We start from the raw sequence: 61,734 nt of genomic DNA, 5'->3' as shown, positions 1-61,734 counted from the left end.
GAAGCCGAGGCGGCACTTCTGCTCAGGGAGGCAGGGTGGCTGGGACGGGGGAGAGAGGCACAGCCATCGGTATTCCAGCGAGCGTAAGCACGGAGCTCTGAGCCTGCACATGTGTGCCTGCCGGATCGTTGATTAAGTAAAGGGCGGGGAGGGAGAAGGCATCCTAAGCGGCCCACCTCCAATTAGTCGACGGACCACATGTGGTCCGCAGCCCACAGGTTGGGGATCACTACTCTAAGGCAAACAGAGAGTGAATGCTAATAAATCATGAAGAAAACACACTGATCTATGCTTTGCTGGTTTTGGTACTTATTCCTTATTGGTTTTAAATGAAACTGAAGGCTGAGGGATGCAGCCTGAGTTGGGTCATTTTTATTGAATCAGAGGCCTGTTATGGAACATGCAAGCTGGAGTCAGGAGAGATGTCCTTAAAGGTTGGAAATGAATTAGCAATGTCCGATGTAGTTCACATTTGGGTGCATGTTGCTCCAGGAGTCTTTCCTCTCTTCTTTCTCTTGACAACATTTAATTAAGATCCCAGTCAGAACCGTCTAGCACAGAAAATCAGCAGTGTCACTTTTTTTGTTAGTTGTCGTTTCCCTGAGGTACATCCAAGCACCATTTCCTGGGTGTTTACGCCAAAGCATTGCATTGTCTTGCTGCCAGCAGAAGTGAAGCTGTCCATCAGGTGTCCTAGCACATCAGCGTGAAGTGTTTCAGCCCATTCCATATTTACTGTGCTGTTGTATCCGGTTTTCAGTAAAGACAAAACTTAATACTCCTCTCCCCTCACCCTCTTTAAAAGATGTCTGCACCATATGATTACTGTGAGTCATGCTGCTGTGTAGAGTGAAGTGAAGAGCTTTCTCTCTCCCTAGGCTAGGCTGCTAATGGGCAATTGGCTGTTTCAAGTGTCTGCAATGTGAGTCATCCCCACCTGCAGGAAGTTGAAATTAGTTCAAACAACAGCCTTAATCTGGAGTCTTTCTGTGTTCAGAGAACTGTAAAGGAGTTCTTTTAGATTTTCACTCTCTAAATGTTTACTCTTATTTTGCAGCCCTGGATTGATAGTTTGGTACTACCTGTATTCTTGTTTCTATTCAATCTTTGTAGTAAACAACAATTGTAATTATGGCAGACATCACCAGCATCTAGTCTTTCAAAGGAAATGACCAGGTAAGATGCCTTGAAGTTTCTGCTGCTCAACGAAGAGTGATATATATGTATGAAGGGGAGTGGGATGTGAAATAATATATTTCCAAGTTATTTAACTCAGGCTACAAAGTTGGATTAACTGACCAAATCTTTTGATCTACTTTTGATACCCACTTTATTGAACACATTTAAAACATTATTAATGTTGCTACATATAGAAATGGAAAATAAGGGGTGGGAGGAATTTCCCACTTACTAGCACCCAGGCAGTGGAAATGTCTCTTCGGAGGTGGTTATATAGGCATCATTTATTACACAAAATGCAGTCTCCCACCTTCAAAACAATTGGTTTATCCATAGGTAAACATATGCAGAATCAATGAATTCATTCAAACCCATTTGAAGCCAAGGTTTTGTTAAGCAGGGGACAACCCAACTCTCAGGATATATAGAAATTGGATTGTATAATTTTGCAGCTTGATGAATCTGCACAGATGGTGCTACATTACAAACTCAGTAATTCGTTAAAACTTTCCACAGGAGGATACCCTTAAAAATAACAGTAAGACTTAATTTCCTGTAAAGTCTGGAAAAGAGAAACCAGGAAAAGAGACTTTTATACAAATGTATCTGTCACACTTAACATTCCTAACACCTTTGATCTGTACTGATGCCACCATCCCTCTCTATTAAATTGACACCCGTATAGCCAACAAAATGTTTTACCTGCACAAGCAGAATACACATAGGCATAACATGAAAACAGAATTGTGGGTTTAAGGAGACATTCCTGTTCCACTGAAACATGGGTACTAATTTCCAAATTTAGGGACAGTTTCTCCAGCTACTGGATTCAAATATGAGCGAGAGTGCTACAATAGTTAGAGCAGAGGTGTCAAACTCTTGTTATGAGGAGCTGCGACCCGGTACCGACTGATCCACGAACCGGTACCGTTCTGTAGACCAGGAGTTGTGGACAGCTGATTTAGATCATTCTATTATGTAGTGTCTTATTGGTGCTAATAATCTATGTATTGTCTTATATGCTAAAAAACTGGTCTGGTCATCTTATCATACTGTGCTTTTCTTCAGTAGTCTACTTGTATTTATTGTCATGATAAAATCCAGAATTCTTAGGCTGATTTAGGAAAAATATCAGTTACTTTTAAAATATTCTTAGTATATTAGAAAAAAGAGAGAATGGATACTTATGTTTTGAAAATTCTCTCATCTGGAAGTTATTTGGATATTACTCAAGAAGCTGCAAATATCCATGACAGTAACTGGAAACTCTCTGTACTGTACAATTTTTCATCCCAATGCAACCTTGGTTTTTGATTTGTAATAGAAAATTTACTGCAATAATTATTGCATGAAAATCTACAAAGAATCCTCTGGGTGGGGAAAGAACGACTCAAGAAATTTGCCACACAAAGAAATTTGGTACAGGAGATTGATATGTGTAGATGCATGTTGGTTCAGTTCCATTGAGTTTGTATCGGTTGTGGAGATGTAAAAAAATGATATTTTTCTGGTTTGAGTATATTGATATTTTCTGGTATTCTTGAATCCCAATACTGGCATGATATTCAAATTTAGATTTTTCTTGGAAATCCAATTTTTTCAGTTTCGTTATACCATATGGGGACCATTATATTCAATGGTTCCCATAAGGTATAAATCCCCAGGTTCCCACCAAGTTTAATAACTTGCATGTAGAACACATATTTCTCTCACATAGTCTGTGATGTGCACAGGGGAGCCTGATTGCATGAGAGGGCGGAAGCTAAGGAGGGCTGTGTGTGGCCAGCAGTTGGATGGGAAACTGTATAGGAGTTTGGGAGCATCTCTACCTGTAGAGGTCTATTTGTGTGTCTCTGTCTGTCTGTCTGTCTGTCTGTCTGTCTTTCGTCCTTCCCTGTATTCTTTGACCCAGCCACCCATTCATCCCTTTACCTGCTTTCTGTCCCCCATCCATGGCTGTGTGTTCTAACTGTCGGGTTGTCTGTATGTCTTCCGTTATTGGCCCCATCCCAGTATCTCCCTGTCTCTTCCTCCTTCCTTCCTTCTTGCCTTGCATCTTTCCTGTGTTCCTTCCTTCCTGGCTTCCTTGTTTTGACTCTCCTTCACATGTTTCTTCGTTTCTCTCTGTCTCTCTCTCTCCATCTCTCTTACTCTTTCTTGGTGTCCTCCTTCCTTCCTGCATTCTATCCTTCCATCCAAGCATCCATCTATCCCTTTATCTCCTGTATTGCTACCAGTGATCCTTCTCTCTGTGAACTTGCTCACTCTCTGTGTTTGTTGCCTTCTTTCTGGCAGCCCTGTATCTCTCCATCTCTGTTTCTGTCTCTGTTGTTGGGGCGGCGGGGGGGGGGAGCTCTCTGTGTCTGTGGCGTTCATCTCTGTGTCTCCCTGCTTGTATCTGTACCGATCTCTGTGTCTTTGCCTGTCTGTCTTCCCTCCCTGCATTCTAGTGTCTGCATGCTGTGTCCCAGGCATCCTTTGTTGGCTATGTTTGTAAACTCTCTGGCTGCCTGGGGGAGGGAGGAGGGGGGAGGACGGTGAAGGGCTGGAGAACGGACTGCCTCGAGGCTCTGGCCATTCCCTGGAGCGGGGTTTTTTCGTGCCGGGTATGTCGGGCCTGGAAAGCTCCTTTTCAGGCACGAAGCCCTCTTTCCGGGCCCCTCCCACTGCAGGCTCCCGGCTTGAAATACTTTGGCCACCTCATGAGAAGGAAGGACTTCCTGGAGAAGAGCCTAATGCTGGGAGCGATTGAGTGCAAAAGAAGAAGGGGATGAGAGAGAATGAGGTGGCTGGATGGAGTCACTGAAGCAGTCGGCGCGAGCTTAAATGGACTCTGGGGAATGGTAGAGGACATGAAGGCCTGGAGGATTATTGTCCATGGGGTTGCGGCGGGTTGGACATGACTTCACAACTAACAACAACAACAACAACAACAACAACAAGGATATTAAGGGATTTTAACGTCAGTGGATGAACAATTATATGTTTTTGAGCTTGCATACCTAATTTGGACAAATACAACATCTTGGACCTACAATGTATCTACATGAAGCTAGTAGCGTAACAACCAGAGAGGGCGGTATATAAATATAATAAATAAACTACACTGAAGCTCATTGACTTCAAAGGATTTCAAAAGACAGATACAACTGCCCCAAAATCATTGTAAGCTGCTAAAGTCCAAGCAGCCCCATCAGTGCGCTAGATGTACTGAGTGCTGACTATCAACTTTTGAATTACTGACAGAATCCTTTTGAGCTAACTCAGCTTTTTCACAGTAAAGTCGTTGATGCCAGCATTATGCTACTCAAACAAAGAACAAGAAGGATTGCTGTTTTGTGGTATGAATCTATAGCTCCAAGTATGAGATGTGTGATAAAAAAATACCATGCACTAGTAACAAACCTTGGCTGTTTGCTAACCCCATCTAAATTTGACATCAAGGAAACACACCTCTGGCTTCAGTTCAATGGACTGCTTTAACGAGACTTAGTACCATTTCCCCCCCTGCATGGCTGTGAAATACTGCCTATTACAGTGATTCAGAACTTCACTCCTAGATAAGATGGATCCATAAATTATGTTAGCTCTTTAGCTGTCCCTGTCTGAATCCTTGGCTATGGCTCACAAACACCAGTGCTTGGGATAATTTTTGCTTCTGTGCTTGGCAGATCAGAAGAAAGGCCATCAGTCACTTCATTATAGTCATTGTGATGCGATCTATTCTGGAGGGGCATTAGCACTCATTCAATGCAGTCTCTAGTCCATGGAAGTGGTGGTGGTATTATGTGGAGGTGTACGGTAATGCTTCTATCAGAAGCATCAATTGACCTTCAACAGCAGTGATTCTTCTGTATAAAAATGCCCCGCAATTGCTTTGCTGCTTTCTTTCATGCACACTTTTATGACACTAATAACACTTACTCTATGGGAAGAGCGTACTTTGATTCCCCTCTCTGTTTAAAGTGTCTAAAACAAGATGGTGTTAGGAGGCTGGCTGACTTTCAAAATTATGCTGATGACTGTGTGAGCTTCCAGCCTCTCCACCAACCTTGAAAAGGTAATAAAAACATTTATGAATGCTGGAGAGTTTTAACAGCCACATTTTTCTGACGACCTCCAGTGCCTGGGACAATATAAGGCTGTTTAGCTCATTACAAACTATCAAAACAGATTACATACAAAAGGAATTAAGAAAGCCATAAGCCCATGTATTCATAGAGAGTTTTCAATATCTAAAAATAAAAGCAGCAAAGCTGTAAAATTTAATACCCCACCAAGCAAGGGAGGGGAATGCTATCGTCTGGCTGTAGGGAATGCATAGCTGAAATGTTGGTCCCTCTTGCAACATGCTTTGCCCAATAAGGGCAGTTCATTTTGAACGTGGTTTTTTTTAATTTCCTTATTTATATTTTCTTCTCTGTGTAAAACATTTACTGTGGCTATTTTATGTACATGCTGGGTTCCATATCCACCTTACGATGATGCTAGGCCTTGAACGCATGGAACAGCAGTGGAATTGTTTCCAGAGTTGGGAAAGAAATCATAAAACGGTAACAAAGAAGAAAGCAGTATTCCCTTTTCACAGACACACACTTGCATGCTAAAAATGATTATTGCATACTAGCATGTTCTCACAGTACTGCTTGCCAGTGTGTTTTGTGACCCAGTCCCTTCATAAGAACAGTTTGTTTCCTTTGTAAGTATATGGTTGTCCCCACCACACACACACACAAATGCTTACAGATATTCAGGATTCTCATATAGCTTGCCATTCAGGTAGATCTCTCAGGTTTTCTTGTATCTCTCATTTTTGGGCCATACCTGAATAGTAAACAGAGTCCCGCTCTGAATCTACTGTGGGCATGAATCCTGACAAGCATTCAACCATTTATTTAAAACATTAACTCACAATAACCCTGTGAGATTTTTTTTTTTTTGCTTTTCTCCATAAAATGTAGAGTGGCTTGCTGTCAGGCTTCTCTGAATCATAGAGTCATTCTTTGTCACTCTGGGGTGTTCTCACACGTTACTAGTGGTATGCTGTAGTGTAGACTAAGGATGGCCATGAGTTGAACCACTGCACAAGCTGAAGCCTTGTTCATGGTTGGCAAAATCAGGTTCATGGCAGGGTGCCCAAAATGAATCTTCCATGAACTTTGACAATGTTTGTGGGGTTTCATGCATATACACACAGAGACACAGTTCATCCACCTAGTGTAGAAATATGATTTTAGAATTTTGGTGTGGAAAAAGTTGTTTTGTTGTGCCCCTGGGCATGGTCAAAGGAAAATGTTGCTCTGCCAACAGATAATAGCCTTTTGTTCGTATTTCCTTCCTTCTAATGACAGGCTAATTGTACACCTTTTCTTTTCTAGGTTTTTTTTCTCTTCAGGTTAGTTATCAGTCACCCTCTCAAGCAAAGGGAAGTAAAAAATTGGATCAATACCTTGAGAAAAGAGTTAAATACACATTGTCTTTTGCTCATTAAAAAGTCCATTTACTTGCATGTTGTCACAGTGTAATATAAACCTTGTTTCAGTTTGCAGACATGGTAATTTTGGCCCATTTAGGCATTATACTTTCTGACTGCATCCTCTCTCTCCCATTTAGAAAATGGGCAGGATGAGGTGAAGGCAATAATTGTACCTCAATCTTTCCTCATCAGTGTCATCCTGCATGTACTTTACATTTGCCCCAGTATTGTAGTTATTCCAAATACTAAGCCAATTAGCATCTTTTCAGCAACCTTTGTTCAAGGCCTTTACTGGGGCACCAAATCTTGAATATTAAGAGTTGCTCGAGGGTTCCCTTAATTAAAAAAAATTTAAAAAGGTTAAGATCCAGTTCAGCTGAAAGATCTTCAGAAGTCCCACTTCAGTGAAGAGCAAGAAAGCAAAAGAACTCAATAGGTCTGGCTATCACTCTGGTGAGCTTAGGTATGGTATCAATTCATGCTGAGGAAACATCTGATCAAGTGCAGGAAATTATTTCTACAAAAGGAGGATGTTCCTCCCTCTACCACACCTTGTCAACGTTCCAGCAGTGCTGATGACAACTGTTGGTTTGGGTTGCCAGACTCCATCTGGCCTGCAGATCTCCCAGAATTACATCTGATTTCCAGGCTGCTGAGATCTGTTTTCTTACATTAAGGGGCTTCTTTTTGGATGGACGATATACTGTTGTGCCCACTGAGATATCTCCCCACGCTTTACCCCCAAATCTCCAGGAATTTCTCAGTCCACAGTTGGCAAACCTAGGGCTGGTCCAGGGGCTTTCTACTCCATAGGAAGGCCGACCCAAGCACCCCCTCCCCACCTGCCTGCTCAGGAGTGCTGTGATCTATGAACTGTTCAGCTGGCTTGGGGCTTGTTTGCCAATACAAAGAGGGTTGTGTCCATGTAAATTCAGAAGCGATGCCACTCCCAGAATACCTAAGGTAAAGAGTTTAAAACTCTGGCTTTCCTAAAGCATCTCCTATCACCCATCACTCCAACACAATGTCCTTCCCACTTCATCCCTGAGGTGTCTGGCTGCTGAGTTGGTACCCCAGTGCTCCCACCTTCTGGCACAATATCCTAGGATTGCTAAGTGAATGGGCTGATATAGCTAAACAGACCCTTTAGTTACTTTGTAGGTAATATTAAGTAATCCATCTAACTGAGTCTGTAACAGACCTGGCATTCCTTCTCAAGGCTCTGGAATGCGGTATTCATTCTTTTTGAAGCAGTTTTTGGAATTTTGCAAGCAGGTAGTGGGTACTGCAGCACAATGGCCACCATGAGACATATAGCTGATTTTAAAAACTATGTCATGGGGCCTGGGCCCAATCACACAATATTGGGAAGTTTCACAAAATGCAGGGAGGTTCCAAGTCAGGCATCCTCCCATAATGGAAGAAGCTGCTTCTGAAAGAACAATCCTTATTGACCCAAAGGTTATTGACCTCCTGCTCCAGAGAAGGGCTGGCAATTCAGAGTTGGCCATTTGTTTTGGGAAACAAGGGAGCACCAGGAACATGTGCCCACAAACATCATGTTGGAGCTCTCTGATGTGGAAGATGCAGCACAGGGAAAAGTCCAACATACCTTGACCCCTTGTGTTTTTGATCCATCTTTTCTGTTTGCTTTTTTTACTGAACATCTATTTAAAGTTTCTTAGGGAACTGGAAAGCTTGTACAGTGTCTTGTGATAGTGTGACTGGTCCTGTTGCAAATTATTACATGTATATTTTGCTTTTGATACCTGAAAAGATGCAATCTTGTTTCTGCATAGATCTTGAGAGTCTGCTGTGGAGCAAACCAAACATAAACCAAACAGGAATTCCTGCTTCCTGTCACTGGGTTAAGGCATGTCCTGTTTAATATTAAGATTTAGTTCTGCAATTTGTGCTAGTTCTTTGCCAGTTCATGTGAGTGGGATGAGCTGACACTGGATGTATAATCACCATCATTGTCTAAGCCCAGGCGTGTCCTGGGAGAAATGGACCTCTTTCTAAGACATTCCATGTTCCTAGCAATGAGTACGACTAGTTGCCTACCATTCCTTCTGTTGTTCCAAATAACCCATGTGCATTTACACCTAGAGCTGTTTGAACACGGCAAGGACCATTGAGGATAGATTGATGACTGCTGGTGATCGACTACTTTCCCAGCCTCTTTGCCATTTGCTAAATGATCGGCATGAGTTATTACTCATCCTCATTATTCACGCCAAAAGGAGCCACTAAGATAACTCATCACGAAGTGAACTCTGCAAGAGCAGCATCATAAATCTGAGGGAAAATAAGATTGATGGTCAGTGTACATTTATTTTGCTCAGTAATTTATGTGTGATGCATTTTGTCAGAGCAAATGATCATTTTCGAATCCCAAAGCCATCCTGTTTGCTTGCTATGAGCCTATAACCAATCAATATTGTTAAAAATGAGGACTCTGAAGCCTCTGAATGATAACTCACAATGCTGCGAGTGACAGACTCTCACCAGCAGAGCTCTCTAGCTGGTACTGCAGCAGTAATGACTGTTTTAATGGTGGCTGTCAAGGTGCCACTAAATTTCTTCCCAGCAGTACCACCACCTTCTAGTGATAGGAAAAGCTTAGAATTGGTAACTTGAGAGAGTCATTATAAAGAAAAATATTATATGTTCTAGCACTAAGCTTCGGCTATAAGAAAGAATAAATGGGATGAGAAAACTCAGCCTTTTCCATATCAAAGATGAGTATTAGAGGACCACATAACAGTCCACTTTTGAGAATGCAATTGGGGACACAATTACCTTAATCTTTTCCATCTTTCAGTACTTAATGTTAAAAATACTCACTGAACTTACCTAAAGATCCAGGTGGGAGAGGATGGGAGAAAGGATTACAGTTTTCTTTTACCAAACGAGCAAGAAAGCCCATTGCAAGCAGGAATGCAATGGGCGCTAGGACCCAGGGGACACGGGCAGGTGCAGATCTCTCTCTGTCTCTCCCTCCCTCTTGCTGTGTGTCTCTCCGGTGTGTCTCGCAGCAGAAGGCGTAGCAGGTAATTAGGAGGGAAGGAAGGCTGGTGTGCAATTTGGGGCAGCTCTCTCTGTCTCTCTCCTTCCATCGCAGCAGGGGTGGCTCTTTCTGTGTCTCTGTCAGCAGCTTGGGGCCTCCCTTGCAGCAGGAGTGATAGGAGGGAATGAGGGCTCATGCAGTCTGGCAGGACTCTGTGTGTCTCTCTGTGTTTCTGGCACATTTGAGAAGAACATGGCTAGCGTCCAGGGAGGGAGGACGGGAGGTGTAGGGACAGGGCCAATCAGGGTGCAGCCAGCATTGCTGGCTGCACCCTGATTGGCCCTATTCCAACTTGGACAGCTGGACATGTTCCATCCCCAAGGCTGTTTCACAAATATATAGAGGAACCATGGATGGAGAAGGATTATAAAATTAGGTTTCTTCCCTGTCAAATGCTTCTGTTTTGTTGAGTTTTGCAAAGAGTATTTCTTCCTACCATAAAAGAAATTAAGCATGCAAAGGGAAGGGCCATTTATGTCATTCTATGGACTTATCCAGTACCCAGCTTGCTGGGGGGTAAACGGTAATGACTGGGGAAGGCACTGGCAAACCACCCCGTATTGAGTCTGCCATGAAAACGCTAGAGGGCGTCATCCCAAGGGTCAGACATGACTCGGTGCTTGCACAGGGGATACCTTTACCTTTTACCTTTATGGACTTATCAGATGACAGCAACTTTCACACTGAGAATTATGTAGCTAACATGGAACACATTTAAGTTATGAAACAACAGTGCCTAGAGTGGGAGCTGAAAGGCCTGGATTCAAATTCCCACTCAGCCATAATGATCATGGAGCACCCTGGGACCATCAATCTTGCTTAGCTCACCTACGTCACAGGATTGTTATGAGGACAAAGGGGGGACATGTATGCTTCCGAGGTTCTTGGACAAAGAGCAGGACGATCACGCACACTGGATTACAAGAATGATGTGAAGTTCTGTTTTTATTCTTGGCTCAGTTATTTCCCTGGAAGAGTTGAGTTTTCTTTCTTTCTTCCAGAACAATTAGAAGGCTATCAATATCAATCAGTCATTATTGCCAAGTGATGAAAAATAGAACTGAAATGCCTTCAGTTTAAGCAGAAATCTATATCTTTGACAATTACTCAAGATGCCTATAGAAATGAAGACCTTAATATTGTTGGCAATGCTCCCAGCTTCCTTGTTCACATTTTATTCCCCTAAACTGTCTGGTTCTCTGTAAGTGTAATTTCGGTTCAACGTGAAGAGTTCATCCTTAGTGTGAAATGGCAAAAAAATTCAACCACTCAAAATGCAAACTTCCAAAACTGTAATTTCAGGAAATTTCAGGAAAAGACAGGAGGTACTGTCTGATCTTGAGTGGCTTTAGAAGGGTTACCTCTGCACTGTAAGGATGCAATTCTATGCAAATTTACCTAAGGGCAAACATAATTGAATATAATAACATTTTCTTCTGAGTAGACATGTATCCGATTATTTATTTATTTGTTAGATTTTTTATCTTGCCACTCATTCAAAGGGTCTTCTGGCCACTGCCAACAATAGCACCAATAAGGTAAAAACAACATAAAAACAAATATATAATAGCAACATTAAAGTATTAAAAACATGGCTATCATCACACCCCTGTTAAAACAGCCCAAACGCATGGTTACTCTCCAAAAACCAAGTTAAATAATTCAGCTTTGCATGCCCTGCAGAAACTAAACAAATTTGGTAGAGCATTTGGGTGTTATCCGAGAGTGCATTCCATAGGGCAGGATTCACAACTGAGACGGCTCTTCATCTGGTGGCAGCTAACTGAGTCACCCTGGGATCAGACACCTGTGAGAGATCCCAGACAATGACTGAAGGCAGTGTGAGGGGTTGTAACGGGAGAGGCAGCCCTCTAGGAATGAGGGTCCCAGATCACTGGAAGCTTTCTTTGTACTGCATTGTACTTAATACATTGTGCTGCATGGTAGCTAGGCTCAGCATATTATTACAGAATGTCTTCTTCTGTATGAATATTTTTCAGCAGCAAGTTCCTTGTGGAAGATCTTGTGCAGGACACCTTGTGTTCAAAGTAAGCCATCATCAAAGTGACATGAAGATATGGAACACATTCCCTTCACAGATTTGGTAAACAAGGTCATTACATAATAGCACATTGTGGGATTTTATACTGTTTCAAACTCAACAGCTTCTTTTTCTTGTGGGGATTTTTTCTTTAAGAACAGAAGGAGAACTCTGTTGGATCAGACCAATGATCCATCTAATTAACATTCTATAACACAAAGTGTCTGACTAGTTCCTCTGAAGGGCCAACAACAGGGTATACAAGCTAAGACCTTCTCTTGATGTTCTTTCCTTTGGGTTTGGGAATCAGAACTGTAGTGCATCTTAATGTGGAGGTTCCTCTAAGTTAACATGGCCAGTAGCCACTTCTGTGAATTTATCCTGTGGCTATCATTACATTCTCTGGCAGCAAATTCCACATTTTAATATGTATAAAGCAATCTGTCTGTCCAGAATCTACTTCCCATCAGCTTCACCTTATGCACTTGAGTTCTAATATTTTGAGAGAAGGAGAAAAATTTCTTTTAGGTATATCTCTTCACTTCATGAATAATTTTATAAACTTATATTATGTCTCTCTCCCCCCCATTGTCTATTTCCTAAAGTCCCAGATTCTTTAGCCTTTCCTTATTGGGAAGGTGTTCCAACCCCATATCATCTTGGTTGCCCTCCTCTGTACTTTTTCCAGCTCTGCAATGTCTTTTTTGAGATACAGTGACCAGAACTGTACACCATATTCCAAATAAGGTTGCACAACAGATCTATATAGGAACAATAAAAATACCAGCCATTTTATTCTCAATCCCGGTCCTAATAATCCCCAAGATAGTGATTGCCTTTTTCATCTTTGCAGGACATTGGTCTGACACTTTCATTGAGCTATCCACCATGACCCCAAGATCTTTTCCCCTCTCCATCTCAACAAATTCAGACCCCATTAGCCTATACACAAAGTTAGGAATTTTTGCTCCAATGTACATCACCTGAATAACTTCAAGGTGATATTATTATTTTCTTTTGTTTTCCAGTTTGATTACTTTTGCTTTCTCTCACTTCACATGATTGTATGTATTCCATTCAGCTGCATCTGGTGGGAAGTACCTCACCTTAAAATTAAGACATCAAACTAATACAATGGGATAAACTAGCATTGATTGCTGAAAGCTAATCCGTTGAATTAATGAAAACACTCCTAAACCCTCTTAGTATGGGTTACCCTATAACAGAGCTCCCAGTGTTTCAAAGAATCCCTGGTTCAAAGCCCAGTTGGGCAATGTTGCTATGCCTCACTTATCTTTGCCCATCCAGGAAATGTGCATCGTGATGAGCTGAGCCCCCAGAATCCTTTCTCCATTACAGCCAGATATGGGTTCAGCTGGCCCATGCCTGGTTTCATCTCCCCTGGGTCTCATTAGCTATGAGAGATTGGATTGGGAAATGTCTCTCATCATTAAATGTGTCAAGGTGATCACAGTGTTTATTTTATTTATTTTTCATAAAACATGATGCTTTATATAAAACATTTATAAGCTATCTTTCCATCCAATTTAGCATTCCCATGGCAGTAAACAATTAAAAAAACCATTAAAACCAGATGGTAGATTGCTCTTTGATGATTAAGATGAGCCTCGGTAAGTAAATTTGCCCACCAAAATTATTGACCTTTATGCTATATTTCACTTGTACTACTGGCTGTTAAATGTCCTGCAGTTCAGTCCTAAGCAGAGTTACATTCTTCTAATCTTACTGCTGTAACTCTGTCTGGAATTGCATTTCCAATAACTCAGAATAAAAATGACAAGAGAGCCAGTTTGGTGTAGTGGTTAGGAGTACGGACTTCTAATCTGGTATGCCGGGTTCGATTCTGCACTCCCCCACATGCAGCCAGCTGGGTGACCTTGGGCTCACCACAGCACTGATAAAGCTGTTCTGACCGAGCAGTAATATCAGGGCTCTCTCAGCCTCACCCACCTCACAGGGTGACTGTTGTGGGGAAAGGAAAGGGAAGGTGACTGTAAGCCGCTTTGAGACTCCTTCAGGTAGAGCAAAGCGGCATATAAGAACCAACTCTTCTTCTTCTTCTTCTTCTTCTTCTTCTTGTTCTTCTTCTTCTTCTTCTTCTTCTTCTTCTTCTTCTTCTTCTTCTTCTTCTTCTTCTTCTTCACTTTGATGAGATAAAAATGAATGCAGTAATTACAACTTGGTTTGAGTGAACGGCAAAGATATTGCCAGCTAAAATGGATGAGTTGGCTGTTGTCATATGGAATGGTCAGTTGAGCTTCTTACACCTATGTCTTCTTAAAAACAAGTAAATCTTCATAAATTCTCATATGACAGACCTTCACCATCTAATTGATTTTATCAAGGGATGTTATATTGTTGGGACTCCTAAATGGTAATTTGCAGTGGTATACTCTTTATTTTCTCCCTTTGTTGATCCATTCCACTGGATCTTTCATGGCAATTTCTTATATAGATGTTAGGTGAGGGGAAAATTCATATCATTAAAATCTCATGATTAATCAGATCTCATTGAGACAATGTCATGGTTTTTAGTTTAATGAGCCTGGAACATCCATTATGCCAGTAAGTATAACTAATTTCTCCTGAGACTAATAATTTAGTAATAAACCTTTATGTTTATTTAAAATTCCTTCATAAGGATTAAAAACAGCATAGCAGATTGATTGCTACTCTTTTAAATGTTTGATCCATGCTGCTTCTTAAATTGGCTGCTGCTTATTCTAAGTTTTTAACAATTCCTCAATCATCATACATGGTTAAAATATGAGTAGACTTTAAGAATGTATGACTTCATCTCTCTGAGGAATATAAGATGTCTTCAACAGAAGTTACCTTCCAGTTTGAACAATCCTGACTCTGCGGAAGGTGCTCAACTGGGAAGAGTTGACCCACAGACACACACACACAAACACACAAATTCTCACTGTCATAGTTCAGGTAAACCTATATTTTAAATTTTTATTTTATTAATTGGATTTGTAGGCCACTGCTCCTGGGCCAGCCATCTCGTAGTGGTCAACAAGGTAAAAAATATAATTGTCAATATCCCTAGAACATATCACCTGTGGAAACTAGGGCCAAAGCTTCGATCAGTTGGATTACATTATGACATTTTGGCAGTTGTTATTCATCTCCCAGACCGTTTCCACATGGAGGGGTAAAATGTGTGTGGCATCCTGCTTGCAAACATGGGATGGTAAGTCTTGCGTTTGCAGCCCTCCTCATAGGAGATCCTTCCCATGTTTTCCCTCTGCCCCATCATGCCTTTTTGTCTCCTGACAAGATGGCAAGGGAAAACAAGTCAAACCTCTCCTCCAGCTCCTTGGCTTGTCAATTACAACAAGCCACCTATCACAGCACAGCAGTTCTCTTGTGGACTGAAACTTTCTTGCCCTCCGAGCTCTGAAATTATATATATATTTTAAAAAGACACCTCCACATTGCTATGCGGTAATGCCACAACGTGGATGTATTTTTAATAAAAATCAAAACTGCTGCATTGCTATGGAGGAATACCAGAATGATACAGCACCCCCTCCCCCTTTTGGAATTCATGTTCTTTTGGAATTTATTTATATCTGGGTGGATTTCTGAGAGGCTGAACATGGTCCCTGGAGCCCAAAAAGCCATTTTGTATATATGGTTGGCTTAAAAACAAAGTGCCCCTATATGATCAGAAGGCTGCTCAATCACTTGCTCCCCCCTCTTTCCCAGCTCATTTCTCACCTCCAGAAAACACAAATGGGACTGTTTTGCTTGCCTGAGTTGTGAGATGGCTTAACATGGTAACTGAAGCCCCAAAAGACTGTTTGTGTAAATGGTTGGCTTAAAAACAAAGCACTCAGAGCCTTATATGATTAAGAGAAGGCTGCTCAACTCTTACTGAGACCCAGTGGGTTAGGCAGATTGGTGTCAGTCATAGTAGGAGGTGGGGAGCTTGGGGGCCAATTGAAAGTGATGGTTTGGGTCAACCTCAACCAAATGCCTGGCAGAGGAGCTCCCTTTTGCTGGCCCTGTGGAACTGTTTAGGTCCTGTCAGGGCCCTGATCTCCTCTGTGAGCTCATTCGACCAGGTGGGGGGCAGAATGGAGAAAGCTCTAGTCCTGGTTGAGATCAAGCGAGCTTCCTTGGGGCCAGGGACCACCAGGAGGTTGGAAGTAGCAGAGCACAAGACTCTTTGAGGAGTGTAGGTGGAGAGGCGGTCTCTCAGGTATACTGGGCCCAGAGCGCGTATGGCCTTAAAGGTGATAACCAACACCTTAAGCCTGATCCGGAATTCAGTCGGGAGCCACGCAGCTCCTGGAGGATGGGGACCTCTGAGGTGTTGCTTTGAGGACCCTTGCAGCCACGTTCTGAACCAGTTGCAGTTTCCGGATCAAGAATAAGGGCAGGCCAGCATAGAGCGAGTTACAGAAGTCCAGCCTAGAGGTGACCATTGCATGGATCACTGTGGCTAGGTGTTCCGGGGTCAAGTAGGGCACTAGTAGTTTGGCTTGGCGAAGGTGGTAAAATGCCAGCCATGCTACCATCATGATCCGAGCCTCCATTAAGAGGGAGACATCAAATATCACTCCCAGGTTCCTGGTAGAGTGGGCCACTTTTAGCTGCACTCCATCCAGATTGGGTAGACGTGCTTCCTCACTTGGGCCTTTCCTGCCCAGCCACAGGACCTCCGTCTTTGAAGGGTTGAGCTTCAGACGACACTGCTTGAGTCATCCCATCACTACTTCCAGGCACCTGGTTAATGTTTCTGGAGGAAAGTCAGGGCGGCCATCCATCAGGAGGAAGAGCTGGGTGTCATCAGCATATTGGTGACCACTCAACCCAAACCTCTGCACCAGTTGGGCAAGAGGGCGCATAAAGATGTTAAATAGGGTTGGAGAGAGAATTGCCGCATGGAGGACTCCGCAAGCCAGTTTGTGACAGCTTGATGAGCTCTTTCCTAATGGTACCCTATGTACATGATTCCAGATGGCAAATCTACTTTTTGTGATTTCCCTCATCCAGGAGCAAATCTGGGCAAAACACAAGCCATCCCCTGGACAGCTTCAGGATGCAGGCAACTTCATGTGGAGGTGGCTTTAAAGCCCATCAGCAACCAGGGGCTGTCCAGGGGCAGATTTCTCATGCATAAATGATATCAGTATTGTTTCCATGGGACTTGCTAAAGTAATCCTAAAACAGAGCTAGTAACTAGGGATGCTTCATTTGATAAACATACTATGTCTGATAGGTAAATCTACCATGTTAAACAGTTGTAGATGTCCATTAACAGAACCCCTGATCTGTTTGCTTGTTTACCACCTGCTTCAAATGTTTGAGTAGTTTTGCAGCTGTGCAGGTAGAGTTTTGATTCCTGGCCTTGCAAGGGCATTTGTACAATATGTGAGATGTTTTCACCATAGCCATGGATTATTTAATTCAGACCAAATCATTAAATAACATGAGGAAGGAATTTCATCCATTGTTGTTATTGTTATGTGCGAAGTCGTGTCCGACCCATCGCGACCCCATGGACAATGATCCTCCAGGCCTTCCTGTCCTCTACCATTCCCCGGAGTCCATTTAAGTTTGCACCTACTGCTTCAGTGACTCCATCCAGCCACCTCATTCTCTGTCGTCCCCTTCTTCTTTTGCCCTCGATCGCTCCCAGCATTAGGCTCTTCTCCAGGGAGTCCTTCCTTCTCATGAGGTGGCCAAAATATTTGAGTTTCATCTTCAGGATCTGGCCTTCTAAAGAGCAGTCAGGGCTGATCTCCTCTAGGACTGACCGGTTTGTTCGCCTTGCAGTCCAAGGGACTCGCAAGAGTCTTCTCCAGCACCAGAGTTCAAAAGCCTCAATTCTTTGACGCTCGGCCTTCCTTATGGTCCAACTTTCGCAGCCATACATTGCAACTGGGAAGACCATAGCCTTGACTAAACGCACTTTTGTTGGCAGGGTGATGTCTCTGCTTTTTAGGATGCTCTCTAGATTTGCCATAGCTCTCCTCCCCAGGAGCAAGCGTCTTTTAATTTCTTTGCTGCAGTCCCCATCTGCAGTGATCTTGGAGCCCAGGAAAATAAAATCTGTCACTATCTCCATTTCTTCCCCTTCTATTTGCCAGGAATTGAGAGGGCCGGATGCCATGATCTTTGTTTTCTTGATGTTGAGTTTCAAGCCAACTTTTGCACTCTCCTCCTTCACCCGCATCAACAGGCTCTTTAGTTCCTCTTTACTTTCTGCCATTAGAGTGGTATCATCTGCATATCTGAGGTTGTTGATATTTCTCCCTGCAATCTTGATCCCAATTTGTGACTCCTCTAATCCCGCATTTCTCATGAATTTCATCCATAAAACTGTGCAAAAATATGCATGTGAAAAATAATGCTGATAACACAGACTAAAAAGAATGGGCACCAAATATTTCTATATTTCTATATTTAATTGTTAGAAAGTATCTCTGGCAGCCTGATTTTCTCACTGTTTTATTTTCATGATTGGCAGCTAGACAGCAAGCAGAGATAAAAGTCTCGGGGGAGGGGGGAGTCGGACTTCCATAAGGTTGTATGAAAATGAGCATGCCAACTGTACAATGTTATTTGAATAGGTTCAAACTATTCACAAACAACTGAATTATTGGATGAAAACTCCATTCCCTGTGATTGGCAAATGAAGGGTGAATTGAACTTGTAGGTCTTACCTAGTGGTATCAGAACATTAAAAAAAAAAAGTTTAAAAACCAACTCTGTCAACTTACACTAAGAATATTTGAACAAGGCAAAAGTGATGACAAGTAGTGGCTGGAACAGTCTCTGGAACACAGGAGCAACTGGAATGGATGCAGAAATGCAATGAAGTCTGCTTCTTGCTCGTATTGAATTATGGAAATAAAGGTCTCTCTTGCCTGTTATGTCCAATATACAATGACTAAGTAGAACATATGCTGTTGATGGAGTTGCACAGCTTCCTGAGGCTGGTGGGCCTGGGTTTTATCGACACACCTGCAAAAATCTCTGAGAATAATAATAAAAAAACTCAAGGGCAACAGTCAGTAGCTTAAAAAAATTATGATGGATAGCAGTAATTATAAACCAATAATATACGGGAAGCAGAAAAGACTGCAAAGAATTTCCTGCCATGTGTGTTTAGGAGGCATCTGGACTACATCTGGGAAAACACGTATTTAAAGAACTGCAAGCACTCAAAGATACATGATTGTGCTATCACAGATAATGATATGAAGTGGTAATTTATATAAAGTGCCCAAAAGAGGGGTAGGGAATAAAACTGTCCTCCAAGTTCCTTCTGAACAGCTGGGATCATGTGGCAGCTTAGCAATGACAATCACCTTGTGAACGTCCCCCTTTTCTTCTTGTTTAATTATGCTCAAAATGATTGATAACAGTTCTGCTATTATTAGCATATTTGATCCCTGGAATATAGGAATGACCTGAGCTCACATTTAGGGGAGAGAAAATTAAAGTAGTGGAATGCTCGTGGTAATAGGTACAGGGATTTATAAAACAAGAAAAGGGATTGAAATAAATTTCATGTACAGTATTTGCTGGCGTATAAGACTACTTCCCCCCTGAAAAACATGCCTCCAAGTGGGGGGGTCGTCCTATATGCCGGGTGCACTTCAGTTGGGATAGACATAGCTGCCCATAGTGGCCCATAGTACTGTATTTTGAGTGGAAATGTTGGGGGGTCGTCTTATACGCCCAGTTGTCTTATACGCCGACAAATACGGTAGGTATTTTTGCACAATATTTTTTTTTAATTTGCATTTTTATATTTTAATGCAGCCTCTTCAGAGTCCTGCTCAAGGAAGCTCACAGTTCAAATCCCCACAATATAAAAAGCCATTAAAATGAACCCACAGCATATAAACAGCAAAAAACTATCCATAAAACAGAAGCAGACCATTACAAAATTGATAAGATAAGGACGATAATTAAAAGCCTGGGTCAAAAAGTGTTTTAGCCTGGACCCTAAAATAAAGTCAAGTAGGGGCTAGAAGAGCCTCAAGGGGAAGGGGCATTCCAGGGCTGTGGCACCACCACAGAAAATGCCCTGTTGCTGAAAGTGAGGGCAAAGAGAACAAGGCTTTTACAGGCAGATTTTAATTGCTAAACTGGATAGTACGAGAAGAGATGGTCCTTCAGGTAACCTAACTCCAATGTGTTTAGGGCCTTAAAGTTAAGCACAGGAACGTTGAATTGTGTCCAGAAACAGACGGATAACCAGTGCAAACAGCAGAGCACAGGCGTGATGTGCCTCTTGAAACCAATCCCTTACAGTAGCCTGGACACTGCATTTTGTACCAACTGAAATTAGCCCCATGTAGAGCACATTACAATAGTCTAATATGGGTGCAATCAGAGCATAGGTTGCAGTGGCCAGATTTTGAGGTCTGGCTATGCCTGAAGAACCAAACAGAGCAGATAAAAGGTGCTACATGCCTCAGAGACTCCAACTCTTGGCCAGGATCCAGTATCATTCCCAAGCTACCATCCTGCTCCTTTGGGGGAGTGTTGCATTCTCCAGGACAGGCTGACACTGTAGTCCCTTGGCAGCTTTTCCATTGACCAACAGTCTTCTCCAGACTGTGCTTTAGTTTAATGGCTTTTATCCATCCTATTGCCTTCCTCAGGCATCTGTTTGGGATCTCCACAGACCCTTCTGGCTTAGCTGTTCAGAAGAAATAGAGCTGGGTGGTTTCTGCATATCAGGGACACTTCTCTCTAAATCTCAGGATGACCTCTCCCAGCAGTCTCATGTGATGTTACATTGCATAGGGAACAAGATGGAACCTTATGGTAACCTATGCAAATACTTTGGAGTTGGGAGGATCAGTTGTGTGTTTCTAGAGAAGAGAGGAGAAGGGGATAAATGACTGTGAACTAAGGCTATGGACCAGTCACTTTAAGAGCTAATGAAAATGGCATGATGGAAACTCCAGGAAGTTTATGTGATCTTGGATTGCTAAGTGAAGAAAAGTAAGCCGGCAAGTAGGCATATCCTCTAATTGAATTTGGTTTGGTCTCCATCCCAGTTATATTTTGACATGTTACTTTCTCAATAGATGACTCTTTAATTAGAAGAACAGGATGGAAAAGCTGGATGCCATTCTGTATTTAGATGGACTATTGAGAATGTATGGCAAACCGCATTTGGGGGGGGGGGAAAGAATTGGCAGGAGGTGAAACCTCAAATTCACTTCATGAGTATGAGCCTAGGAAATAAAATATAAATTGTCTTTTTATTCCATGGTTAATTTAATGTGGCTTCTATTCCTTATAGGAAACTGGGAGCATTGTGTCTTGGATACCATGTTGCTGTTGTTCATTATCACCACCACCATCATGATGCTAAAAATGTAGTTTAGTTCATAAATCCTGTGTTGTATTTTTTTTAAAAGGAAACCAAAAGATTAAATTCTAAACTCTTCACATGCCTACTATTGTCCTTGATCTAGAAGTTACAACTGGCCCAGAATGAGACAACTGAGGTTCTCATGAGGGCCTCATGGACAGCCCACATTCAACCTGTTCTCCATCAGCTACACTGGTTATAAGTTGCATTCCAGATCAAGTTCAAAGTGCTGGTTTTAACCATTAAGGCCTTGCGCAGTATGGTCTATTGACATTTCCATTTGCCATCTTCAGGCCCAAAAAGGCACTAATTAACTGAGTTAAGAAAATGTCCCAAAGGATCTTATTGTATTAATTATATGGCAGAATATGGTTTAACTAGTATTTAGTTGAATCTTGTTCTGTCATATTATAGGGAATATGTGATGGTTGATTGTCATTGAAAGGGAGTGTGGATTTCATTATATCTGACTTGTGTGACTTTGTTTTGTTACTTGTCTGGCTACTATCTGCAGACAGAACACTGAGATTGTCAGTATTTAGTGAGGAAGATTTTTCAAAATAAACGAATAGTCATATTTTAATTTCCTCTCTGCTCCAGGAAAAGAAAGGTAGAACAATCCCATAAAAGATTATTGGGTTGCACGAGCACTCCGCAAATGAAGGCATGAGAATCAAGCATAAGTGGAAGAACTTCTACCTGCAAAGCGACATATTCTTGTATCTCCCTTTGCTGCAGCCCCATATACTCCCTCCAATGCAGTTCTTGGGCAGTTCTTGGGTTATTTTGCATTTCAGAATGCAGAGAAAGGAGAAAGCAAGAAAATTGTCCTACGTGGACAGAAATCCTTTCACCCCTGATGGGCATTAAACATAATTAAATGATGGTTCAGGGCCAGCCAACTGTTTGATATCCTCCAGGATCTCTAGGTCCACAAGAGCAATGTTGATGCAGGCTTAGATGGGATTTCCAATGACACAGGTCAGCACACCTCAGTGCTCAGCAGTGGCAATCAGTTGCTGAGGTGGGAGAAGCATCAATGGAGGAGATATGAAACAGTTGCCATGGGTGTGACATAGGACTTGAAGCATATACAAGTATGGGAGAAAAGCCCCCCCATATGGCTTCAGTACATTTTCTTAAATTTTGACTTGATGCTATTACATCAGACTTGCTTTTCAGAAACCAACCTTAGCTTGCTTTGATAACTCCTATTTTACCGACTCTGTTCATTAAACTCTGGCTTCCTGCCTCTTATAAACAACTCCTGTTGTCTGCCTGAGTTACTATGTATATGGCAGCACCTGCCAGAAGCAGAATACTTGTCTCTTGCTAATTCTCCAGTTAGATTTGCTAATTCTAAATTCAGGAGACATCCAGTTTGGGTAACACAGGAGAGTACATTTTATATACAGGATAGCTCTGGAGGTCAGTGTTATAGGGCACAATTGGGGAATTGCAAGCATTGGGGGGTGGATCCCATCCTTTTTTTGCTCCCCATGGGCTTCTCTTGCTTCTCCTGCTCTCCATGCATGTACTTATTGGCCTCACTGTATTTGTAATATCCCTTGCCTCCCCTCTACCTCCTCCCCTTTCATCCCTTTCCCCCCTACTGGCCATAAGCTTTGACAATTTGTTCTTATTAAGAAGCAACCTCATTTATTCAAATTGGAGACTTTAAAAAAGTTTTCGTATTTTTTTTGAAACCTAGGTTCCCCATGGCTTGTAAAAAGGTCTTTCTTCTTTGTACATGCCCCCAGTCTCTGCTTTTAAATATTCATAGCTGTGGCCATTTTGGTCACTACATATAACCCCCCCCCCAAGAGAATCTACAAAGACTTGCAGGGATACCTTTATTATCTTATATATCCCCTTCCCCACATGATTCATTTTTCTATCCTCGCAGCATTCCTCGTTTCTTCTCCCCTTCCTTGCTTCTTTCTCTCTTTCCAGCTCACAATCAACCTTTTTGTAATCTGCCCTCCCTCTCTCAGCTGTGTCTTTTATGACACCCCACCTTTCATTCCAATGGGGACCCAAAGCAGCTTACACCACCTTCTCTCTTCTATTTTATCCTCACAATAACCCTGTGAGTTAGATTAGGCTGTCTGTGACTTGTTCACAGGCATCTGGCAGGTCTCCATGGCAGCATAGGGATCTGGACCTCACAAATCCCAGTCCAACACTCTGACCTCTATGCCACACTGGCTTTCAGCTTCTCTTCCTTCTCTCCTCTGGGCAGCTTGTTCCTGGGAAAAGTCTGACCAAGCTGCAGGAGTGATATGGCAGCACATTGCTCATGTGAGTCATGTGAAGGCTGCCGCATGGCTTTGGGGAATTGTGTGGCATTAAGTCATAGCCACCTGGGTGAGTTGTTCAAAGGGTATGGTTGCAACTTGCACGGTGGTTGCTGCTGGGCCTGGTGTAGCTGAATCCTCCCATCAGAGTGAGAAGGAAAGGAGCAGGGTGGGATGCTAATTTGCTCACTTTCTTTTGCTTAAAATGCAGTTTAGAAAAGTGTTCAACTTTCTTTCGAAATCATGCAAAGAATAAGAATGGGAGAGAAAGGGGAGCTGCTGGAGTATTGATCTGCTTTCCCTTTCCTTAGTACGATCACCACAATTGTTTTCTAAAGCTTCTTCATTTAGCGCAGAAATTGCTGATCTGATATGCTGACTGAGCTGGGTGAAACCCTGTCAGTTTCCTCCCCATCAAGGGGAATTACGCTACAGGATTCTCTACGTTTATAGAATCCCAGGCCCTAGGATTCTAAATTGCTGAATGAATTGTTCCTTCAGCTGCCTTATACTTGTGAATGTCACTTCAGGAAATGTTATCCTCAAGTGGTGTTTTCAGGTTCACAAAGATCCCCCTCCCCCTCAAATCCATTTAAATACAAACATGGCTTCAGGAAATCATCCATCTGATTGTTCTCTAAAGTCATCTGAAACCTGATAGATTACACCTCTGGAGAAACCTGTATGCTGCATTGGTCAATTTCAGCATATGCCAAAGTCTATTTCCTGCCATTTCATTTCTGTTTCAATTTTCTTGTCTTTCAGAAGATGGCAGAGGCTGGTGAATGCTGAAAGGTCAGTGCTGCAGACATCAAAATAGTCCACCTTTGTGCCTGTGCATGACGTGCCACCAAAGTGTGTCTGGAGAAGCCACCCAAATTTTCCTATATAGATACTTTTAAAGAGGCAAGCATTTTATCTTGATGGCTGGGAAATTTCTTTTATAAATCATTTTTGTTGTTGTTATTGTTGGTTGATGGAGAGTATTGGGGCTTACAACAATGGGTAAACATAGATAACGACAATTTACTTGGAAATGTTATTCTCTTCATTACAACTTAGTTTGCATTTGGCTAACTGGGTCTTACTCAGCTGCTAGTCCACCTTGCTGTTTCCTGTACCAGTTATCTATGACCAAAGCCTCTTTGAAGATAAATTCGATTTTATTTCTGAAACATTTCACCATATGCAAATGAATGCTAAACAGTCACTATCAAACCACTCTGTAGCCAGCTATTATTTAGTGCATGGAAAGACTTCAGGAAAAATAAAATGCAAAACAAACTTCCAAATTATCTTAATATTACTATTATTTCAGTAAAAATCAACCCAGGATCAGTGGATAATCAAATTGGAAATATTTCATCTTTGTGTCTGGATATATGTCACCAAAATGTGTCTTAAAATTTCCCCATTTAGATAGATCTAAAGAGGTAAACATCTTAATCATGTTTTTTTTAAGGAATCACTATTTTGAATTCTCATCCAGACTATTTCAACTTGAAAAGCCCTGTCAGTTACACCTGTTAATTTTTTCACCCTCTTTTGTCAAAATTTCCTGTGAAATATATGTATCTCTCAATGGTATCTGTATGCCCACAGATAGTCATATATTAATTGGATTGGACTGGGAAAACAATATTTAGGTGCCTCAGGATTCTTGCCAGTTATCCCTGTCTATGCACCAGCAACCTGTACTGGTTTACCTCACCAATCCTTATGAACCAGGTCTAAATTCCATTAATGCCCAGCCTCACCAAACCATGGGACACAGCAAAAACAAGCCTATGACAAAGGTGGGAGAAAAGTATTCATAAGAAACAAATATGACTACTAAAAAGTGGACTGGAAGACACCACAGTCTGAATTCAAAACAAATTATGCTGGGCTTCCTTCAACATTTATGAACTTGAAAGATCAATTTGGTGGACTCTTTCAGAAAGGAGGGGACATGCTTGGAAAATGAACTCTGAGCAGAGAACACCTGATGGGTCAAGGAAGATACACAGAAGTGTCTTGCTGCAGGAAAAGGGGGGGGGGGGGGAAGAAACTGTTTATTTTTGCTGTATGCCAATCAGCATTCTTCTTGATGCATGAACTCCCCTCTAAGTGGGAGGTTTAATGAGAGGACTGAAAAGAGACATTCTGACCCACATAAAGACATATTCTCAGTCACAATGTGATACATATTCATAAGAATCCATAATTGAACAGGATGCCTCTTGGTGGGTGGCCAACCATATACAATGAACTCAGGACCTTGTAATCCAGATGTTCGTGGTAGCACTGAAAAAATCCAGCTGTGTTATCTCAAGGCTGCATCAGATCTATAAATCTTTATGAACCATTTATTGGAAGATGGGATGGGGCAGAAACTGCAGGAAGCACAGAGGATGGTCTTGGTCATGTATTTAGATGTTAAACTTCAGTTCCAATTACAGTTTCTAATTCTCTCTTTTCTTTTGCAGAGAGTTTGTTCACAAGCTCTTAATTTTAATATTATAAAGATTTTGTTCAAAACTAACTCAATTTCATATAAGGCTAGCTCTACGGCAGTTTGTTGGAGGGGTTGAATACACCTGAAATCAGAGAACAGCATTGATGACTAGAAATTCAAATGAGAATTATTTGAAATTGGGTCAGGAAACAGGAACATTTTGCATAGCTTAAGGAGAGGGGATGCATGATGGTAACAGATTTTCTGGCTGACTGAACCACAGGGGATAAGGGGGGATTACAGTTGTACATGTAACTCCACATGTCTTATTGTGGGTAGAGCAATGCTGTTCTCCTTGCTGTTATTTGTTTAATTTATATTCCAGCTTTCCCTCTTCCATTTTATCCTCACAACAGCCCTGTGAGAAAAATTAAGCTGAGCATGTGTTTCCCAGTACATTTCCACAGTAGAGTGGTGATTCAAACCTGGGTCTCCCAGATTCTAATCCAATACTTTAAGTACTACACGGCATTAAATATCTGTCACTGAGAAAACCTTGTGCCCATGGCAGCACTATAGGAACTCCATCCAGTACTAGCAAAAACTTACATATGAACCTGTCCTGCTCACAGCAACTCCATGTTTGTCATACAGGAAAACAGGTCATCTGCACCATTCATCAGAAGCAGAAACCTTTCTAAATGCAGGTTGAATGGTAGCACTACTGTCTCTTAGGTAGTTTGAGAACCTTGACAGCCTCCCTGGAGTCAGACCCAGCTATGGGCTCGTCTTGTGGCATAAAAGAAAGGCAAGCCAACCCTCATTAGCATGCTGTTGCATTGCTGTCATTGAGAAGATGCTGATAGTCCAAGGTCAGGGGTTGATCAAAACTGCCTGCCTCTTGTGAGGCTTTATCTTCTTGCATGAAGTTAGAAGAATCATCAGAGCGTTTATGACTCCATACACCAGCTTTCATAAAAGGCCAGACTGCAGGCTAGTGAGGAGGGCATCATCAACTGTCTCCAGGAGCTGTGGGAGAAAGGCTGAAGAGAGGAGGAGAATAGGTTAACAAGAATAACTTCCCTGGTAGCTTCAGTTCATTTGGAATGATTCAAACTAGCTACATGCCATTAGCATGTAGCATCATGAGTAGATCTACACCACATATGGAGTGGTCATATGCATTATTAGATGCAGGATGGTCACTTTTGGGTAATTATGTTTTATGGAGACTCTGAATTTATGTCTGTGCATAAGAGACACAACAAATATCTGGCCTTGCAAGATGAAAGCCTGTTTCAACACAGAGATTGCCCTTGTTAGAGAGTTGTTGACACATTTAGGGAAGTGAAGCAATAAAGTAAAAGAAATACAAATAATAGAAAAGAAATAACCCAAACAGGGTGTTTTGTTTGTTAGCTTCATAAAGGAAGTTGTTTAAAATACGTCTTTAAAAAAGAAAAAAAAGAAAAAATAGGGTGTTCTGTTGTGTACCTTTCACGTAGCCATCCACCTGGCATTGGGTCATATGATATTCCAGTACCAGGTTAAAACTTTTGTTTTCCCCAATGCCTTACATTGACTTGAATTTTTTAAAAAAGCATGCTGCTTTTAATAGACTGCTTTTAATAGAGAGCCATTTTGGTGTAGTGGTTAGGAGTGCGAATTTCTAATCTGGCATGCCGGGTTCGATTCTGCACTCCCCCACATGCAGCCAGCTGGGTGACCTTGGGCTCGCCAGAGCACTGATAAAACTGTTCTGACTGAGCAGTGATATCAGGACTCTCTCAGCCTCACCTACCACACAGGGTGTCTGTTGTGGGGAGAGGAAAGGGTAGGCGACTGGAAGCCGCTTTGAGACTCCTTCGGGTAGAGAAAAGCAGCATATAAAGAACCAAATCTTCTTCTTCTTCTTCTGATCTTTGCTCAGGTACTTGTGCCCCTTTTATGTTCATAAAATAAATTAAAGGAAAAAAAATAATGTTTACTCAGAAATTAGTCTTCAGTAGGGTAATCCCAGGCAATGTACACGCAACATTGCAGCCTTTGTGCTGGTTTTTGTAACCTTTTCAGATGTTAATTTAAGAAATTTGTTTTTCTTCCATGCAACAGTAGATGGCAGAATGAGATCATCATCCAAGAAAAGATCTCAAAAATGAACATTCTTGTGAATCTTTGAAAACAAAATATCGTAGACCACATTGAAATTAACTTTATTAATACAAAGAATGTAAACTGAAAAACATTAAGTATAGGGTATTATTTCTGCCTATCAAATATATTTTGATGAGATGACAGATTGGTGTTTGGAACTATCATATGGTTAACAGAAGGTTAAAAGCAATATCTAGAGTCTTGGGTGCCATTGATATTGGATACTGGATACCACTTGAAAGAATTTCACAGTGAAAGTAGTACAATGTTTTGGGCTGTTGCTAGAATTTGTAAGGGAGTTCCTCTTTTGTCTTTGCAGTCTCAATAATTCAGTAGTGTTATTGTAAAGGGGAAGAAAAAGCCATTTCAGAGAGCCCTGGTGGCTACAATGCCATTCCTATTAACTGAGAATGAGTACTGCAGCAACTGTTATATGGAGAAAATCATCTCCTGTTTTAAACATTGGTCCATTCCTAATTGCTACTCACAGCACATCTCAACTTTGGTGCAGACTGAGGTGATTTTCAGCATTTTTAGAAAAGGTTTCCAATCAATTTGCCTTGAGGGAAAATATCAAAACATTGTAAGGATTAAAGTTCACTCCAGGCTCAGTTATAGGAAACAGAAGATCTGTATGATTTTTTTTTTTTAATCCTTGTGTCAGTTGCTCAAATGGCCAGATAGGATTTGATTTGTCAGCCAATTGTTCACTTAACGTGCTGTTGTTTGGGTCTTCAGGTGGTCATTCTTGACTTTTGAGGGAAAGAACTTGACATGCGATTCCTGGGTAGGGGGATAAATACCCAGAAAAATGGCAGGCTAGTGGAACATATTTCAGGGGAAGAAGAGTTGTCTAGGGTTTTAACTACGATCTGCTAAAGAAACTGTTACTGAAACTAAACTGACATTTTCTAGTAAAGTAGTGATCGTATTTGTATATCCCCCCTCCCCCCACGAGCTCAGAATGACACAGTTAGGATAAATGTGAATGCTGCCTTATGTAGCAGAATGCGTGTTACAGTGCAGGGGACCTGGCTGGGAAAAGGAAGTGCTTCATGCAGCTCTGCAGAGACCCAAAGATAGCGGTGGGCCTCATGAGGCCGCAGCTGTTCCTGGCCATGCCGCGTGGCTATTGTGAGCCCGGAGAACAACAGGGATGCACCTGGAGCAATATATAAGGGCAAACACGGTGGATGGCCAGCCTCTTTGCTACTATTTCACCTGGCTGTTGCCTCCTACCCTAATTTTTTTGTGATATATTGACTGATATATGTAATTTATGCATAAGCAGTTATGCTTTGGGGGTGATTGCATTTGGGATTTGCTTGCATGCCGGGCTCTGCTAATTCAGGGGCCTCCATAAGAGGCTGGATGCATGTGAGAGACAGCGCTTCACCAGCTGGGAAAGTGGCTGCCTCATATTGTGGTTGGTTGGAGGGTACCCTAATTAAGGTTGATCCCTGTAGGGTTCCCACCACATGCCACCCTCCCCATTGCTCAGCAGGCCGAGAGATAAGGGGAACTGACCTGTGCATCGCTGGGTGCCCACAGGATGGCCTGCTGGTGTGGGTACTCCCTTCTGGTCAGCTGGCCCCAGGGGGTTATTTGCATAACAATAAAAGCTGTGGCCATTTATTAATGTCAAAAAGCTACTGGTTGATTGTGTCCTTTGTACTATCCAGATCATGTCCCCCAGCCCATGCAATCATATTTTATCCTTGCAACAAATCTGTAAGTGGGTTGGCTTTGTAAGTAGGTTGGCATTGTGAATAGTAAGACTGCTAAGAGGGATTCACTATGGCCGGTATATTACACCAGTTATAAAAGGTCTTCATTACCCATCCATTTCTCGTCCCAACTGAAGGTACTTGTTTTCACTTTTAAAAACATCTAAAGATTCCCTCAGTGACCTTATTCAGCTTAGTGGGAAAATGTTGAAAAGCCTGGATGCAGGTCAAAACTCTGTGGCACTTTCAGACTTATGAAGGACCATTCACAAGTGGCTAAGAGCTATGCATCTAGCCGATGGCACTAACATGTAGCCTGCATTTAACCAGTTTGCTAACAAAAACAGTCTGAGGAACTTTAACCCTACTGAAATCAAGACATATTATATCCACATCACTCCTATGACACATTAAGCCCAGTAAAAAAAATATGTAGGATTATTCTAGTAGAATTCAGTCTTAGAACAAATTACAGCAGTTTCTATTAGCAGTGGTGTAGTGATTAAGAGTAGCAGCTTCTAATCTGGCGAGTTGGGTTTTATTCCCCACTCCTCCACATGAAGCCAGTTGGGTGACCCTGGGCTATTCACAGTCCTGTTAGAAGCTGTTCTCACAGAGCAGTTTCTCTCAGAGCTGTCTCAGCCCTACCTACCTCACAGGGTGTCTGTTGTGGCAAGAGGAAGGGAAGGTGATTGTAAGCCACTTTGAGACTCCTTCAGGCAGTGATAAGTGGGGTATAAAAAATTTGTTCTAATAACTAGTTACTAATTCAAGATGTTCACAGATGGACTATTTTATATGTTCTAGTACATGTCTTGGTATCAAAACTCATTTGGAGTTTCCTGTCTCTCCAGCCCCCCTCCCCCCCCCCCCGCCTTAGTCTCCCGTCTTAGTCTCCAATCACAGGCACCTTACCTGTGATACAAGATTTCTAAGAGATGACAACAGAGCCTCTGAGAGTATATCTATAAGTCCCTTTAATATGAAGGATGCCATCCATCCAGCCCCAAGGACCTAAATTTGTTTAGGAAACTAGATATTCCAACTCTTATTAATCTGGACTTGCAACCCTGATGAAGTCTCCTGTGCTCTGTCTCAAAGCTTTTTATCTTTTCTAATGAGGCGAAGATTAGGAAATTCACTCCTCTTAACTTTTCTTCCAATGGAAGAACCATCATACATACATATTTATGAAAATAACTTACCGGACCAAAGTGTGCAGAACCCTTTCTTCTTAGTGCTCATGTCCTAACCTGAGTCTCTAGTTTTGGGATGACTCATAGCTTCTTCCTTACTTCCCTTATTGGTTGAGAGTGATGTGAGACTCCTTGTCACTCAACAATATTGTCAACCAGCAGACTGAAGTCTGGTGATGTTGTAGTTCATACAGAGCTTTCCAGCAGCCTAAAGATGATGGAGATCACTGTGACCTCATTGGAGCTTGGGATACGTGTTACCCTAAAATCTTACCACTATCAGGCTGATGACTAATGAAGTTGCAGCTCATCTACATTTTCTTGTATGAAGAACCATCTACTCCTGAATATTCCTGCCCATTACATTGTTTCATTACAGACATTGTTTTGTATTCCTAGGCTTTCAGAAGTGGTAACAGCAGCCATGAGAGATATAGCTTTCTTGTTAGTGGAGCACTGACTATGAAATAGACAATTTATCTTTGCCTAGTTGCATCACTGCTTAAATTTAGTTGGCAGGTTAAGATCTTTTTTATTTCAACCATTTATGGAATGGAAGGATATTCTTTAACCCGCTCCTGTGGAGCGGATTAAATAATTGGATAAGGGCACCTAAAGAGGCCCTGTCCATGATGAGGAAGGGTGTCGATAGGCCCCTTCCTCATGACTGACAATTGGAGGGCCCAATCGGCAGGTGCGAGTGTCAGTCCCGCGGCAAGGGACCAATGGAGAGCCGCACGCAGCGCTGCTCCCGATTGGTCCCTCCCCACCAGACTGAGCACTTGGGAGGCGTGAAGCGCCTCCCGCCCCGCCCCCCAACTTCCTGCATCCGCAAACCCGACGCCATTTTCACCCCACCAGCCCGCCCGCACACAATGCTTGCTGCCTCGCCACACGTACACGACGAGCCGCCACCGCCCCAACACGCAACCACCCCGCCTCGAGAATGCCCCATGCAGCTCCCTGCCACCACGCCTCAGCCTCCTGCCACCGCTGACACAGCCCCCGACCCGGTGCCGCCTTCCCCCGTGGCGCTGGCCCCTCCGACAGCCACACCAGTGCCGCACCCGCCTTCGCACGGAGACAGCACCTCCACGCCAACCCGCCAAGCCTCCAGGTGCTGCTGCCTGCCGCCGCACCTCCAACGCCGGCTCCACCACCAATGGCGCCGGCCGCAGCCACGGGACGGCCACCGCCTCTGCTGCCAGCAGCTGGCTCCAGCACAGGCCGCGGCCGCAATGCTGGAGCTGCCACCGCCGCAAGGACATCCACCAGTTTGCCTCTCTGCCGCTGAGGAGCCACCTCCACAGCCACCAACGCCTCAGGTACGGCCTGTGAGACATCCACATAAGCCCCCAGCCAACGTGCCACGCCCTCGCCCTCGCCCCGGCCCATCCAAAGCCTCCGGACCGGGCCCAACCACTCCCAGACCGCACAGCCACCCCCCAAGCCCTCATTGCCATCCTAGCGCCCGCTGTATTTAAACGACAGCGGGCTTAATTACTAGTTATTCTATAACTAGCTTCAAAGCCCATTCCTAAGAACGGGCCTTGAAAGGGCCCCTGCCCTGGTCCCTGGCCAGGCAGTTTAAGGTGGCTTTGGGTGGCAGTTCGCAACCAGATCAAGTTGGGTGGGCAGGGGCTGGGCAGATCATTAGCAGGGCTGGGACAGAGCTCCTTACCAGGCAGTCAGCAGGCCGGGACGCCCTCGTCAGCAGGCCCAGCCTAGCAGGCCAAGAGGCCCTTGTTAGCAGGCCCTACTTAGCAGGCAAAGAGGCCCTCGTTAGCAAGCCCTCCACCCCGACGCTATGCTCAGGGCCCTTGCCCCTTACCTGCTGCTGGCTCCAGGCACTGAGGCATCTGAGAGCAAAGAGGCTAGAGTCCAGGGACGGAGGGCGGGAGCTGCAGGGACAGGGCCAATAAGGGCAAAGCTGGCTGTACCCTGATTGGCCCTATTCCAACTTGGACAGCTGGACACATCCCACCCGCTAGGCTGTTTCACAAATATATAAGGGAACAACAATGGATATGGATTTCCTTGTATCCCAATATTCCTTTTTTGTCTGTCAGATTCTTTGAGGCTTTCTGCTGCTGTTAATTTTGCTTCAGCTGGGTTGAATTTGGCTTTTGTTTTAAATTGTTCATATATTATGTTATGAACGGAGTGCAAAATGGCAATATATAGATACTTTAAGTAATAAATAAATAAATAAATAAATAAATAAATAAATAAATAAATAAATAAATAAGTGGCCCCCAGAACCCAGATATCAGTAGTCCATGCCAAACACTATTCTTTATGCTAAACTAGCTTAAAAGTGCATGCATAGAAATAGATTTATATGACAGGACTGTATCTTAAAAAAAAATCAATATCTATTTCCTGATGAATTTTTCTTCACTAATCATTTACCCAAAGAAGACTATGCTAATGGGTCATTCCTAGGAGTCTTCATCCTAGCACAGCAACTCATAGGAGTGGATTTTGGATTCCCTGAGCTAGGTGAAAACAGCCTCAGCCAAGGAAGCTGATATGTCAGTGTCCATTCTACAGCCAGCAGACTAGAAGACTGCAAAGCAGAGGAGCTGGACACAGAGACAAAGGGGCAGTCATGTAGCAGCATGGAATCCTGGGGTGAGCTGTAAATACAAAGAAGAGTTTGGTCATCTAGCAAGTTGCTAGTGGCCTGGTTTCTTTTTAAAAAGTCAGTCAACGTATGAGCTGACTAGTGATCCAATATGTGGTAAATGTGGCATGTGATTGTTTCATCCAGTTGCCACCATATCAACCACACTACCGCCTGCAATATTGTGTAGAGTGATCAGCCAAGACTCAGGACTTGAAGATGTACCTAAAGAATTGTGCTTACCTGTTTGATTTTTTAAAAATCCTCACATTTATAGTAAACCTTCTCCCAAGGAACTCAGGATAACTCCATGGCTGAAGTTATCCTATTTCCATCTGATAATCTGTAAAGTAGATGAGGCTGAGAAGTGACTGATCTCAGGTCATCCAGTGTGCTTTGCTGCCTGATCAGAAATTCTAAACCAAATCTTCCCAGCCCAAGTCCAACTTAAGATGCATTGGCTCACATTTGGAAATGTGATGGTCTGGTAGAAGCCTCAGTCACCATGGATTTTCTAATTAATTTTAGATGAATGATATAGCTAAAGGGGAAAAATTAGTAGTTTTCAAATTAGCGGTTTGTATAATGTAATTGTAGACTAATATTCGCTCTGATTCTTCTTTCTTAATACCCTTAACCACCACTAACAATTTACATGGACAAAAGCAGGATGCAACATAAATTTGCATACAAATAACTATTTTTCTATGATTCAGTTGGGATTTTTTTATTTTTGGACTCATCCCAGGTTGAGGTCTTAGAAACTGTGCAGAAGCCCTGAAAGGGATTGTATTCTAAGCCTAACAGTTATATATTTTCTTTCAAATGTACAGAGATAGTTGAATTCATTCTGCCCAGTACTGACTCATGCTTTCCCCCAGAAATTCAGTGGGAGTTTGGGTAGGAGACACATTAATATATGAAGCTACTTTATAATGAGTCAGGTCATTGGCTTGTCTCGGTCAGCATTGTCTATTCTGATAAACAGTGGTTTTCCAGAGTCTTAGGCACAGGTTTTTCACATCATCCACTTCCTGACAAGTAACTGGAGGTGCTGGGGGAGTGAACCTGGGACTTTCTGTATGCAAAGTTGATATTCTACCACTGAGAAATAATCTCCCCCAAGGTGATTTGCAGGACTAGACATTAGAAAAGACCACCACCATCATTTTATATATGCAGCATATTCTATAATGGCAGTTTCTGTTTCATGCTATTCTGAGGGCCCTGATGGAGCTCTCACAGTTCCACAGTGCTTGCAAGATGGAGCTCTTCCACCAGGTCTATGGTTGAGGCCAGGTCTGACAAGATCTGGGCTTCCACTCCTGACCAGGTAGTCTAGCTATCCTCTTCTAACCCGCCCCCCACAGGCATTTTTATATTCACTGTGAGTGGGGATGGGTTTTTAGTCTGCTGCCAACTTTTCTGGTTTTATTGTTTGGATTTTTGTTCTTTTAGGGGGTTTTATTGTGGGGTTTTATCTGTTGTTAGTCACCACGAGCCAGTTACGGGAGTGGCAGGGTATAAATTAATTTATAAATAAATTCATGAGGCTTACTCACAGGAAAGTGTCCTTGTGCTTACCGTCATAGTGTGATTCTAGGCGATACACAAAGAAGGGCTTGACTGAGACATTTATCAATTACCAGTTCCTACAATCTATTTTTTAAAGGAAAATTGGAACAATACTAGTTTCTTCTTTGCCTTTGCTTTCTCTTTCTTCTGCTCACTGATCCTAATGTGCTCATCCTGAATCCAAGGCATCCATAGCTAAATGTCTGACTAATGGACCCTGCTGTCTTTCCTCTATTCCTCTAGTCATTTATGCCTCATGTATTCTCTGAGGCAATCCAAGACATTTTAGTGCTTCAGGCAGAAAATCCAAATGGCATCCTCACAATGGTAAAATATTCTAATAATACACTAAAATCGCTGTCAATTTCTGCCCGTAATGGAGGCCCCAAACCTGCTGGTTGAGGTAGGCCTCCTCACTCTTGCTTCCTGGTAGGGCAAGCCTTGTATATTCTCTCTGGGTTATGAGGAAAACAAATAAAGCCCACACTCTCCCTCATTGGTCTTTTCATGCCTAGCCTGGTTAGCAGGGGGAAAAAAAACATTCCCGAATTGTTGCAGGATAATATAGTGTCATAAATAGAGCTATCAAGATTGTCAAGCAGCCTTTGTGGTTGTCAGAGCTAGGATGTTAAAAGAAAATTTCCCCTCACAATAGCTTTCTTCGAACTGTCAGCCTAATAACTTGCAAGACGAAGCTTTTTAGCTCTTGTTCTCTCGAGTCAGTTTAAGTAATAAATATGATGAAATAATTACCTGGAAAAATAACAACTCGATTTCTCCAAGAAAAAGGTGGGTTTGTATTCCTCCCCTTGTTCCTCCTGTCCAAAATAGAGGATTGTTGTGATTCTTCAAAACATTTTGAAAACTTTACGAAATAATTACTGTTGAGCAAGGGCTGAAACTTCATATCCAGTACCCTCAAAAAGCCGGCAGGTAGCCCAATCTGCATGGTTACTTGAAAATGCCTGCAGAGTCTGTCTTTGATGCTTCAGCTAATTACCTGGAAAAGGTGCGAGCGGGATGACTCACCTCTCCTCTCGCTAGCATTCTGCATCATTGCCACCAGACTAAAAAGAAACACAAACAGTTGTGCTCATGAGAAATAGATAAAGGGCCGGAGTCCCTAGTTGGTTGAAACCTGTCACTGACTTCTCAGAGGAGCCATATTAATTTGCAGTGCTGTGGTGCTGGCCAGAAGAATTGTGAAAACAAAAGTTATTTCTTAAGACTTTGGGGACCAATGCAAAGCAAAGTGGCAGATTTCTTGGGTATGTGACCAACACCTACTTACTGCACTTTTTAATTCTAATAATAACTTGGGAACATAAATCAGTGATGGAAAAGGAGCCGATTGGCACCCCTGCAGATGCAGTGGTCTGAGGGTCAGACCAAGCAGCCACAAAGGAAATGAGTAAGAGACAACAGGGTGCATATGTGATTCCAAAGCTATGTGTTACCCCATTCGAATAATCATGTGGGGTATAGCACAGGCCACTGGCACGACAGGAGCCCTACGAATGAGTAGAGGGAGGAAAAGAAAAACAACTGCATATAAAGCAACATTTGGATGGTAGAGGTTGCTGTCTTGCTACGCCGAACTCTTGGTAACTGAATTCCAATGAGAGTTCTATTTCAGACATGAGTGGAGACCTACACCAGGGGTAGTCAAACTGCGGCCCTCCAGATGTCCACGGACTACAATTCCCACGAGCCCCTGCCAGCAAATGCTGGCAGGGGCTTGTGGGAATTGTAGTCCGTGGACATTTGGAGGGCCGCAGTTTGACTACCCCTGACCTACATGATATAGGTTTTTCTCCCTGTATTTTGCCACACGGGTGTGAAATGTGCATGGATCAGGCTGGGTTTAACAATGTAAGCTGAAATGAGCAGGTATATCTGCACTGTCAAAAAAAAAGCAATACACAATATCCGATTAATACTAGCAGCTCAAATTCAGTTTAGGTCTGGTGCAACATCCACAGCATAGGTCATCAGGGTGTTGGACTTGGACCTGAGAGATCCAGGATCAGATTTCCACACCACAAAAGTCTGCAGGCTGCTATTGGGCCAGTCACTGTCTCTCAGTTTAACCTACCTCAGAGAGTTGTTGTCAGGATAACATTAAGGAGGGGAAAAAAGCAATATATGCCTCTTTGTAGGAAGGGTAGGATAAAAATGTACAAAATAATGGATTTGGTGCCAATAAGTCTTGCCTGGTTGTCAGCTGTAGCAGGCAACTCCCCCCCTCCATTGCCCTAGCCCCCTTCCTCATTCAGTGGAGGGTTGGAGCCAAATGAGGCCATGGTGTCATAAAACTACAGAATTCTTGGAGTGTCACGTGATGCCTTTTCGTCACTCTCTCCCCCAATATACTTCTGTCCCTGTTCCCTCCTTGCTGGCAGCCCTGGTCAGAAGTAGAGAAGAAGAAGAAGAAGAAGAAGAAGAAGAAGAAGAAGAAGAAGAAGAAGAAGAAGAAGAAGAAGAGTTGGTTCTTATATGCCGCTTTTCTTTACCTGAAGGAGTCTCAAAGCGGCTTACAAACGCCTTCCCTTTCCTCTCCCCACAACAGATACCCTGTGAGGTGGGGAGAGGCTGAGAGAGCCCTGATATCACTGCCCGGTCAGAACAGTTTTATCAGTGCCATGGCAAGTCCAAGGTTACCCAGGTGGCTGCATGTGGGGGAGTGTAGAATCAAACCCGGCATGCCAGATTAGAAGTCCGCACTCCTAACCACTACACCAAACTGGCTCTCAGTAACCTCTAATAGGCACCAAACACAAAAGACAGTTGATTCCCTCCCCCCCCCCATTGCAACCAAAGAAAAAATCCTGGAATTCCATTCTGAGACTGCCTACTTGAGGCCCCCAAACTTCGAAGCTGCCTCTCTTTCTTCCTGGAGGATTCAAGTTTCCATTCTGGAGAAGTGACTGAGAATGATAAATTGAGGAAACAGATGCTATGCTGCTATGGAATGCAGGCACAGCACAGAAGATGACAGAGGGCATTCAGGATAATACTACTGACTGGTGCAGTTGCATTATCAAACGGCCTTTTACTTGCAGCTAACAGCCTGCCAGAAAATATGGAATATTACAAAATATGACATTTGGAAGGTTACAAAAATTGCAAAATATGTTCTGGAGCAGCAGAGTCAAAGTTTTTAAAAAGGCAATGAAGGAATTGCTGAAGAATCCACCACCACCCCGCCACCCCAAATACAGACATCAAAGATATTTTGGTGACCATGATGGAAAATGGCAGTGACACCCACTGGATGGGGAAATAATGACAATTTGCTTCCTAAGCTTGACTGCTTCATCTGCCTACCTGATTTTAATGGATACTTCCAGCAGAAGATCCAATAGGACTCTAAGCCATGTCTCAGTGCCACTGTGGCATCCTTCTAACAACCCCTTGTAAAGCCAGGAATACATTATGTGCGTATAATGTGCCATTAAGTCTCAGCTGACTCGTGGCGAACCTGTAAGGGTTTTCAAGCCAAAAGACTAAGTGAGGTGGTGAGCCATTGCCTGCCTCTGCACAGTGGCGGTGGAATTCCTTGGTGGTCTTCCATTCAAATACTATTTGGGGCCAATCCTGTTTAGCTTCCAAAACATAATGAGATTGAGGAAGCCAGGGCTTGGTGGTCTTCCATTCAAATACTATCTGGGGCCAATCCTGTTTAGCTTCCAAAACATAATGAGATTGAGGAAGCCAGGGCCATCCTTGCCAGACTCTCTCCCTTCCCACCCCCAAGCCATGCAACTGACCAAAAGGGAAGCAGCAGAGTTGCAGGTAATTGTGTAAGAAGCCTGATTGCAACCAATGCTTGGAACAATTTTCCTGGGACCTTTGGCTTTTACTCAGCACAACAACTGCCCAGCTTATGAATGAGTGCTAAACATTGCCTGCCTCTAGTTTTGATTGATGTAGTAAAAACTTTAAGATAAAATTGATTGATTGTGGTGCCCTGGCTTATGTGGAGAAGCAACGCCACAATTTGAGGGAGCTCAGAAACAGAAACAGATGAAATATTTAGCAAATAATGTCTGCTGGACCTATCTCACATGGTTTTAGAGGTTTGCAAAGTTAGGGTGAGTAGTTAGGATAGTCCAAGAAAGCTGGTGCAGATATGACAGCAAGGCATTTTTTTCACAAATAAGACTGCTGTCGTCTTCTAACATAACTCCTAGTGACCCCATCCATGGGACTTTCCAGGTTGTGGATGAGCAGAGGAAGTTTGCCATCGTCCTCCTCTGCATAGCAGCTACAATCTTTCTTGACGGTCTCTCAAGTACTGAATGTGGCAGCCTTCCTTAGCTCTCAAACGTATAGAAGGCTAAGATGGGTTATTCAGGCTGGAGTATCCCACACACACACACACACACACACACACAAAACAAGTGTATTTTTCACATGGCTAAAATAGTGGTAAGTCTATCCCAGATCAGTGTATTTCATTTCAATGGCTGCCTGAGTCTCTACTAATTGAAGGAGGTTGTCTATAGAAGAAAAGGACTTTGTGCAGAATTGGCATATAGTGTAGCATTGAACAACACAAGCTGCCAGCTGGCAAACTCAGATGAAATATTACCTTGGTCATGAATTCACAGGACTGTGTTAAATAAGCTGCTATCCTTCAGCCCTTCCATCAGTAATACAGGGATAATAATACTGGCCTTCTTTGTAGCTAAGCTGGAAGTCATTCAGGCAAGACCTATCTATGCTGCCTTTTTCTCCATATATAAGCATATTTTAAGTGAATAAAAGTAACAATAACAACTTGGTAAGGAAAAAAGCATTATACATTATACATTATACATTACTGGTTTTGTAGTATTATTTGTACTATTCTTTTGGACGGTGAGAAAATTGAGAAATGTAACATCCCACTGGAGTCTTGACTTTTATTAGCTCCCCCCATACTTTAAAATAGATTTCCAATTGTTTTCTGCATTGGTTGCCTCATCTCAGCATGGCCATGACACCTTTCTCTTCCTGTAATGAACAATTCAGCTAGCCATAGGGGAATCCAAGGCTACCAGCATTACCAAAGACAGACGTGTAAATGTTAGTGACTTAACAGAAGGCTTTGAGTAATATCATGCCTAGGACAGATACTAAAGCCCCCTTGAAATAACCCGTGAACATTCTCAGCGGAAATAATTTAATTTGGGGGAAAGGTGTATTAAATGGACTGAAGTGTCAACTGATATTTCTGGCTGCTGCTGTTGCTCAGCTTTTACTGAGAGTAGCTTGCTATAATTTAGGATAATGTACTTGGGTGGAAGTAATAAAGTATAAAGGCTTCCTTCCCTTCGATGCAACTTCCTTCATGCCAAGGTCAATAAAGCACAAGAAGTCAGTAATGATGGCAAGAAGATGCCAAAGTGAAAAATCTCTCCTTCGTGTTTTGGTGGCTCGTGACCAATTAAATAACTCAAAGGGAGTTGGTGTGGAGGGGGAATGAAGAAGGGTAATATAAATGAAAAAAAGCTTCTAAAATGGTTTTGGTAATAGAGTTACCTGGGTACTGACTTTTGTTCAATCTAATTTGTTTTTCATCTTATTTAATTAACTTCTGGTAGCTTTTATGATCCAGTTTTCTTCTCTAATTGTTCTAAAAATACCCTGTTAAAATTATTGTTTTCTAGAATGATGGTAATATTACACTTTTGAATAAATGGTGGGCTGAAAAGGGAGAGGAGATATTAACATGCTATGGCACCCAGTAACCTGTAAGAGTCACATTGTCCCTTTCAGAACTGTATGTAATCCCATTATGATAAGCTAAGTGATAGCTCTGTATTCCTCGGCTTTGATGTATCTTACTTGTTGATTGTGTTATTCATGTCCCACAACCTTAATGCTGACACTGTAACCTGCCACCCCCTTGAGTCTTCACAGAATCAGCCTCTCTTTCAGATGGCTATCCAGCCTCTGTTTAAAAATTTCCAAAGATGGAGAACCCACTACCTCCCGAGGAAGCCTGTTCCACTGAGAAACCACTCTGTCAGGAACTTCTTCTGGATGTTTAGATGGAATTTATCTTGAATTAATTTCATCCCATTGGATCTGGTCCATCTCTCCAGGGATGTTGATGTGCTTATCCAAAAATCGTTGATGTCCTCAAATTGAGCCTACCTACTGAATAGAATAGTTAGATACAGAATAGACAGTTCAAAACTGAATTTGGTAAGAGAGGAAAACAACTGATAAATATATTTACAGTTCATCTAGGCTTATACATAAGGATGCTCAGTCACCTGCTGTTTCAGTTAGTGACTTATTAGCAAGTTGTGATCACTGAAGCTGAACATTCAGTACTTTATTTGTCCATGTCTGATTAACTGGATTTATGAAAAAAGAGAAGTGTGCACAGCAATTTCTAAAACTGCATTTTGAGATGAAGAGTTTTTATACCCGGCTTTTCACTACTCAAAGGCATCTCAAAGTGGCTTACAATTGCCTTCCCTTCCTCTTTCCACAACAGACATCCTGTGAAGTAGATGGAGCTGAGAGAGCTCTGGCAGGACTGCTCAGTCAGAAGAGTCCAATCTGGACTGCGATGAGCCCAAGATCATCTAGCTGGCTGCATGTGGAAGAGTGGGGAATAACCCAGCCATGATACTGAACTGCAAGCAGCAACTGTGCAGGTGCAGTGCTGTTGGAAATGGCCAGAGTGCTTTAGAGATGGCTCATTAATGGAATGGAATTCACTGTATGAAGCTCTTGTCCCTGTATAGCTTTACTCATAACTGGGTCATCAATGAATAACATCTGGTTTAGAACAGGAATGTGAAAGGGGTCTTGGTGTTTAAGCCAAAATTTCAGATGAACCCTCTGAGAAACAGAAAAAAACAAAGGTAGAAAATTATTTACATGTTCTAGGAAATGAGAGGACAGAATGCAGTACAACTTGACAATTTTACAAGACAAATGCAGGTATAGTAATTACATAATGTCATAATTTTAAAATGAAGCACATTGATGGGTAGCTAGCAAACACCCATTTAAAAAAATAGATTCTCCTTCAAAAAACTTGCCAATTGTTAACATTTTTTTCTCGTATGCATTTTTCAGAAGATCTTTCAGCATCGTGGAAGGTCCTGTGGTACCTACATGTATACCTGCCTCTTAAAGAAAGGGAAACACCATCTTTGAGCTCAGCTCACCAGGTACATCAAAACATGTCATAAAAAAGGTCACAGTGACTCCTGTACCACAGGATTGCCACAGTGATTCAAGGTTTTTTGAAAAAGGCACACAACAAAAAATTTCAACAATAATTGGCAAACATTCTGAAGAACCTCTTTAAAAACTCACAGATATTTGCTGGTTACCAGTCTATGTATTTTATTCTAAAATCATGATATTATATAATTACAAAAATCTGCATTATGTCTTGCTATAAAATTATGAATTTATACTGTTTTGTCCTCTCATACCCTCTAGTTCACGTTTGTATGACAATGAAGATTTTGATCATGGTAAATCAACTGGCATTCATGTTGAGGTTCTCAGAGTCTTCTGTATACTTACAGAGGATAGGTTGTGTAAAAGTCTTGACCAAAATGGAAATGCCATCTGGAAGTCTGTTCTATTCAGTTTGAGAAGCAGGGTAAAATTGGAATATATGAAGTATTTGCAGCACATAAGATCAAGGCTACAGCAAATATTCACTGGTAGTTTTTTAAAAAAGCAAATTATAATTGGGATGATGTTATGACATCACATAGTTGCACTGGCTTTATGACATCCTTATGTCACCAGACCAGAGAGGATTGTACATATTGTACATTTGTAAAATATTAATCAAAGAAGTACTATTGTAAGCAGAGTTACCTCCTTAAGATCTCTGTAGTCAATGGACTTAGAAAGACGTGACATCTGTATAGGACGATGGTGTCAAATTGTCTGTGTGTATGGAGGAACAAATGCTGTGGATATTTATAAGAAAACAAATGATCACAAATACTTAGTTCTCTGCGGATATGTGCACTTATTTACGAAAGGACTTTATTTGTGTATTTTCGGGCCACCTAATTAGCTGGATGACAATACTCACATTTTACTGTCACCTAATTAGCTAGATGACAATACAGTTTCTACTGACCACTTTTGCAGTATGAATATAAATTACATGAATGAGAAAGAACTGAATCCAAAGGAAATGAAATTTATTCTAATTCTCTGTTTTCCAATAATAACTAGTTAGAAAAAATTCAAATTGGTTAACCGGATTGGGAAAGTAGCAAAATATGTCAATTACATTGTTTACAGGAATTGGCCTGTCCTGTCTCTGTCCCTCAGCATGTAACACCCGTGAATGAATATTTATGAAAAGTTAATGCATATTGAGAAGACAATCCACACCTTGAACTTAGGGATTTTTATCATTCCATAGAATGTGGCTTAATAAAAAAGGACTGTCGCTTTCTTTTTCCAGTCATTCCTCTCCATCATCGGATAAACCTCTTCTCTTTACTGAATAAACTGCACATTATGCAGCGGTAAGTACTGTCAGTCATGCAACAATAGAAACTAAAAAAGAAAAGGAAAATGACGGTAAATTATTCTGAGATGTCACTTTGGGAATACTAGCCCTCATTTTGCCAATTCGTTTTCTTTCCCCTGTGTGTATGTACAAGATGCAATGTGTCCTGTCTAGTTTTGTAGGACTGGAGAAAATAAAATATGCCACAGAATTAGCTTGGCTATATAAAATAAGGATATTTTCAGACATCTTCCTATGAAATGGCAGCTGATAGGACCTTGAAACAAGGACTTGGGAATGTATACTAGAGAAACGTAAAATCCATTACAGGAATTTCATGGGTAATTCCATGTGCTTGAGTCCTTGGCCATGTTTTGGGATAGAAGAATCTTTATGTGTTTACATTTGTATATAATTTCGATTTTCCAGATTATTTTCAGAATGTTTGTACCAGATCATAATGTATTGATTGTATCCAATGGGTGATCCCAGAGCTTGTTTTGTGTACTAGGCTGTAGCATGTATAGATGGTATCATTGCCACGCACAGCATCCTGAACCTCTGTGGCAATGATTCTGGTGTGAATTTCTCTGTCAGTTCTGCCCTCAGCTGAACACGAGATCCATAGCCCATACAAACACATTGAATGTTCCTGAATGTAAGTAAATGGCGAACGGGACTTACCCCAGGCGCTGTTGCTGCAGCGGGGAAGCCCTTGCCATAAGAAGAGATGGGAGGCTGGGACTACAAGTCCCAGAATCCTCTGTGGTACGGAAGGCTGTGCGGCTGCCAGGAGGCTGGGTGGAGGGGTTGGATTGGCTCCTCCCAGCCTCCTCTCTCTTTTCCCTTATAGGGAAGAGAGAAAGAGGTGCACAGCTCTTTCCCTCTTCCCTGCTGCAGCATGGAAAAACCTGGTGGGATACCGAAAGGTCCCGTGCATGCTGGCTGGTATAATGAATTGACTGCCTTGTGGCCTGTGGGCACACGAGAGGGCTGTTTTTTTCACCATACCTTCCAATGCTTAACATTACCATTAAAGGTTGTGGCCTATTTTAAGCAAAAAAAGTTGTCTCATGTCTTTTGTGGCAGAAGGTCTTTCCCCTGCAAGGCAACTGCCTGTCTGCCACTATGAAATTCTAGAGTGGGTGCTCCTACAAGCTACATTTGTAAGCATATGTATGCAATAGTCATTGCCTATTTTACTCCAAATAATTGAATTGCTGAACACAATAGCCAGAAACTGCAAGAAAAGTTCCATTGACTTTGCTGCGTTGTTCCTTTTGCATCACTAACTTTTGTCTGTTGTGGATCCTACCTTTTCTGAAATCACTTCCTGTGGAGGAAGTTAGCTAAAAGACTATCTGCTTTTGAACTCAAGCTGATTTTTTCCATTTGGTGGTTGAAATAGCTTCCTGGCAAGACGGAGGCTCTGAGAACTTTGTTTCACATTGGAGGCCTGCTTCTGAGGAAAAGCAGCTGGGTCACTTTCAATGAGAAAACAGAACTTCTCGGACATTGGCTGGAAGGGTGTGACCTGTGGGTCAAGGTCAAGCGATACCAGCGGATCAGTGTAGCACCCCAGCAACTGATTGACGAGTTCCAAGGAATAATTAAGTTAGGAAGGATATGCCTCTGACGTTGATCCTGGTCCTTTCATAGAGTTCTTGACCTGAACAGATCTTAATGAGGTCCTGATTTCAGAACTCCAATACCTTTCTGTCTGCAGATTCTCCACCTGATGGGGATGGATTAGAACCCTTCCAGAAGGAACCTTGACAGAAGATTCTTTCTACCAAAGATCTTCTTTCACTGAAGATGCTATGGATATAACACAGAACACCAAGCATTAGATATGTTTCTAAACCTAGTTGATATTAGTGTTGTACAATGTGTACAGCATGGCAGGGCTGGCAAGTTAAAGTTATATCTCTTGAGAAGCCAGGAAGTACATTCTTTTTAATTAACAGAAGAGTTGGGGGCAGGACCCATTTTTTTCCTTGACCTGTTTGTAGCCAGAAGGAATGTGAAGAGATAGCAAGATATTTTGTAGGGCTCTCACAGCCAGTACAGACTTTAGGTTGGGGAAGGCCCTTTACCATTCCTGACTCTATCTATCCCCATCTCCTTTCCAAGTCTGTTCATTGCTGATCCCATCAGTCTGATGAACCAGATCATTGCACACTGCAGGGTGTCTAGCAATCACATATACTTACTACTTCTTTTTTCCAGATGAGACAAAATAACACTGAAAGGCTTCAGCCTGGCCTTAGTTAGATAAGGCTGAGGGGTAGCAATGTAGTTAAGCATTCTAGCCTATGTGTGATGTGCCAGTATATGTGGATGTGATACCAATGTTGGACTGGGGAGACTTGGGTTCAGATCCCCATTCTGCCATGAAGCTAACTGTGGGACCTTGAGCCAATCATTCATTCTCAACTTTGTTTGTCTCACCAGGCTGATGTCACAATAAAGAAAATTCCCCATCTCCAAATCCAGGAATGTCACTGAATTAAACTGTTGCAACATGAACTTGAGTTTGATATCCTTAAAATTTTATTTTTGCACCCATCACCCAAGTTTTCCACCTAAGTTTTGTGATCATTTTCAGGCATTCAAAACTGAATATGATTTTAAAAAGAAACTAATTGGATTTGAAATTGCTATATTAATTTGTGTCGCTCCTAATATTGATAACACCGTGCTGTGTTTTATTGCCCTATCATTAAAGCTGCTCTTTCCTTTTGTCTAGGTTTTGCCTGTCCCAGGGTATTCAGGGTGACTTAACATTCTTCTCTCTCTTCCTGCATCTTATTTGTTTCAGTACTCATAATTACTCAGTTGAAGCTGGCAGGAATCCCAGTGCTATTTACACTGATAATTCACAACTGGGCCTTGGAGCACAACCTCCACCCATCGAGAAAATCCCTGAACACTTTTTCTGTTGCTGACTTGAAACTTCATAACAGCAGTTATTAGCTTCTTCTAAAATGATAAATATTTCATAAATATTTATAATGAAGAATAACATTTTAACACTTCTTTCCTCCCTAAACATTGCTACTGGACATCTGTTACAAGCAATAATAGCAAACAAGTAAGAACTAACAACTGATAAAGCAATGACTCACTTTCTAATTCGATTTGTTCAGGAGCTAAAGTTTTCTAGTGTCTGCCTCTTAAATTATCACATCTTGGATTTTTTTCCCCCTGAGTTAGTAAAAGTCGCCATTATCAAGGCTTCCAGGAAGAGCAACAATTAACATTTCTCTTGTGGGCTGAAACATAAGATTTGATTATGTAGTCTCTAAAAGGTTTCACTATTCTTGACACTTCAGTGCCAATTTAAATTTGGAAAGTAGAATACCAGAGAAAGGAGTTCAAGTTTTTCTGTAGACAATGCCATATACTGTATCATCTGTCACTGGCTATGGTCAAAGGTCAACTTTGACTCTTGCCGCTGGTCAAGAGCTCTATGACATTTTGAACAACTGTCTCTTTGCATTTTTATAGTGCCTAGTGGCAGTAGAGTAGTTTATTGTATGACCCGCAACCTTCCACTGACTGGAAAAGAGTAGAGTTGACAAGGTTTGATAAATCATTCCTGATGAAAGAATAATTGCCATGCAAAAGTGACATAAAAGAGACAGAAGAACAGGATACAAATGGATGTGGTGTTTCCTGCAAATACTTTAAAGAGTTCTTTCTTTTAGGAAGAACTGTAGATATTGATTGACCTGAAAGGCAAAAGAAAGAAAGGATATTATTGTCATGGGTAATTATTTAGCAAAATATCCAAGCCATTCAAATAAGAAGTTTAATAACTTTTGAAATGCTTTAGGCCAAAAACTGAATTTAAAGTTATTAACAAATATGTGTAGCACCCCCCCCCCCTAAAATTTCAGATTGTGCTTGCTATTTAGGTAAACCATGGATTGACAGGGGGCTTACAGTGCTTTGTGGGAACTGAAGGAAGGGGGGAGCCCACTATTGGAGTACATGACACATTAGATTGGGAATTCCATGTATGTGCATGTTCCTAACGGGCTGGGGCACCCCTTTTTAAGGGTTTTTTTTAGCTAGAAACTTTCAATCTGTTTGCTGTTTGGTCATTCATGAATGGATACACTTCCAGACAAACTGTCTCCTTCCAATCAAATATTTACAGAACTTCAAAGTAATATAACTTGAGAGGCATATAGAGGAGCATTCAGGGAGGCCTCTTGCATCTTTGATGTCTCTAGCTTGCAGAAAATCTGTTCTCTACATTCCTGAACCTGCCTCACTCATTGCAATACATGCACTAATAAGGAAACACACCGCTAAAAATTTAAGTCAGCTTTTATAATAGTCAATGACTGATAATTATGGGTATGGGTATGGCCTGGCCCAGGGTCACGGAAGGCCGCATTAACTTCCATGGTGCCCAGAATACCGTGGGCACTGGCAGGGGCTGTGGCGGGCTAGCGCCGTGCATAATTGACAGCACCGAGCCACGAAGTCATCAGGGGTGTCCCCCTGCCCCTGCTGTGATGGCAGAGTGGCATGCTGCTCTTCACCAGCATGTGGTGGGAGCCTGGCCCCTCCCCACTCCCACCAAGCAGCTGCCACTACCAGGCAGCATCCCGGGCTTCCCAGCCTCGGCACATAGTGCGTGTGCACGCGCTATGCCAATGCATCCATGTATGCTGGTGTGGCATGCATACACGGGAAATGGCGGGGCATCCCACCGCAATGGCATGGTGGCCGCCCGGCGTAGCAGCCACGATGCATAATGGGTCTAAGTGACTCTGATACTTTACAGCTCTTATGTTGGAGCTTTTGCTAGCTTCTGTACATATTTTAGATGTGTTAAGAACTGGTGTATGTTAAAACCAGACCTTTGAAGAAGGCCCTATAAGGGCCAAAACATGTCGGTCTGTTGGTTAACATAGTGAATGGCAATAGCCTATGGGCTGGCTATATGTTTTTAATTCCTAAAGTTGTTTTTTTTAATTGTGCACAATAAAAGTAATATATTTTTAACAATAATACAAACATTCAACCTTTGAAGGTCCTAACTGTTACCAGTTAGGTTTTTATGGTCCCAGTTCCAGTCCCAGTTTTTTGTATTCCTGAGCCTGCTTCTGTCAGTACTTTTCTAGGAGCATCTTTTCTGTGGGGCTGTCACTTGGACCCTGTAAATCAAATCCTCAGGACACTTGAAAGGCCACTAGAGGAGAGACAGCTAGAGATCCCCTGTGAGTTTGGGGTCTACAGGGTCTGTTCTATAGTGACAAGAATTAAGGGAACCTAAGGTGGGCTGTACTGCCGCCACAGTGAACCATACTGCATTTTCCCAATTTTTGCCCATCCCTAGAAATGGCTACTGATTTGAATTACATTATGCCCAATTAATTAATTAATTAATGCCTAATATTAAGCAGAATTGTTTATGCTAATTGCAGATGCTGAATGCTCTTTAAATGTATTTTGCATAGATTAGGTCCCAAGTTCAGTCCCTAGCATCTCTAGATAATATCTAATTAAAGGACAGCAAGCGTAGGATAGATCTTTCTCTCCCTGAGACTGCTGGAAAGAGTAGACAGTGTTGACCTAGGCTGGCTAATGCTTTGGTTCAAGAATTATGATTTTTTTCAAAATTGTTTGATCTTAACCAGAAGACTTTTAATGGCTCCTTAAAGTGGTTATGGGTGTCCTCTTTCTGTTCATGCATGACCTGCTGTGTACAATCTTGCAGGAATCTAGTGCCTATAACAGTCAGCGTTTTGTGTATAATCAAAAAACAACAATTTAAGACTTTTGAAATGGTCTTTGAAAGTTCAGTCCTGTGTACGATTGCAGATGTCAACAAGTAGTTGATCACCCTCAGGAAGCAAATAGCTGGAGGAATTTTTGTGTCCTGCCAAGGGCTGGATGGTTTTGGGTTTTAGTTGAATGACCCGGGAGTTGCATTCAATCCTTTTTGAAACTATTTCAGAATAAAATAATATTGTTACTCTGAGGGACATGGCTGTAGATTTCACAACGGTTAATATATTCATTTTCTCAGATGAGGACCTATGCCAGTCCTATCTGAGAAGGGGCCTATATGAGTAATTTGCTGCACGAGGGGCCTATGTTAATAATTCTGTGTTTTTCCTGAGCCAGCATAGTGTAGCAGTTAAAATGGAAGCCTCTAATCTGGAGAACTGGGTTTGATTCCCCATTCCTCCACATGCAGTCAACTGGATGACCTTGAGCTAGTCACAGTTCTCAGAGCTCTCTCAGCCCCACCTACCTCACAGGGTATCTGTTGTGGAGAAAGGAAGGTAAGCTGCTTTGGGACTGTTTCAGGTAGTGAAAAGCAGGGCATACAAACCAACTCTTCTTCTTCTTCCATAACCCCCCAAACTCACTGAATATAAATGTTAGAGAGAACTAGCTTACGGGGGTGTTATGGTTTTATTTAGACACGTTAACAGTGACATCCTAACAGAGTTACACCCTTCTAAATCTATCAAAATAAAAGGGTTTAGGAAGGTGTAACTGTACTGAGAACCAGTTTGGTGTAGTGGTTAGGAGTGTGGACTTCTAATCTGGCATGCCAGGTTCGATTCCGTGCTCCCTAACATGCAGCCAGCTGGGTGACCTTGGGCTTGCCAGGTCACTGATAAAGCTGTTCTGACAAAGCAGTGATATCAGGGCTCTCTCAGCCTCACTTACCTCACAGGGGGTCTATTGTGGGGGGAGGAAAGGGAAGGCGACTGTAAGCCACTTTGAGACTCCTTTGGGTAGAGAAGAGCAGCATATAAGAACCAACTCTTCTTCTTCTTCTTCTTCTTCTTCTTCTACTTAGGATGGTGCTGTTAGTTATGTGCCTGCCCACCTGCATTTCACTACAGGTTTACCATCCCATCTGCTGCTTGTGAAAACTTGGCCTGAGAAAGCCCAAGGAAGGAAAGCAGCTTACATTAATGGAAATCACCTGGCAGCAATTAGAACAATACCTTCTAAGAATGGGAGCTGAACAGACCATTGATTTAAACCTTAGCAATGAGCATTCAAGTTGGATTTACAGGAAGCTGCTCCTGACATTTCATTAGTATCACAGTGAATTAACTTTATAGCGGTGTAATGCTTAATCCAATTTTGGCTTAGTGTTATTAATGATATTGCTAGGGAAATAGTTTTAAGGCAATTAAACAGACGTATGTAGTGCTGCCAAGCCTCGCTACCGATATCTAATAGCATCACAAAATAATACCGTTGAAAAGGGGGAATTGGAAATGGAAGGATAGCACTTCCTGGTGACTTAATCCTTTGCATTTGGAAGGACATCAAACCACATTAAAAATATGCCCTGCAAGAGCTGCCTTCTGAGCGAGCTCTGTATATTTACCAAGACAAATGCAGCCTTCATTCTGCCCGCTAAGAGCCTGATACTCATGCAGGGCATGTGGAAGCTTTGCCATGAAAACAAAAGTGCACCTTCTTGGCTCCACTTGCAGCAATAATAGCAGATTAGGAGTAATCAAAGCTTTACAAGCAGAGTGCACTAGACCTTTGAAACATCCAGGCTAAAGCTCCGGTATAAAACAAAGCCTCTTCAATGGGGACTTTTGGATCATTTTATATCAACAGACATAGGAAACCTGTATTTGTCAATATAATGTAGATAACAGAGATCAAACTCACAGGCAAATCCTTGTTATGTACAGAGTTCCCCCATCCTCCTGCCTTCAGTTCTCCTTTCCCTTCTACCAACTGTGTTTCCAGGATTTTATTGCCATTCTTTGGCATAGTAAGCAGTGCCATAAACTGCTAATACTTGCTGCCCAGTTGTGACGGTTGGCAAGCTTTCACACGACTGATTAGGGCAAGCCTTAGAAGATGAGGTGAACCAGGCCTTGGATTGAATTAATTGGCTTGGAGAGTTGTGAATGTCAACATTTCAGTTCAAAACAGGGATTGTTCTCAAGCCTCCCCTCCTCCCTTGACTGACCCTTGTCTACACTGCTTTGATGTGTTCCTTGCTTGGCCATTATGGAATCAGGTTATCATCAGAGAGTTTATTTATTATTGATTTATTTACAAAATTTACAACCTGCCTTTCTGCCTGCAGAAGGGATTCCAAGGTGACTGACAAATTGAAACATGCAAATAAAATCATATTTTAAAATAATTTAAGAACTCCTCCTCCAACCGTGATACTGACTCAATAATATGGTTTCCAGTAATCATAAAAATAAATAAATAAATTGAGTGAAAATTTCATATGGGTACAGTGCTTCTTTGAACACCATTAATATGTTTCCCCAGTGGGCAGCTCCCCTGGTCCATTTCAGGTTATGAAAAAGTTGTGTTCGGAGCGGGGGAAGCTGAAGCTCCTTCTCTTCACATGTTGAGGCCCCTTGTGTTTAAGTTTCCCAACATCCAGTGCGGTCTGGAGTTTGCCCAGAATTACAACTGGTTTACTATATGCTGAAAAGCAAAAAAGAGGACATATTTCCCAACTGCCTATTTTTAACAAGAGATTGCTATGACAAATCTCATTTTAAATACCCCTACTAGTTAAGCTGCAATCATTGCTACTAACTAGGAATATTTTTAAACTTCCAACTCCATAAAGAGGACGTTTTCGTCACTTTTTTAAAAAGAGCTCAAAAGTGGGACACCCTCCTTCCCAAAAGAGGACATCTGGCATTATATCCTGAGGAGATGTCTTCCCCCTCCAAATCTCCAAATTGTCCCCTGGCTCTACCCCAGATCTCCAGGACTGGAATTAGCCTCCTAGTAAGGAACTAAGAACACATCTATAGAAAGGCCTTGTGGATGGGGGGAAACATGTGGATCAGTCCTAATATTTCTGGTTCATTTTCTTTAATTCTAATTACTTTCTACTGAATAATTATCATGTTCTTGGTGCTCTTTGATGTTGAATACATACATACAAAGAAGCACAGTTTTAACTTTTGGCTTTTAAAAATGAATTTTAATAGATATTTTATATGGGTCTATTTTTTGAAATCCTTACTTCTAGCCCTTTAGATAGGGTAATTTCAATTAATTAATTGATTAAAATAAATATTGATTTGTTCTTTCCTCTTCAGCTGCCTTCTCAGGCCTAACTTATGCCATCTCCTCGAACATAGCATCAAATAACTGCATGGTGTGGGGTGCTTGAGTTACCAACTGCAACAATAGACAAATGAAAATTTCCCATCTAGAGGTAGTATACTACTGTCTAAAGAGGCTTGTGGCCTTCATGGCTTGTTTCCCAAAGGCCTCTGGATGGCTTGCAAACAGAATGCTGGATGAAATGGAACCTTGGTATCATCTTCCTAACCCGCAGCTTTCTTGGAGATGATAAATGATTGGGGAAGAGAACAGAATAGTTGGGACAGATTTTTTTGTCTCTGTTCTATCCCCCTGTCTGACTTGAGTCACTTGGGGTTCATGCTGTTTGGGGTCTTCTTTTTATATCTAACTATAGACTTAAGGCTCCCAAGTGAAGCAGCGTGAACATGAAGTCCAAACAAACTCAGTGAGAGCAAAATAAGGTGATAGAAAATAACCAAATACTGCCTGAGCTAATATATTCCCTTCTACCTTGGCAATTCCCCCCTGTTCCCTTCTCAGTTGAGAAGAACTGAGCTGTGCAAGCATTAGAACTACTAGTGGTAAATCACATGAGAGTACAGGAGGCTAGTTTTACATTGGTCTTTGTGTCAGTTGTATTCATGCCTGTTTAAGTTATATTAACCTAGATTATACTTCTCACATGTGGCCAGTCCAGAAAAACCAATCTTCAGAAAAGAAAAAGGTGAGGGGGTCCCCCCTCCCCAAGACCAAAAGGTGTGGTGGAATAAAACAGGGCGGGTCTTTTTTTTTTTTAATAAAGGAAATGAATCACTGACCATGTGAGGATGTTGTGGGGGAAAACCAGTTGGCAGTAAAGATGTCTGATTGAGAACAGGGATGGAAGAAGCTAAAAGATGAAGGAGCAAATGGAAAGATATGTAGGATCAATTTAAGAAGGGAAGCAGAATAGGTGAGAGTATTCAGGAAGATAAACTTCTTCTTGAAAGTATCTAGATCAACATCAATACAATAAGTAGCATGAACTAATCCTCTGTAAGAAAGTTTCTGTGAGTGTTTATGACTAATTAGTCCCCCATTTGATAATGGCATTTTTTCATTGTGTTAGCACAAGATAAGATCCTACTAAACATAAGTCAAACAGTGAGATCCTATGCAGTCTGGCCATTGTCTACATATCATTTCTCTACTCTAGCCTTCCTCTTCCACTTCCCACTGTGACCTCAAAAAAGAATGTGCTGGGGGTTGCTGCACTCTTATCCCTACATCCCTGTCTTTCTTACAGCCACATGGCTTTTTGTACACCAAAGTTTTCCATTTTTTGCACTGACTATTCTAGGGTGACAAGTGGTTGCTGGGAATAATCAAGGGATATCTGCTTCCATGAGTGAACGTTTCTTGTACCTAGCCCTTGACATTTATTTTAGATAGGTTTTCAAGCTATAATGTTAAGAATGTTGTGAGCTTTTCTCAGATTAAACCACATAATTTAAACCTTGAAATCATTTAAAAGAAATATATCATCAATCTCCATAAAAACAACCAAGCTAGTTATTTTTTTAGCAATTCTGGTCAGATTCTGGTCCAACAGTACCCTGTTTGTTTGGATTCATATCTTGTTCTGCCCCTATTGCCTGTCTTCTGTACAGAATGATGAGAAGGAAATCATGAAAATATTACAGATTTTCTCAATATATGGTAAATATTAACTTAGAAACCCCCCTCCCCTCCCATGGCTTGTTCACCACCTTGTTTCACTAGTGTTTTTAGTAATGACAAAATAACTTTGATTTGCTCAGTAGCAACAAATTACAGTAAAAAAAGGGACATGACACATCTATATTCTCAGCACCGTGGAGTTTTATCGCTCATGGGGATGTGCCAAAAACATAATTAAATGATCCGGGAGAGAATACAGCATATTTTCTTTATTGCATGTGGGTAAGACCTTCTCATGAAACATTATATTCATCTAGCTAGATAAATTGTCAAGCCATAATTTTAAAATGCAAATATGTCATTTGTATATGTTAGTATTCTGCATTCTGTTTTGTTGCCAAAGACATCTTCCATCTATTCCCCCCCCCTCCCCCGCATAAGAGGCCTTTCCTCTTGGAATCTTATATATCTGATGTATTAGACAAGGGAGAACAGTCACTAGGGTCCTTTCCTCATTTTGAAAAACATGTTATCTGTCATTAAAGAGAATACTGATATTATAGTCTGCCGGACCAAATGCTTAGTATTGAATTGGCTTTATAACATTTCCTTCTGCATCTTGTAATTCTAAATACAAATTCATTATTTAAATGTCCTATCCTTCCTTCCATTTCAGAAATACAGTACCATGTTTTACCCATGGATAAACAGGCTTAAAGATCTCAAAAGAAACACAGATTGTTTTAGGTGTATTTAAGAAAGATTGTACCAATGTGGAGTATAAATATAAGTGTGAAGATGTGTTTAGTACTATTTCAATAAATCTGCTTTTCATTTAAATGAGTGCATGGAAATAGATCGCTAAGAGCAGCAAATAAATTAATCAGTGCTGTATCATAACCCTTGCTTGCTTTGTGAGCTAAAGAACACCATTTTCTCTTTTCCTCATGATGTTCCTTTCTTTGAAAGCTGTTTTCTCCATGTCATACAGACTAATAGATCATTCTTTGCTCCATCTTAGTTTCACCCATTATTGACTTCCATTCTGTAGCTGTTTAGAAAAAGGCAGTGTTTGGTGTACAAAGAAGAAGAGAAGATGACCCTGAAGGGAGCATCAAGAAGACAATTAGATAGGATAGTGAGGTCAGCACTTTCTCCTGTTAAGTTTCATTCTTTATCTGTCTCCAGATTGCTACTCTTAGGGCAATATCCCCCATCTTCTCTGAAATGCCAGTCTCAGTCTTTCTCAGTTAGAGATGTAGCTAGGAACCTATCCCTGTCTCTCTTTCTCTGATCAAGTATATTAGTTCCTAAATAAATCTTTACCTATTCTTTAATCAGGTTGTACACTGTTGATGTGTTAATTACTCTGGAAACATAACAGTCAAATTAGTCTTGCAAATTTGAACTGTATCCTGTCTCCATCACTAGGTATTTTTATTATACTAAAAGACATTTAGGTTTGGCAGAAACGTGGATATAAGGAAATATGGCCAAAATGGACATTATAAAGGGAGAAAAATAGAAAAAGGCTTGATTTTTTTAGTCACACACAAAATAATCCATTTCCCAGCACCATCCTATGTTCCCTTTGGTTATTTTCAAACAGCAAATGACCTAACAAGTTAAGCAACAGGTGAGGGTATTTCTACAACCTCATTAAGCAAGCCTGTAGTCAGAAAATTTGTATTGTGGGGAGGAATGAGTACAGTGGGGTTAAGCCCATCATTATTTATTTACTTTATTATGAATGGACTATGAGGCAGGGCAAAGTCTCTACAAAGAATTGCTTTACAAATAAGAAAAAATGACAATCAATTACGTTTGAAACCAAGTATCCTCATCTTTTATTTACACATGCTGAACAGAGTCTCCTAAATGCATGAAGATCCCTACCACCATATTGTCCTGTTTCTACTTTCCTGGGTTGCAGTACACCAAATGGGAATCCCCTCATCAATGTATCATGACAAAAGTGTCTGTTTCCTTTTCTGAGCATGGAATGAGGCTTTGCTAACAGAGATCACAGAAGAAGGTGCATTTTTGGGGGATGGATGGCTCCTGTGAGTCACAACACCTTCCTATTCTATTGAACTCACCCACTCCTGCCCCCAAAACACCAAACTCTGCTCTGATTTGGCTCCACAGGATTTGCTGTAAGGACAGTTATAGGCATTCAGGCTATTATGCAATAGGGTTTGCCAACTGAAGATCCCCCAGAATTACAAGTGATCACTAGACTATAGAGAACACTTTCCCTGGAGAAAATGGCAACTTCAAAGGACAGACTATATGGTATTACACCTGATTAATGTCCCCCCTCACCTTCCTATGGATCCATCTCCTAAATTTCAGACTCATAGAGTTGGAAGGGGTCATATAAGTCCAACCCCCTGCTCAATGCAGGATCATCTTAAAACATTTGTGAAGGGTCAGCATAAGGTATCATCAGGAATTTCCCAACATGGAGTTGGCAACCTGAACATACTTTCCCTTCATATCTACAACCTGTAGGGGAAGGGCAGCTTTTTTCCTTCATACAGATGGGAAGAGAGGCTGGGGAAGCCCGCCTCAGAGATTGACTCCATCTCCTCTGCTGAGCCCAGTTAAAAGAGAAAGCAAAATAGTTGCCAGAACCAATTAATTATCAACCATTTTACAGAGATTTTAAAATGCTGAAATGCATTTTAAATGCACTGTGGGCTTGTGCTACAGAACCCTTCCCCCCCCAGGCAAGTGTTTTCAAGGGCCAAAACAGCTGCATGGGAAACAGCACATGGTGTAAAATGCCAGTGAGTGTACTTGTGACAGCCAGAAGTGACCAGATTTTAACATTGGTAAAGCGGGACACCGTTGAAGTTTCATAGAATGCAAAAATAGTATTGTAATATATAATTTTTGATTTCAACATAAGTACAATTGGCCAGGTACCCCCAGATGTCCCTCCAAAAGTGGGACAATCTGGTCACCTTACTCTTGTCCCAGTCAGCTTTGAACTCTCTCCACCTGGGCTAAAATAGAGCACAAAAAAAGCACTTCTACCTTAATGTGTTACAGTCCTACAGATTAGAGAAATTCATACTGGCACAAGCTCTCAAACAGAAATGGGAAAATGACTTTATCAAGTGCTTCAGAGCACAGCTGAATCAACTACTTTCTGAAGGAGCAATATGCTTGGGAAGAGTTGCTATCCCTCACTAGCAAAGCCTAGGAGGGAAGAGGGATCCTTCTCATTAGCAAAGCCTGGGAGGGAGGTTGGAGGAGTCAAGGATAATCTCTCACTCACTGGCAAAGTCTGAGAGGGAAGAGGGAAGGAGAATATCTCCCTTATTGGAAAAGCCTGGGAGAGAAGCAGGATGGGGGGGGGGGGAGGAAACACATCCATTGTCAGAAGCCTGGTGAAAGATTTCACAACCCCTAGTGCTGATTGGAGGAGCATGACAAATGATTGGTGGGGCCATGCCCCTTCATGCCCAACCATGGCTACAGGCCTGATTGACAGTGCAGATTGAAGTATATTAATTTCAGGCCAATGTAACCTTCATGACTTTGGGTCTCTTGTGATCCATAATATGAGTGAGCTGATATGACACATATTAAGACTGCTTTCCTAATCCAGGACACATTGGGATGTAGTTTACCTCAGACTGTAGGTTGTCCTGCCCTCCATCAAGAAGAAAAATGAACAAAACAAATTTCGAGTCCACTGGCACCTTTAAGGTCAACAACGTTTTATTCAAGGTATGAGCTTTCTTGTTCATGCACACTTTCTCAGATACAATGTCATGTAATGAAAGTAATCAGTTCAAACTTATAGGTGGAGAGTAAATTATAGGTGGAGAGGTGTGAGAGTAAATTAACATACGGCATGGTAAACAGGTCCCAGAGATAAATAGGATTGCAGGGGATTCATTACAGAGAGATTGAATTGCAGGGGAAACATTTGGCCACAATAAAAATGTAATGTCTACATTAAGAGAACATAGTCAACCGCTGAGTCAATAGCTGAGATCTTGCCCTTTTGCCCCCTGCCTGCTCTCTCAAGTAGGGAAGCATCTAGGGGTATCATCGACTTTGAAGTACAGCATTTGGCGGCCTCTGTTCATAGACCTGAAAACAAAATATATACTATAAATTGTGCTGCTTCAGACCATCAAGGCTATTCACTTGAATGTAATGAGCAAAACAGTTTGTGGGCAACCTTGTATGATCACTGGAAAAGGTGCCAAGGCTTTTCAGGATACTGAAGGATGAATGATTTAATTAGATAAATAATAGAGGCTTCCCCTTTTTTCTCTAGAATCCTTCAGATAGATTCTTCAGAAGAATTTAACTGACTCTTCCTGAGAGGCAATTAAGAAAAAAAGGACCAAGCCCCTCTAAGAATTCACATCTTCAATTTAAGTACAGCCCATCTCATAACGTCATGAATGCCAATAACTCAGTAGGAAAGATTTGTGAGGAAAGTGTGTCATATTTTAAATGGCTGGAATGAAATATGATGTCCATCTTTGCACTCCATGCAAGTGCATAAAAATAAATCTAAGATGAATGGGATTTGGCACCAGGTTTCATCTGTGATATCCAATTGTGCTAGGGTTTTCTCAAGCTGTTTGTGAATGCTTAAACAATGCTGAGAAAAAAGCCATAAGATTAAAATAGTGTGGGGACACTGAAACATAAGTCACAATGAAGAAGAACGATATTTTTTTTAAAGAAACAGAACTGCACTTTTGGAAAGCAGCTTGCTATTATTATAATACCACAATGACAATTTTATGCCAATAAAGGTACTCTGAATCTGAATCTAATACCACAAGGGATTCCCAAACACCTGCAAGTTTGGCTCTTGTTCTGCTTTGAGGTCACTAGCATGGATCTGATACGTTGCCGAACAGTTTGGCTCCTTGCAAGCTGGCTGATGCTATTCATCAAATTACTGTTTGTGTATTAAAATAGTATAGTACAATGCAATCAGCAGTATTTCATGTGTGCACATTTTTACACAGCTTGATTGGAATTCTAGCTTTCCATCCACCATCCACCAATTGCTGGTCAGCAGCCAATTGTATAAAAAGAGAGCAAATGAATCAATCAGGGATTGCAAACCGCACCCCCCATACACACGTACATATAGTCTTACCATTGTGTGTTCCTTTAAGTTCATGTTTCCACTGAAGTGATTTCGCACAGCCTTATCAGAGTCACATTCCAAACTAGCATTATTTGATTACCTGACTTGACCATCCTTGACCTTGGGGGAGAATCAATTGTATTTACTCTGCAGAAGTAAAAGCAGCATGTAGGCAAAGGGAAACGAAACTGAAACACTACAGATACTTCACAGCTGCAGACTATTCAGCAGTTGCTCAAGCTGACTGAAGTGAGGCAAAGAGATCCAAGTCTTGGCTCATGAGTGGCTGCTGCCATCAACCGTGGTCATTGCTCATTGCCAAACCAATTGAACATGACACTTATGGCATCACAAAGCTGATAATCTCTCACACCGGTGGGTGGACAACTAGAGATTGTGATACATCTAGAACTGAAAACAGCAGCCCCATACTGAATTTATGTTCTTTCCACTCCTCAAAATATGATATGAAACTTGTGTTCTGACATATATTGCAGTTCCCCCCCCCCCATGTTTAATAGTAGCCCATCTTTTGATGGAAAGTGTGCTATCAAAATTATATTGTACCAGTGCACCAGTGTCCTATTGCTTTCTCAATGCAATTTAGGACACTGCAACACCCCACACAGTATAAGTGGTGGATTCTGAAATGAACTAATCGAAATCCAAACCTATCCTCTCTAATATTTAATACATTTAGTATACCTATTCTGATCAGGAAAAAACAAACAAGCAACAAAACCCAATATTATCCATAAATATTTGGTGTTTTAATGGTTGCTAATTTAAATGACATACTGTATTTGCTGGTGTATAAGGCTACTTTCCCCCCCTGAAAAACATTCCTCCAAGTGGGAGGGTCGTCCTATACGCCGGGTGCACTTTAGTTGGGATAGACATAGCTGCCCATAGTGGCCTCCCGATGCCCGCCCACCTCATTCTACATACCATCCAGTATCGCATGGTATCCAGCGCGGCCGTGGTGGGTCATCAGCATGGCTGCGGCGAGCATCAGCAGCAAGACAGGGGGTCAGCCTTTTTGGGATGACCAGCCCATTCTGCTCAGCGGGAAGCAGTGGCACTTCGGCCCGCCCCTTGTCTACGCAGAGCTCGCACATGTGCACTTGCGCACTAGTGCCGGTCACAGGGAGATGCAGGGGTGGGCCGGGTATATAACAAACTCTATATTTTGAGTGGAAATGTTGGGGGGGGGTCATCTTATACACCCAGTCGTCTTATACGCCGGCAAATATTTTGTGGGCTATCCCAAGAAGCTGCCTGAATATCCAACATATAAATGGTTAAAATAATAGGTAAAGGTATCCCTTGTGCAAGCACCGAGTCATGTCTGACCCTTGGGGTGATGCCCTCCAGCGTTTTCATGGCAGACTCAATACAGGGTGGTTTGCCAGTGCCTTCCCCAGTCGTTACCGTTTACCCCCCAGCAAGCTGGGTACTCATTTTACCGACCTCGGAAGGATGGAAGGCTGAGTCAACCTTGAGCCAGCTGCTGGGATTGAACTCCCAGCCTCATGGGCAGAGTTTTCAGACTGCATGTCTGCTGCCTTACCACTCTGTGCCACAAGTGGCTCTTAAAATAATAAATAATAAATATACACAAATTTCCTGCTACCAGCCTCAGGCTTCTGAGAAGTCTTAACCTTAATTCATTAAAATGAACCTGACAGATGAAATAGTAAAATAACCCAGAGGTTTGGTAGAAGAATGACAATTTCTCATTCTGGAGTTCTATCTTCAGTAATCCCCACGTTAGTAAAGAAGATCCCGGCTGAGACGTAACTTGGTCAAACACTGAAGCAGGGAAGGGCCTGCTGGAAGTGGACACAATCGCCTAAAAGGCCTGCTAGTGTATGCACTGCCTTAATGCAGCATGCACAGCATTATGGGCAGGGCAGGACCTGCGGCATTTATATAAGGTGCCACGTGCACAGGTCCCACCCTCTTTGCCAAGGACACCATGGGAGAAGCTCCCCTTCCACCTACCCTATGTCGATATGTTTACGGCATTGTTCAGAGTTTTGAGGTCGATGTTTTGTCACAGTTGCGGGTTTGCATGGGATGAAGCCTGTTGGCAGGGAGTCCAGTATGTGATTGGACTCCCTGGGGTTTGGGGTCTACCTAAGTGGTGGTGTTTATACTAGCATGGCCTACCCAGCTGGGAGGACAGGGGCTCACTTGCCAGGTGGGT

At 42.0% G+C, this 61,734-nt stretch overlaps 1 long non-coding RNA gene across 1 annotated transcript; it reads left to right on the top strand.

Annotated features, from left to right (window-relative positions):
• The first annotated feature begins 1,001 nt into the window (after window positions 1–1,001).
• LOC143842612 (uncharacterized) lies at window positions 1,002–46,144 on the top strand. The gene is made up of 5 exons (XR_013233222.1): window positions 1,002–1,176; window positions 24,208–24,348; window positions 42,241–42,335; window positions 43,607–43,670; window positions 45,381–46,144. It is a non-coding gene; the product is annotated as an uncharacterized LOC143842612 (long non-coding RNA).
• The last annotated feature ends 15,590 nt before the right edge of the window (window positions 46,145–61,734 follow it).

Source organism: Paroedura picta, chromosome 8 (assembly GCF_049243985.1).
Source record: "Paroedura picta isolate Pp20150507F chromosome 8, Ppicta_v3.0, whole genome shotgun sequence".
Classification (NCBI taxonomy): Eukaryota; Metazoa; Chordata; class Lepidosauria; order Squamata; family Gekkonidae; genus Paroedura; species Paroedura picta.
Note: the sequence above shows the minus strand (reverse complement) of the source record. Positions and strands in the feature narration are given on the sequence as shown.